The sequence below is a fragment of the Xiphophorus maculatus genome, unplaced genomic scaffold (assembly GCF_002775205.1).
Source record: "Xiphophorus maculatus strain JP 163 A unplaced genomic scaffold, X_maculatus-5.0-male Unplaced_Scaffold_138, whole genome shotgun sequence".
NCBI classification, from domain to species: domain Eukaryota; kingdom Metazoa; phylum Chordata; class Actinopteri; order Cyprinodontiformes; family Poeciliidae; genus Xiphophorus; species Xiphophorus maculatus.
The window spans coordinates 72836-133783 of NW_019369751.1; the positions used below are offsets into that span (position 1 = coordinate 72836).

Here is a 60948-nt window from a genome sequence, read left to right on the forward strand (position 1 = left end):
CACAGAAGCAAAATCTTTTTCCAAAATTTTTTCGCATTCTTCTGTATTATTGGTCATGTGTGAAATAACAGCGAGTCTAATTTTACAGTGATTTTTCTCAGAAGCACTAAGTGCATAGGCTACAGCTCTGAAAAAACTGTTACCGTCATTTATAATATTTTTAGTCTTACACACATGTCCCAAAGGCCCACGCAATATTAGTTTTTGAAAATTATGTTCTTCAAAATCTATTTTTAAATTCTTACACAGAGTTTTAGCAGTAAATTCAGAGATGGGAGTAAATAGGGAAGTATTTTGGTTATCTTGTAAAATACCCACGCACTCGTCTTCAATGGAAGTCTCTGTTTTTACTCTCTTTATACGCGCAATGTTTTGTTCTGTTGTAACTTGCCGAGTTTTATATTCCCCAGAAAGATCGCTATTCATGCAATAACCATAACATGTTTGTGACCGAGGCTGTTTCACACAAGTAACCGTCTCATAATGATTACCGCTAATATTTTGCAAATAAAGAGCATGATTGGACACACTACTCAAAGAATTGTATTCAAGCCATTTATCGTCACAAAATGTGAAAATCTTAACACCAAAATAATCAGCTGCAGCTTTAATTTCTACTTCAGTTGCCCAACTGCCAACATATTGCATCCTTGAAACAGCAATATATTGTGAGATGGAGGAATACTCACTTCTTAAAATACTATCATATGTGTGAGAATTCCTTTGTAACTGTTTAACAACAGCAAGCCTAATTTTGCGATGATTTTTCTGGGTGCCACTGATAGCTTGACTAAGTGCTCTAAAAAAGCAGTTTCCATCTCCAACAGTTTTTTCAGTCATACACGGCACACCCAGTTCCCCGACCACAGAAGATACAGAATTTGCCCGTTGATACTCCACATTCAACTTTCCACACAGTGACTGCGCAATCTCTTCAGAGACAGGATTAAAATACAATACCTTACTTTGGACACCAGTAACAACTACAACATCATGAACACCATCCATGTCTGATATGTCAAGTTGGGATGAATGTTCTCCACAAGAATCGTCCTGCATATCAACACTTGTAAAGGTGTGATCAAAAACAGCACTGCTCTCTGGAACAGCAGCTGCATGTTCAGATGCAATTTTACTTGAGCCCGTCTGAACAATATCAACTCCACTGATCTCAAATAATTTGGGAGTGACATTCAGTTGACCAGAAAACCTTTCAATGTACACAAAAACATCATCAAGAGTGTTGAAGTAAAGGACAACACTCTTTCCATTTGAATTTACCATGCCGTCACTGTTACGTGCATGAGAGTCCACAACAGCATAACATCCATTAGAACTAATAAGGGCACAAGTACTGCCACTTATTGTAATAAAGCTGGTTTCATATTTTGCACACATCTTACTGAGTCCATCCCAAAGACTAGTGTGCACACCTGTTACTGTTAGAGCAGAGATTGAGAGGGCGCATTTTGCATAGCGACATTTATGGATATAATATTTGGTTATAATCATTAGAACATTGACTAAAAATTCCAAATTTTTTTCTTTGATAGATAAACCGAATTTAATGTTTTGTAAGGAAATAAAATCCACATTTATTGTTTTAGAAGACAGAAAATTTCGAAGTTGATTCCATAAGTTTAAAACTTCTTTACATTGATAAAACAAATGTTTAGTTGTTTCCAATTGAGTTTTACAAAAGCCACAATTCTCAACATTAAACATAAATCTCTCTCTTAAGAACTCATTTGAAGGATATCTGTTATTTATTATTTTAAAATGTAATTCTTTATATTTAGGAGGAATTGGGAATTTCAAATAATCATCATTTTGTAAGAAAACTATGCTTTTTGTTCTTCCTGGGTACATAATATTTATAGAACACTGATTCAAAAAACCTGTTGCTGCATTATTATCTCTAATGTCCACATGCTCAATTTGAATGTTATGGAGTCTTGGAATAAAGAAATTAGGTAAATTGTTTTTAACTGACTGAATGAGGACATTAGTGATACTACGTAAAACTTTCTTATAAATTGTTAGTGAACAATCAGCTCCATACTTCCTGTTAAATTCCTCCAAACTTAGAATATCACCATTTCCATCCAGTAAATGAGTAATTGACCAGATTTGTTTATTCCACCAATCTTCTAGAAAAATAGATCTTCTACCAAATAAAATGGCTCTGTTGTTCCACAGTGGAACATTATGAGGACTGAAGTTATTTAAACATTAAGTTCCACTCTAACAAAATCGGTGGGTGGAAATTAGAGTTATAGGGAGTTTAGATAATTCAAAATCACATTTCAATAACAGCTCAATACCTCCAACGTTTTGAAATACAAACGACGGTATAACAAACAAAATAAGATCACAGTTTTTTAAAAAGGACTGAAGCCATCTAATTTTGAATGTACCCTTCATAATTTCAAAATCGATTGCCTTGATACCACCTTCCTAAAATTTCTTTAGCAAATCATTTTTGTGATGTAATGGTGCTTGTTTTTCCAAATAAAGTTAAAATTAATTCTGTTAATCTGTTTTAGGATACGTCAGCCTGGTTAAGGATTCAGTTTTTGTTAATAAAGTTCTACCAAACAACGTCAAGTCTCTTTGAAGCCAAATATTTAACGTTTTGCCACATTTATCAATGTTGTCTTGTAAATTTTTTCTAACACTGGTAGCGTTTGCCTCTAGATTCCACGTTTTGACCGAGCTGCACCAAACGTTGCATGAGTGATCCTGGTGGGATGGCTATGTCATCATATTATGACGTCATCTAAGCCCCGCCCCCTCACAACAGGAAGTGCAGTTTTTTTCCTTGGAAAGTTCGGTTTATGGCTCTCTTGACCTGATCAAGATGATTCGAATGATAAACTCTGTCAATGCTCGCTGCTGGCTGAACCGTGTGGGTGTGGCCAAATGGCAAATATCAGTCCCTCGCCATATGCATACATTTGGCTCTTATTCAGGCATAGATCATCCGATTGGCGCCAAACTGGATATGTATGACCTTTGTTCACCTCTAAAGAGCCCAACGGGTTTGAAATGTAATTTGACTCCACTGCGCCCCCTAAGTTAATAAATCGGCTGTATCTCCTCGATGCATCGACTGATCTGCACCAGATTTTTTGACAGTCGTCGGGGAGCGCTGCCGAACGCATTCACGCGTGTCGCCCGGTGGACGGGCGGGGAAAATGCGCGACAGCTTTTGCGGTGGCTGGCGGGCGGCAGTGCTGGAAACTGCGGCAGAGCTTCTGCGGTGGCGAGCGGGCTGCGGCTCTGGAAACCATGAGAGAGCTTCTGCGGTGGCTGGAACCCCCGCGGTGGCCAATAGGCCGGAGCGGCGCTTGCTGCGAGGGCCGCCCGAGGCTGCTTGCAGCTTTAATTAGGCCCGAGCAGCAAAACGCTGCGAAGGCCTATTGTCTCTGTACTGTTTATTATTATTATTATTATTAGGCCCAAGCAGCAAAGCGCTGCGAAGGCCTATTGTATCTGTACTGTTTATTAGGCCCGAGCAGCAAAGCGCTGCGAAGGCCTATTGTTTTCGTGCTGTTTATTAGGCCCGAGCAGCAAAGCGCTGCGAAGGCCTATTGTCTCTGTACTATTTATTATTATTATTATTAGGCCCAAGCACCAAAGCGCTGCGAAGGCCTATTGTATCTGTACTGTTTCTTATTAGGCCCGAGCAGCAAAGCGCTGCGAAGGCCTATTGTATCTGTACTGTTTCTTATTAGGCCCGAGCAGCAAAGCGCTGTGAAGGCCTATTGTTTTCGTGCTGTTTATTAGGCCCGAGCAACAAAGCGCTGCGAAGGCCTATTGTATCTGTACTGTTTCTTATTAGGCCCGAGCAGCAAAGCGCTGCGAAGGCCTATTGTATCTGTACTGTTTCTTATTAGGCCCGAGCAGCAAAGCGCTGTGAAGGCCTATTGTTTTCGTGCTGTTTATTAGGCCCGAGCAACAAAGCGCTGCGAAGGCCTATTGTATATGTACTGTTTATTATTATTTTTATTAGGCCCAAGCAGCAAAGCGCTGCGAAGGCCTATTGTATCTGTACTGTTTATTAGGCCCGAGCAGCAAAGCGCTGCGAAGGCCTATTGTATCTGTACTGTTTCTTATTAGGCCCGAGCAGCAAAGCGCTGCGAAGGCCTATTGTTTTCATACTGTTTATTATTATTATTAGGCCCGAGCAGCAAAGGGCTGCGAAGGCCTATTGTATCTGTGCTGCTTCTTATTATTAGGCCCGAGCAGCAAAGCGCTGCGAAGGCCTATTGTTTTCATACTCTTTATTATTAGGCCCAAGCAGCAAAGCACTGCGAAGGCCTATTGTATCTGTACTGTTTATTATTCCGATTCTTCCACCCTATTCGTGTGCCTTTTTGGGGGCTTTATCATATTCAAAAACTCACCAAACTTGGCGGTCGCGACTAGAAAATTTTAAAATTTTGCATTTTAAGGTTGTCGCAAAAATCGCAAAAAAAATGGCTCAACGGCGTCAACTAGCAATCTTCTGTTGACACAATGGTATGAACGTACTTCATCGTAGAGACATGAAATTTGTTACACTTGTAGAGCTCACCAAAAGACTCAGAACTTACATTTAAAGTTATAAGCCAACTATCACAGGAAGTCGGCCATTTTAGATTGAAATCAGATTTTGACCGCGATTTTGACGTTTACAGCCTTCGTATTTGATCGAACTCCTCCTAGGGATTTTGATTGATCGGCTTCAAACTCGGTCAGTCTGATCATAAGGCATGTTTGATTTAAAGTTATCAAAACGGTGACTGTAAGAGCTTGCTGAAGGGGGGTTACCAGGGGTCAAAGTTCACCTACTCGCCATGAAACACGAAACTCTTATATATCCTGCACAGAAACTCACAGAGACACTAAACTTTCAGTAATTGATCATCATTAGGTGTCCTAAAATACCCTGTGGTGAAATTATGACATCGCTTAGGCCACGCCCCCTGAGAACAGGAAGTGTCATGTTTTACTGTGAACGGTCGCTATCTTAGCCCTTTGACCTAATCAACATGAAACTGTGTCCAGAGACAGAAGACATGTTGGTGTGTTGTGGATTCAAGCCCTGACCAGCTGCGATGAAGCAGCTGGGTGTGGCGGCATGGCGAAGTGACCTGTAACGCCGATGCCATACGTTTGCTTCTAGATTCCACATGTTTCGACCGAGCTGCACCAAACTTGGCCTGAGTGATCCTGTTGTGATGCCTGACAATGCTATGTCATCCTATTATGACGTAATCTAAGCCCCGCCCCCTCAGAATGAATTAGAGAGATCTTCTGCGTAATTACATAATAAACAGTCCATGTTCGTCGTTTGTAGGGCAATGCTGCCCTCTGCTGGCCACTGAAATAGTTTCATTATTTCAGTAATTCGACACCAGAGGGCAGCATTGCCCTACGAATGACTAAGTTGAATTTTGTAATGAAGAGGAAAAAATTAAAAATGTGTAATTCTAACACTAAAACTCACAGAGACACCAAACCTTCAGTTATTGATCATCATCTTGTGTCCAATAATATCCAATGGTTAAATGATGACATCACTTAGGCCACGCCCCCTGACAACAGGAAGTTTCATATTTTACTGTGAACGGTCGATAGCTTCTGCACCAAACTTGGCATGAGTGAATCTGGTGGGATGCTCGTCGATCCTACGTCATCATATTATGACGTCATCTAAGCCCCGCCCCCTCAGAACAGGAAGTGCCGTTTTTTCCTTGGAAAGCTCTGTTTATGGCTCTTTTGACCTAATCAAGATGATTCGGATGATAAGCTCTGTCAATGCTCGCTGCTGGCTGAACCGTGTGGCCGTGGCCAAATGGCGAATATCAGTCCCTCGCCATATGCATACGTTTGGCTCTTATTCACGCATAGATCATCCGATTGGCGCCAAACTGTATATGTATGACCTTTGTTCACCTCTAAAGAGCCCAACGAGGTTGAAATGTAATTTGGCTCCACTGCGCCCCCTAAGTTAATACATCGGCTGTATCTCCTCGATGCATCGACCAATCTTCACCAGATTTTTTGACAGTCATCGGGGAGCGCCGCCGAACGCATTCACGGATGTCGCCTGTCTGTTATTGCACAATAGCCAGCCCCGCCCTCTTCCTCACAACTTCTTTGGACTGACTACTGACCAGTTCTCCGTCTAACGGGTCCGGAAAATCTCTGAGACCTGGGTATTACCCTAGAAGTACTCTATGAGAGATAATCTATTTAAACTGGTGGCGAAAGCGATTCGTCTAGCTCTAACTACCTCCAATCCAGAAGTTATGACCCTTTACAGTTAAGGAACAATCAGCTGAGTAGCCCTCACAGCCGCATAATTCCAATAACCACTTCTGTTAACGGTAGCTCACTTTCTAAATTATAACTCGCTCTTGGAACCGGCTAGATTAAGTTTAGTGACTTAGATGTAAGTGTTACTCGTCTCTACTTATAGTGACAAATATAACAAATGATGTTTTGTTTTGTTTTTCCGTTTTTTTTTTCTTCTTCTGAAGACTTTCTGCTTTCCCTTGATCTTGGAGAGCCTGTAATGACGAACAGTCAGTGAGAGAAAGAAAGGACAACCGCCGTCTTCTTCCCCAAACTCTGTCTGAAGAGCGAGGGGCGGGGCTCCTCAATTCCGGTCTCCTGGTGAGACGTTGCCCGAACCTTCGTTACCCTTTTTTTTTTAAAACCCATATATGTAATTAGTTGCAATACTATTAATTTCTGTGTGGTGGCGTATATTTTCTTAAACAGATTTTCTGGACTATCACCAAGTGATAATTAAATTCTCCCACTTTATGGTGTATCACACACTCCCCAACAAACAAAGGTGGCTCCTGACACTTAAGTCTCCAAAATAACTTGACTGAACATACATTTTTTTCAAAACATTGCAAAACAAAAATATGTAGTGTTTTGTGTTGCAGGTTGCTCAAGGTGAGTATACAGTGTATGATGTATATTTTACAGTAGATGGATATGTAATGTATGGTGTATGTGTGGTTCAGGTATGTAACTATCTTTCCCAAGTGTTCTATCTACAGTGTATTGGACACATAACAGGTAGGTAAGGGTAAGGGCTAATGGGTGGGGGTTGGATAGGATGGAAGTACGGTGAGGGGAAACACTGGTGCATACACTGCATTGGTTGGGTTCCAACTGCATTCACCATGGGGTGCGGCTGGTACACTGGTTGACCCAGAGTCGTGTAAGTGAACATATGTCTTGGTCGTCTTTCTCTTGTAGACCGTCTCAGGGGGACTGGGTGTTCCATGTCAGGTGTTGGGGTATTATCCTCTTGAGGGGCAGAATGTATGTCCTCCATGAATGTGGACTGGAGCTCCTCAACATTTTGTCCATCTCCACTGCTTGACCCCTGCCTTCCACTTCTGACACATTCTCCTTCCTGTCCAGGTTCGGTTGGGATTGCTTCCATCAAACTGGTTTCATTCTCTTCAGCTATCTCTTGGAAAGCATCGGTAGTATTTTGATCAGGTGGGTGACCATTTGGTCTGGGTCTCTCCACAGGTATTCGAAGCCAGTAATGAGGTGTTCCCTTATCCTCCTCTTCATCAGAGTCATCTGTGTTTGAGTACAGTACAGCATGTCTGGCCTGAAGGTCGTTTGAACTCTTTTTGGCTTTCCTTTGTGACTCTGCTGTACTTGTGGTCAGGTTCTGGACTGGTTCTATAGGTAAGTCGTTTACCTGTAACAGTAGGTTTCGGTGTAGAGTGCGAACTGGCTGACCTCCTCGCTCCGGGCTGACTTTATAGACAGGATTGTCACCCACCTGCTCTCTGACGATGAAGATCTGTTGCTCCCAGTAGTTTCTCAGCTTTCCAGGGCCCCCACGTTCACCGAGATTGCGTACCAGTACTCTGTCTCCAGGCTGAAGGACGACACCTCTGCTCTTCTTGTCATAGTATGTTTTTCCCTTTATGCTGGATTGTTGGCTGTTTGCATTGGCTATCTGATATGCCTCAGTCATTTTTCGAGCCCACCTCTCGGCATATCCATTTGGCTCTTTAAGTTCGGCCTCCTGGTCTGTTATGAGACCAAAGAGGATGTCAACAGGGAGGCGAGGATGTCGACCATACAACAGATAGTACGGGGAGAACCCTGTGGCCTCATGCTTTGTACAGTTGTAGGCATGGAGCACATGAGGTAGGTGATCCTTCCAGTTCTCTTTCTCTTTCTCCCCCAGAGTCCGGAGCATCTGCAGTAAGGTACGATTTAGTCGTTCGGCCGGATTGCCCTGGGGGTGATATGGGGAGGTTCTTGAATGGGCCACACCAGCTAATCGTCTGAGATTCTTAAAGAGCTCATTCTCAAACTCCCGACCCTGGTCATGATGGAGTTTGGCAGGGTACCCAAATCTCGGGATGAAATCATTGAAAAGCCGGTCGGCTGCTGTCTTACCAGCCTTGTTCTTGGTGGGATAGGCTTGGGCAAACCTGGTAAAGTGGTCAATCACAACCAGGATGTACTCGTACCCACCCCTGCTGGCTTCCAAGTGAAGGAAATCGATGCATAGCAGCTCGAGGGGAGAAGTCGATGTAATACTTCCCATTGGAGCTCTTTCATTTGTGACTGGTTTCTTCTGTTTGATGCATGAGCATTTCCTGGTGATGTAGTTCTCTATATCACTTTTCATGAAAGGCCAGTAGAATCGCTCCCTTGCCAAGCTCAGCACTTTTTCAACGCCAACATGATTCAGGTTGTTGTGGAGGTGAGTCAGAACTGTTTGTTTATATGTGGCGGGCAGAACCAATTGTTGTCGACTCACAGTTTTTCTGTAGAGCAGGTCATTCTCCAGGTATAATTTGCCCCACTCTCGCAGCAGCCTCCTCGTGTGTCCATCAACTTTATTTCTTTCTTCCTCTGTTAGTGGTTTGTCTTGTTGTTTCAACTCCACAACTTTCCCAATGGCGGGGTCTTTCCTTTGTTCCCTCACCAGCTCATCATGACTGACTGTCTGCAGACCCTCGAACTGGGTTTGGCTAGGGTGTGACAAGTTGAGGGCTGCCACCCAGGCCACATCTCTCTGTTGAGCTCTCCGGCTTCCTTCCCATGCAGCACAGACTGTGTCCTCTGATAGTTCTTCAGAGCATTCAGCCATAAAAGTGTCTATATCTAGGGGCCATCGTGACAAGGTGTCAGCATCAATGGCAGTTTTACCTGGTCGGTATTTGATGTCAAAGTGGAAGTCAGCCAACTGCCCCACCCACCGGTGACCCACTGCATTAAGCTTGGCAGTGCTCAGGATGTATGTGAGTGGGTTGTTGTCCGTGAAGACTGTAAAATGTGGGGCATAGAACAGATAATCACGGAACTTGTCACATATCGCCCACTTCAATGCCAGGAATTCAAGTTTGCCACTGTGTAGGTGATAATTCTGTTCCGCTGGTGTCAGTGTGCGTGAACCATATCCAATCACCCTCATTTTTCCATCCTGAACTTGGTAGAGAACCGCACCCAGACCCTTTTGCGAGGCATCAGTATGAAGTGTGAAAGGGCGGTCGAAGTCGGGGTATGCCAGCACTGGGGGTTTGGTCAGTCGGTCAATGAGCTGCTCAAGGACCTGTTGATGTTCTTTGGTCCACTCTATTGGGGTTCGAGAGGACTGCTGGTGGCCTTTTGTTTTTCCCTGTGGCGATTTAAGCTGAGAAGTGTCGACCTTTGACTGAAGCAGGTCATACAGGGGCTTGGCTATACGTGAAAAATCCTGCACATATGTTCTGTAATAGCTCAGGAACCCGAGCATTTGCCTGATGTCCCCAACTGTTTGTGGTGTCTTGTGTTTCAGTGTTTGTACTGCTTCAAAATCTTTGGGGTCCATCCTTACTCCATCTGCCGACACCAATCGCCCAACGTACCTGACCTCCTTGCGAAAGAGCTCGCATTTCTCTGGTTTCAACTTTACACCATGACGCTGTAAGGCTTGGAGGACTCTGCGTAACACCTGCACATGCTCTTCAAACGATCTGGAGAAGCACAAAACATCATCGAGGTAAGGGATGCAGTACTCATCTCTCAGCTCGTCAAGCATCCCCTCCATGCTCCTTTGAAAAGCTGCTGGTGCGTTTGACAACCCAAACGGTATTCGGACCCACTCGTACAGGCCCCATGGGGTTATGAACGCAGTCAGGTACCTTGACCCTTCAGCAATGAAGCCTTGATGGTAGGCTTTCCCTTGGTCCAGAATTGAGAACCAAGCATATCCTCCTAGGGAGTCGGTGAGGTCTTGGATTCTAGGGATGGGGTGGCGGTCAGGTACGGTTTTGTTGTTGAGGAGCCGGTAGTCGACGCAGAGTCGTAAGGACCCATCTTTCTTCCTGACACATATGACAGGGGCTGCATATGGTGACTGAGATTTCACAATCCAACCTTTAACCAGAAGTTCCTGGATGTACTCCTTCACTTCTTTGTAGAGTGGCTTTGGAATGGATGCATAGGCTCTTTGGACTGGGATATCATCCTTAGTCCTAATTTCCATCTGCAGAGAAGGGATGCATCCAATGTCATCACCGTCACGGGAGAAGGCTCCACACTCCTCACAGAGCACTTTCTTCACCACCTCTTGTTGTTCGAGGCTTAGGTGACTGACCTCGACAGGAGGGAGCCAGGAGTCAGTTGGAGAGCTGCTGGAGGATGCAACTCCATTGACCCTAACTGCAGCCATTTCTTTTTGGTGGGACCCTGGAGTGCTGGTCTCCAGGACCTTTGTGACATGTTGGATGGTTCCCAGGGGGGTTCTTTTGGGTAGGGTGACCTCATGTTTTGAGTGATTGGAGATGGGCACTTTAACATATGGTCGCCTGGCCTCATTGACTTTTAAGAGGCCCTCCCCCACACCCAAGTGTCCTAAAGCAGTGCTCCCCTCTGCAGGCTCGTATAGGACAAAAGGGTCAATGATGTTAAAATTTGGGGGTACCCTGCACCACACATGAACTGTTCTCCCAGGGGGGATAATAGTGTGGTCTCTACCCACCCTTATTGTGACTGGATCATCATAGGCTCTGGGAGGCACCTGGATGAAACTCACAATGGCCTCCACCTGTTCCTCCTCTATCCCAAATGCATCACGGAGGAGACTGACCACTGTGGTAACCGCCTCACCCGAGGACTCCTTCCTTTTAATGATCTCTTCCAGTACATTGGCTCCAAGAAGGGGCTGGGGCAGGGGCAGCTGACTGACAAGAAATGGAGCCTGTATGGTCAGGTTGGGGTCATCGTTTCCTGCTAAGTTGACAGTGAGCTCCACCCATCCACTGTACGGCACTGAATGACCTGTAACTGCATAGACACTGAGTTCCTCCTCTAATAGCTCAGAAAGGGGTCTCACTGTACAATTTGAGATGTGAGTGGCAGCCCATTCTTGGTCAATTATACTCACTTGTGACCCTGAATCAAATAGGGCTGTAATTGGGTAGCCACCAAGCAGGCATTTCAGGAGGCTTTTCTTTCCAACGAGGGGTGCTTTACAGGTGACTGTTCTCTGGCTGAGAGGTGTATGAGGCTCCTGACGTTGTCTTCGTTGGAGGCGTCTGGCTATTTGACTTGAAGCTTGACCTACTGTTCGGGACTGGAATTGCTCACCGGTCTCTGGGTGTCCCTCATCAGAGACCGAGTCCCGTTTCCCTGTGGCTGCACTCGCTTCAAGCACCCAATCGCCCTGTGCCCTGCTTCTCCACATGTAAAGCAGTGGTTACACACCTGTGAGTTCTGCTCAGTACACACAGGGCAACGAGCCATCCTGCCCCTCATCTGAGCTGCGGGTTGCCTCAACAGAGGTTGTGGCCAGCTGCTTGAGGATGGTTGGTAGGGAGGGTGTGGCTGCATGTGGGCAGACCTAGTTAGAGGCAGAGACACTTGTGGGTTAGCTGTATGCAGGTCCATCAATGAAGCCACCATCTGAGTCAAGGCTTCAACTTGAGCACTGAGCTGTCCTATTGTCTGGAGATTCTTACTGTCTGCTGCTGCATCTTGTGACTTGTTGTAATCACCTCCTGTTTCAGCTTTGGTACTGTGTGCTTGTGTTGTCTTTTGTCTAGGGAGTTGGCCCAGCCTGCGTTGGTGCTCATTCTCATCACTCATGATTTTCATGACTTGGCTGAGGATTTCCTCATCTGTAACTTGGCTGTTTGCAATCAGGGGCCTCAGTCTCTGTCGGAGGTATGCATGTTTCGTTCCTAAACCCTGGTATATGGTGTGGAGAAAGACTTTTTGGATGGTCTTGGGGTCATATGTGATGTCTGTACTGGTGTGCCGAGTTTGAAAAAGAAGTTTCTGTTTTAGCCCAATCATGCGGTACAGGAACTGTTGAGGTGGTTCTCGGTCTGATTGCCTGGCACACATCAATTCCTGGAACATCTCAGTCGATGCTTTCTCACCGAGGTGGGACCTGAGGAAGCCTTTGAGCTCAGATACAGTGATTGAGTCTTTGTTTACGAGCATGTCTTTAAAGGCTCCTGGTTTTATAATCCTCAACACCCCCCTGACCACTTCAGTCTCTGTGAAACCCTCTTTTACTCCCTCATCGATTTGTTTACTGATGTTGTTGTAGCTTAAATCAGAGTTCTGATCTCCAACCTGACCACCGTGTACTTTGAAATCTTTGCGCTGCAGGTAGGAGAGGTCCTTCAGACACACAGGTTGATCCGGGGTCATTTGTGGCCTGTTATATAACTCTGACTCAACTTGGTGGAGAGAAACTGGAATTGGTGTGGTCACACTAGATTCATACTGCCTGAGCTTCTCGCCCAGTTCTTCATACAGCTGTCTCAGACCTTCTACCGACCCCATTTTTGTGTTGGGTTGGGTAATAGAGTCAGGCTGGGACTGCATGACTGTACTGTTAAAGTGAGCATGGGGTTGTAATGTGGAGTGTTTGATTGTTATAGACTGAGTGTGACTAGGTTTAATGCGTGCACAAACATCATCTAACACACTTTCTCCAGAATTATCAGTAGCATCAGCATTCGTTAGCTTATATATCAAATCATTCAAATCCAGCAACCAACCCATACCTTTGTCTTCCCTCTCGAGTAAGGCATCAGACTGCAAAAAGGAGATGGCAAAGTCCATGCAGCTTTCTTCATCGTTTGGGTCCAGTTCACCTCCATACTGGCTATTAGTAGCAATGTCTTTTGCCACCTGATAAACACTGTCGCTTGGGAGTTTGAAAAGTTGTTTCTTAATGTTCCATATTAACTCTTTGCGAACCTCTGCCATGGTGTCTGGTTCTACTACAGATCGGTCCTCCAGTTCAGTCCTCTGATAAATTACACGTTGTCCTCCAAATCAATGAGTTGACTCCTCTGAAGATAGCGTACGTTGTCCTCTGGATCAGCAACTTGGCTCAGCTTCAACTAGAGTACGTTGTCCACTGGATCAGCAACGTGGCTCAGCTGCAGCTCGAGTGCGCTGTCTTCTGAATCGGCGATGTGGCTCCTCGGCGATCAGCTTACGTTGAACTCAGGATCAGCAGTGCAGTTCCGGTGGAGGATCGCAGTTCCTTCCCACTCTGATCTTCCACTTTGGACACCCACGGGTTGACTCCTGGCCTTCAGCTGTGTCACCTTGGTCACGTGGTTCTGGTATCTCTGGATCTTCTCCCAATATTTTTGATGAGGAGATCCCGGACGAGCCCCCACAGTTTGTTACTCGTCTCTACTTATAGTGACGAATATAACAAATGATGTTTTGTTTTGTTTTTCCGTTTTTTTTTTCTTCTTCTGAAGACTTTCTGCTTTCCCTTGATCTTGGAGAGCCTGTAATGACGAACAGTCAGTGAGAGAAAGAAAGGACAACCGCCGTCTTCTTCCCCAAACTCTGTCTGAAGAGCGAGGGGCGGGGCTCCTCAATTCCGGTCTCCTGGTGAGACGTTGCCCGAACCTTCGTTACCCTTTTTTTTTTAAAACCCATATATGTAATTAGTTGCAATACTATTAATTTCTGTGTGGTGGCGTATATTTTCTTAAACAGATTTTCTGGACTATCACCAAGTGATAATTAAATTCTCCCACTTTATGGTGTATCACATAAGTCCCAGGGTCATTATCTACACTCACCAAAGGAAATTATGAAGCCTCCTGTTTTCTAGAATCATGTACATTAGTTTTACCTCAATTAAAAGAACAGAAAAATGATCAAATGACTCGATTAATTCCAATGTCCACCAACCTCTTTAGAATTTTATAGTATAAATTTATTAAGCAAGCTTAAGCAAGGATATGTGGCATACAGATCAATAATCAAATGTATATAATTCAAGAGCAGTATAATAAAATCCACGTGTATAATCATACTATGCTGTCTCTTTTCCCTCACTTATGTCACAAACTCTGAGATAGATCTTTGGGGGGCAGATTCAACTCACACCCAGTTGCTGATGGATCTTTAGCAACAGGTACATCCAAAAGCCTTGGTCGGGGTCTTTGTCCTTATGTGGAAAAGTCCTCTTTAGAATCGTAGCAAAGTAGAACAGGTTAAAATCCTTCAAAAACCCAGCTCTTTATTCCTCCGGGAACTTTGTCTTTTCTCCAAGTCTGTTGCAATATTTTTGGGTTGAGGCAAGACCGACGGTCGAATCAGGAATCAGGGCTTGGGAGTCCGGTGCTTGTCCCTTCTTGGTGGCGCGGAGTCTAAAGTCTCCCAAGATTCCAGGGTGCGGTCCGTAGTTGTTTTCTTAATCTGCTTTCCAGTATTGACTTCTTTCCAGCGCCGAGGACAAAGAACACTTGCTCTCTCCGTTCAACCTTCTCTTATACTGTTCTCCTCGGTGTGTGTGTGTGCAGCTTGGTCTGCATGACTTCCTGAACATCTGCTTCCTCCCCATCCTGTTTACTGAGTCCAGCACAATGTCCCCATCTTGTGACATTAATTTCCCTATCTTGTGACATTTAATTCCCCATCTTGTGACAGTTCCTGTCAGCCGGGCTTGTATAACTCCACTCTTATCCGTTAACCCTTTTCTACCACATCCAACTCAGTATTAAAACCTTTTAATTTAACTGTAAATCATTCAAATCATCTCAGCTCTGATATACATTAAAACGTAATCACTTCCCTTTTCCGATTATAAGTCAGATTATAAGTCATCACAATTATTAGTTAACACTGTTATGGTCATTATTCAGAAATACATTTCAGAATCATTTGGTGGTTACTTATTACACATACACATATTAGAGATTGTACTCATACATATTTAACGTCATCATTATAAATCAAAACACAAGATTGCTTTATTTCTTTCAGGCCTTCATGCACCTTTTTCTGCGTGTACCTGGATAGATCTCAAACCCCATACCAGTTTTCTTGACACGCCCGGTGGACGGGCGGGGAAAATGCGCGACAGCATCTGCGGCGGCTAGCAGGCGGCGGTGCTGGAAACTGCGGCAGAGCTTCTGCGGTGGCGAGCGGGCTGCGGCTCTGGAAACGGTGCGAGAGCTTCTGCGGTGGCTGGAACCCCCGCGGTGGCCAATAGGCCGGAGCGGCGCTTGCTGCGAGGGCCGCCCAAGGCTGTTTGCAGCTTTTATTATTCTTACCGCCTCTTCGCGTGCCTTTTTGGGGGCTTTATCATATTCAAAAACTCACCAAACTTGGCGGCCGCGACTAGGCGGTTTAAAAATTTTGAATTTTAAGGTCGTCGCAAAAATTGCAAAAAAAATTGCTCAACGACGTCAACTAGCAATTTTCAAGAGACCCTTTGCTATTAACTTACTTCATCGTAGAGACTTGAAATTCGGTACAGTTGTAGAGCTCACTAAGACGCTCAGAATTTACAAGTAATGTCATAGTGCAAGTATCGCAGGAAGTCGGCCATGTTGGATTGAAGGTCCATTTTTGGGCCGTTTACAGCCTTCGTATTTGATCGAATTCCTCCTAGGGATTTCGATTGATCGGCTTCAAACTCTGTCAGTCTGATTATAAGGCATGGCCAATTAAAATTTATCAAAATAGTGAGTTTTTGAGCATGTTGAAGGGGGATTACCAGGGGTCAAAGTTCACCTACTCGCCATGAAACAAAAACCTCTTATATTTCCTATACAAAAACACATAGAGGGACCAAACTTTCAGTGATTGATCGTCATCGGGTGTCCTAAAATACCCTGTGGTGAAATTTTTTTTTACGTAGGCCACGCCCTCTGAGAGCAGGAAGCGTAATGTTTTACTGTGAACGGTCGCTATCTTAGCCCTTTGACCTAATCAACATGAAACTGTATCCAGAGACAGAAGACATGTTGGTGTGTTGAGGATTCCAACCCCGACCGGCTGCGATGAAGCAGGTGGGCGTGGCGGCATTGCGAACGCCGTCGAAATTTGTTTGGCTCTGAATTCCACAGTTTCGGGGTGAGCTGCTCCAAATTCACTAGGATGGAACCTTATCCACCAGCCAACAGGAATCCATAGCGAAATTTGGTGGGCGTGACCTAATTTCTCTTTAGCGGCCCCTAGAAGATTTTAAATGATCAGCCCCAAGCCATGCTTTAACCTAGAATTACCAAACTTGGTACACATGTGTATCTTGTCAGGACGTACAAAAAAGTCTCTTGGAGCCATGCTCTAAACCCAACAGGAGGTCGGCCATTTTGGATTGAAGTTCGAATTTTGACCCTGATTTTGACATTTCCAGCCTTTGCATTTGATCGAACTCCTCCTAAGGATTTCGATTGATCGGCTTCAAACTCGGTCAGTCTGATCATAAGGCATGTCCAATTCAATGTTATCAAAATGGTGAGATTTCAGCAGGTTGAAGGGGGGTTAGCAGGGCTCAAACTTCCCCTGTGATCGACTGTGTAATATGTAATTACAAAGGGGATCCTTGTCATGTGTAGGGCAATGCTGCCCTCTGGTGTCGAATTACTTAAATAATGAAACTATTTCAGTAATTCGACACCAGAGGGCAGCATTGCCCTACGGAATGACAGAGTTCAATTTTGTAATGAAGAGGAAAAAATTAAAAATTTGTAATTCTATCACAAAAACTCACAGAGACACCAAACTTTCAGTTATTGATCATCATCGGGTGTCCAATAATATCCATTGGTCAAATGATGACATCACTTAGGCCACGCCCCCTGACAACAGGAAGTCTCATATTTTACTGTGAAGGGTCGATAGCTTCTGCACCAAACTTTGCATGAGTGATCCTGACAATGCTATGTCATCATATTATGACGTCATCTAAGTCCCGCCCCCTCAGAACAGGAAGTGTCATTTTTTTTCCTTGGAAAGCTCCGTTTATGGCTCTCTTGACCTAATCAATATGATTCGGATGATGAGCTCTGTCATTGCTCGCTGCTGGCTGAACCGTGTGGGCGTGGCCAAATGGCGAATATCGGTCCCTCGCCATATTCATACGTTTGGCTCTAATTCACACATGGATCATCCGATTGGCGACAATCTGGATATGTATGACGTTTGTTCACCTCTAAAGAGCCCAACTGGTTTGAGATGTAATTTGACTCCACTGCGCCCCCTAAGTTGATACATCGGCTATATTTCCTCGATGCATCGACCGATCTGCACCAGATTTTTTGACAGTGTTGGATCAGAAAAGGTCTTAATTATAATTATAGATGAGAAATAACACTCAGAGACGAGTTCTTCAACTGCAGGCCACGGTGGGTGGAGATTTATTACACTGTTCCACAGATCAACTTACAATACAAAGTCAATTCTGAAAATTCTCCCCAAAATCTCATCGTATTCTTAGTCAGTCTGTTTTATAGAATCTCATTTTCATTGGTGTAAGTTGGTAAGTTTTGACCAATAGCATTACTGCCCGTGTTTGACGTGTGTCTTTACGTAAGAACTCTATCAGCTTTCAAATGAGTGTGTATTGGAGTTTCTTTGGGAATGTTAAGACTTATTGACCTCCAACATCTGCTCCATTTCAAAGGTGCAAAACAAGCCCATTATTATTCTTATCTATCCAAACAGTTTATTTCTCAGACATTCTTTCCGTCTCACTTCGGCTTCGCACACACAAGGAACTGGGAGCCAGGTCAAATCGACCTTCTTTGGAGCCAGATTTCCTTAGCAAAAAACAACCCTATAAGGAATATTTCCGCTCTTTCATAATCCCCCCTATTCCGCTTTCAAGTGGAATCGAGTTATTCTTAGCAGTTGTTTTTTATTCATTGCTATAGTAAGTGCCATGACTACATGTGAATATAATCCTCAATTATAAACCCTTATAAATGTATATAAAGTTCACTTAAAAGCTGATAGAAATTGGTGAAAAGATAATATTGTCTTCATGTGTGAATCAACCAATATAATAATTCCAATACATAGATTAAACATAATTGTCCATTGCTTCCATGATTATCCTTCCATTTGTATAAGATCGAAAAACCCTGATGGCCCTTTGTCCATGTCTTGTCTCAGGGAAAAAACTACCTTAAGGTCCCCGCCGCCTCGGGCAACCGCCAATAACAGATTGTTTTTGGCACAAATGTAATACAATCATGGACCCACAGTGGACTAAAATTAGAGTATTCATGACAATGAGTAATACATCAATTAACACATCAACATTGATACATAATCTTGATGACAGTTATGAAGGAATGTCCAAAACACACGCATAATTCAAAGTGATTGAATAATGAAATAGTGAATCGTAATAACCAAAGTCTTAATAGAAATAACATTGTTGCTTATAGCTTGTGCTCATCCACATACGCTCTCACATTCACACGTGTTCCTAATGTATTAACTATGTGTAGGCCACCCGTGTTGTATCGTATATAATTGCATATAACTGTGTAATAATATGTGTAATGGTGTATACAAACAGTGTCTTCCCCATGAGTCCATTTTATTCCTCCCCAAGTTCTGGTTCAGTTCCTTGAACTCCTTAGATTATTGAACAAACCATAACGCTTTTAGTTCACGCATCGAAATGTCCTTGAACTTAACAGTCCTTCGAATCGGTCATGGGTTCATCGGTCCAGGCGGCCTTGTGCATTAGTCCGTGTGATGTCCGCTGTCCTTGGTCATCCATCTGTATACAGTCCCCACGATCCATTTCCTCATGATAGGGATCACACAACACACAAGCAGAAAAATGGTAATTAGTACTGCCACTATAGTTATTCCTATTTTGGCTGCTAAGGCTCCCCATCCACCTAAAATTTCCTCCAGACTTTTCCATTGCCAGTTGTTCTTTCCCGCATTTTCTTTCATTTCTTCCTTCAGTTTATTCAGTTTGGTCATTGCTACTCTAAATGCACCTTTCGGCGCTGTATTTTTTGGAATAAACGTACAACATTCGTTGCCAAAAAGTTTGCAAACTTCGCCCATTTTGGCCATGAGCCAATCTAATGCTTGACTATTTTGTCTTGTCATACTACTTGTTTCATGAAGTTGCTCTCCTAGGGCCATAAATCCTTCAATAGTAAAGTTTATCATTCGTTGTTGGTTGTAATAAATATAGTTAATCCATTCAACATTTTTATTAATTCCGATCATGGGAATGATTGATTCAAATCCTGCAGTGACTTCGTGTCGTGCTTTGAATTCATTAGGAATTCCTCTTGGTTGACCTATAAGATCCAAATATACTCCTTCATTTAATCCATAATCCCCCAGGCTTCTATGAAACCTTGTTTTATTGCGGTGCGTTCCTACTATGTCTGCAACTCCTTCATACACTAAGGTTATTGGTACTTTCATTCGAACAAGGGTGCAAAGACCTACCCATTTTAGGGGCAATATGTTGGTTAAAATGTCATCACCACACATCCAGTAGCTGTCTGCCACCGGAAATGTCTGATCACCTAGAAAAAATAGTGGGGGAATAGCCCTAGTAACATTTTCACAGTTTTCTTCTGTAAATTCTGGATTTTGATACCATACAGGTTTTGTAACAAATAGTGGTGATACGTTAGCATGTTTAAACCAAGATAAAACCCAAGTAACATTACATCGAACTGTTGTATTTCCTACGTGTATTCCTCCATCATGTTCAAATCCTCCATTTGCAAAACATTCATACTCTGCATCATAATCTACCTCATAATTCACTGGAGGATTGCTTTGTGTCGTGGACATATTAAAGTCAGCGCAAACAGATTCATATCTCCATCCTGCCCATTTATCTATATAAAGGTGTGAATTACGTGAGCCGTATAATAATCTGCAATTCATTCCACACATTGGTACTGTAAAGAATGATGCTACATCAAGTACTGGAATAAATTTACCTTCCTTACAGCTTTGTCGTTGTCTAATTGCACACTCTCTAGACATGTATTTTTCTGGAATAACAATTGATGCTGCTCCTGGAGCAACAGAACAAACTATGCAGTCATTTTGTGTTAATTCTCTTGCAGTATACCAGGACCAGGTATACCATGTATTCTGAATTGCTCTTTGCCAAAGTGGATCTCCTCTTGGTCTAAAAGAAGTCCGGTGAAAGTCGTGAAGTTTATGCATGGCTCTTGGAATTACTGTGTTGTCCTGTCTTTCCTTATAAAATGTATCTAGACCTCCATGGTATTCATGACAACCTTCTTTTTCAGAACATCCATATTTATTTGAAATTGATATATTATCCGCTTGGTTTTGCGCAGGTGTCGTTTGAATAAATTCTAAATCTTCACTGCTGTTGATCATTTCATTAGTTTCGATTATTTTGTTAGCGGTGGTTGGTGTGGTAATTTGTATTAGAGTCGTAGGTGTCACAATTTGCTCTTCTTTAGTAACTATGTTTTTATCAGAGTATTTTGGTGTTGTAAGATCTTTAGAGGATTTTATCATGTTAATTAAAGTTGTTAATTTAGTAACTAATTTTTCAATCGGGGTGGTTTTCGTAGGTGCTTGGTTGGCCAAGTCCTTTGTTGTTATTTTTAACTGAGCTTCTTCTACAGTTGCTATAAGAGACGTAGGTGTGACAACTTTAAGTGCTTTATTTATTTGTGGATTTCCTTCTTCGCCTTTAATCTCTGCATTAGGTTTTATGGTTGTATGAGCTTTACTGGTAACAGATTTATGTGTTTTAACAGTGATGATTGACTTAACAGTTGTAATTGGTATAGTAGTAATGGGTTTGTTAGTGAAGCTATAGAGTGTTAAACAATTAGTTACCTCTGTGTCTACCTTAGGTAAACTCCAGATCACTCTAGTCTCTTCCATTTCACCATCGGCAGCTGTTCCAATTTTTATTTCATATGATTTGTCTACTCGAAAAGCTAAAACATCTGCTTCAATCGTCCATCCGCAAGTTGTTTTTGTGATTTGTAAGCCACATTTTGTGTCTTTCTGATCCGTTATTAATACATTATTCCCTAAATTCATGAACCATCTACACATCTCGCGACGATCATTGCCTAACACTATTCTTGAGATAATTATTGGCCTTCCTAGCATGTTGTCACCCACATCATCAGTAGAAATATGTATTTTAACTTTGCCGTTCATCATTTCAACAGTACCTGTTTTCTTTGTGTCTTTTACTCGTTCTAAATCACCTTTACCTGTTACCGAATCATTTGTGTCAGGGTTTATCATTTACATATAATGTGTAAAATCATTGTCTTTACTCCACTGTCTTCCTATTTTTACTTCTATGTCAAATCCGTCATCTCTAATGTACATAATGATTGAACATTGATCCGTGATAAAGTTGTTCCTCTGTTTTGTAATAGCCTTGCTACACAGTTTTTGGTTAGCATAGCTCACATGGGGTTCATACTCTTTCTAACTTTGATTGAAATGCAGTCTCTGTTAAACTTGCTGTCCATTTCCATTCTAAGTGTACATTTCTGGTTTTACGAATTAATTTCTTGGAAACATCTAAGTTGACATTTACTGGAAAGAACACTGGCATGTACTTGTCTGGAATTTTATAAGTGTGTGGTACTTATCTTTCTCATTGGAGATGGATCTTTTCACAAGAGCAGTCGTCTCTAAGTCACCGTTTGTCCCCCCTGGAGACTGTTCTTGAGTCCATGTTCTGTCATTCTGGTTCGTCGTGGTCAGTTTGTCCCGTGGTGTCGGCTGCAGATTGTATGAGTTCGTCTCTGCTGTCGCCGCCATTGCATGGCTCACCACCTCTGTCAACATCCACAGTTGGACAGTTATCAGTATCAGTCTCATTGCTGGGAGGCTTCTGCTCATTTTCCTTGTCAAACTCAAGTTTAACTCTGTCTTTATTTTGAACTTTAGTGCAATGAGTCAAATGATGCCAAGTGATACTTCCTTCTACTTGGACAGCGGTTGGGGTGGCTCTTTTGACTTCATAAGGTCCTTCCCATCGGGCCTCATGCCATCTGCGTCTGTACACCTTGATGTACACCAAATCACCTGGCTTCACCAATGGCTCCAACACTGCCGACTCTGGACTTCTGGATTTTTCCTGCAAATAGATAGCTCTATGGATAGCAGTTAGTTGTTCAACATAGTCTTTCAACTCAGTTTGCAACTGCTCAAGGGGAGGTCCTTTAAAAGGTAACCTCCATTGCGGCACAGGCATCGGTCTGCCAGTTAGCATTTCATGCAGGGTTAAATGCGTGCTTCTGTGCATTTGCATGCGGTAGCTCATTAGTGCTAGTGGCAAAGCATCTACCCAGTTTAGTTTAGTTGATGCACAAATCCTTCGTAGTTTTGCCTTTAAAGTAGCATTAATGCGCTCAACCAAGCCTTGACTTTGAGGACGGTAGACTGAGCCAAAATGCTGTTTGATTTGTAGCTTTTGCAAAATGCCTTTAACGACTTTTTGTACAAAAGCTGAGCCATTGTCTGAACTGATTTCAGATGGTATTCCAAATCTTGGAATCACTTCTCTTGTCAGAAATTTGATAACTGTGTCTGCTCCTAAGGTTTTTGATGGTACTGCTTCGACCCATCAACTGAAACGATCAATTATCACCAACATGTACCTTTTACCTTGAACTGGTTTGAGCATGTCTACATAATCTATCACCAAGTGTTTGAAAGGTCCTTCTGGAACTGGAATGTGTCCAATACCTGGTTCTATGCCTTTTTGAGCATTGTTTTCGGCACATATTTCACACTGGCTTAGAATTTCATCCACCATGTCTTGCATGTATGGAGACCAGAAACCTTGTTTTTTCAAATTTTCCAAGACTTTTGCTCGGGCACAGTGGTCTAAACCGTGGGCCTCTGAGACCCGTAATGTTAATAACGCTACAGGTGCCATCAGTAGGCCTTGGTTAGACCTCCATAAGCCGTTTTCACTCATCGTAGCACCTCTGTGCACCCAAAGGTCGCGTTCGCTGCTACTTGCTTGTTGCTGCATCAAAATGACATCTTCTGGTGTTAAAGCTGGTTCTAAGGCTACTACAGGTGCCAAGATGGCCATTTGGCTCCTGGATGCCGTTTTTGCCGATTCATCTGCCATGTTATTACCTCTTATTACAATGTCATTACCTTTGTGATGTGCTTGACATTTGATCACTGCCAGCTTCGAAGGAAGCATAATGGCGGCAATCAATTCTTTCAATTGTGCTTTGTGTTGTACTGGGGTTCCATCTGCTCTTTTGAAACCTCTTTGCTTCCATATTGCTGCAAATAAAAAACAAACGCCATGGGCGTAAGCAGAATCGGTGAACATATTTGCGGACTTTGATTTAGCCATTTTACAGGCTTCAGTTAATGCTTTAAGCTCTGCAAGTTGTGCAGAACATGGTTGGTCACATTTTTCAGCTTTGACGGTTACAAAATTTTCACCTATTTGTTGTACCACTGCAAAACCTGCGTGGTTTCCTAGGTGGTCTCTGAAACATGACCCGTCAACAAAGTATGTGACTTCTGCGTCAGGCAATGGTGTATACTCCAAATCAGGTCTGAGTCTAGTGTATTTCATTGTTTCTGCTACACATTCATGCAGCTCTCCGTCACAATCCAAAGGAATCACATTTGCTGGATTGTTGGTGATGCATCTTTGAATTGTTATGTCTGGATATGTCAAAAGTAGCATGTATTGCAAACTTCTTGCCTGTGTTACAACAAATTTTCCTAGATTTATCAACTCTGCGATTTTGTGATGAGTTAATATAGTTACTGGATAACCCATTGTAATGGTTGAAGCTTTTTCATAGGCATGGTAGACTGCTGCTAGCCCTTGATAGCATGGTGGCCAGCCTTGTGCTACATTGTCCAATTTTGTGCTGTAATAAGCAATTGGTTGTTTTTTCCGACCCGTACTTGTTTCTTGCATCAAAACTGCTGTGACATACATGTCTTTTTTGTTTGCAACATATAGATAAAATGGTTTATCATAGTTGGGAACTGCTAGTGCTGGGGCAGTCTGCATTTCAGATTTTAGAGTTTCAAAAGCTACTTTCGCTTCAGTTGTCCATTTTAGCAAAGTCTTTTGATTTTGATAACCTGGTTCTTTCATGAGTTCTCTGAGTGGTGCTGTTTTTTCTGCATAACTTTCAATCCAATCAGCATTGAAACCTGTCATGCCCAGGAATGTCATCATTTCTCCAACTGTGCGTGGGCATGGAGCTTTGCTGACACCCTCTAATTGAGAAGGTGATATGCCGATACTCCCTTCTGAGAGTTGTCTGCCCAGGTATTCTACCTGTGTCTGACAATACCGTAGTTTTTCTTTGGAGGCTTTATATCCCCCTTCAGCCAGTCTTTCAAGGACTTTTATTGAATCGTGATGGCAATCCTCCAATGTAGGTGACGCTATCAGAATGTCGTCAACAAATTGAAGCAATGTGCTTTTTATTTCCAATCCTTCTAAGTCCTGTCGAAGAGCTTGATTGAACACATGTGGACTGTGTTTGAAACCTTGTGGTAATCGTGTGTAGCTGTACTTCTTACCTCTGTAAGTAAATGCAAACAGGTATTGAGATTGTTCCGCTACAGCACAGGTGTCAAACTCCAGTCCTCGAGGGCCGCTGTCCTGCAGTTTTTAGATGTGCCACAAGTACAAAACACTGGAATGAAATTGCTTAATTACCTCCTCTTTGTGTAGATCAGTTCTCCAGAGCCTTAATGACCTAATTATTCTATTCAGGTGTGGTGCAGCAGAGGCACATCTAAAAGTTGCAGGACAGCGGCCCTCGAGGACTGGAGTTCGACACCCCTGCGCTACAGGGATGGTAAAAAATGCTGAACACAGATCAATTACTGTGAAAAATTTTGCTTCAGCAGGAATTGCGGTTAAAAGTGTGTGGGGGTTGGGCATTTCTGCCGAAGATCTATCTTCCACCACATCATTTATTGTGCGAAGATCATGTACCAGGCGATACTTTGACTTATCTGCTTTTAGAACTGGAAAAATTGGAGTATTGCATGGACTTTCAATTTCCACCAACACTCCTGCTTTTAATAATCCTTCAATCGTTTTGCTGATTCCTTCTTCTGCTTCAGCTTTTAATGGATATTGTGGACGAAATGGAAGTTTAACATTTGGTTCCAGTTCTACCTTAAATGGGTTGGCTGATTTTACCAGGCCTACATCTGTTTCATGTTTTGACCACATTGGTTCAGGAACTTCTCTCAACATGTCATGCATTAACGGATTTTCATCCAACTCATCTTTTTCTTCTGTTTGTTCTGTGTCATTAATTGGTACAGTTACCACCTGTGGTTTTGCTGTCATAAAAGTTTCACTTATTATTTTGATCATTGTTGCATCCTCTGATTGAAAAATTAATGGGTTTTCTGTTTGTTCCCATTTAATCTGTGTCGCAGTTTTCATCATCGGTCCAAGATCTTTTGCATGAAAGTTTTTATTTACAAACAATGTTATGTGTGGTACAGATTCTGCAACGTTGTACCATTGAGAAATGAAATCATTCATCTCTACATTGAGAGCTGCTCCTTGTCTCCCAACGACAATGTATTGGGAGGCAAGGTTCACTGATTCACCTTGCGTTTCTTTGTCCCATTGTTCTTCAAACTCTGTGCTTTTTGAAATGTCATAGTACATTGTACAATGATAATCTAAAAATGGTTTTTTAGCTTCAGGAATTTGTATTTGAATGTATTGACCCCATTTAGAAATTACTTCTTCAATTGAGTTATTTATGTCTCCCAACCAATAAACTTTAGCTTCATTTTGTTGCATGTACATTTGAAGATCCACACCTTCTTTTTCAACATACACCCCCTGAGGAGAACACCAAATTTTTATTTTTAATTTGCATAGTGCATCTCTTCCCAACAGATTAATTGGTGTTTGATCAGATACCAAAATTGGTATTTTTATTTCATTGTCATTAGTTACAAGTCGAACAAGAGCTGTCAGTTGGATTAATTGTCTTGTTCCCGAGAACCCTACTGTTGATACAAATTTATCAGACATGGGGAGATGCGTTGCATAATTTGGACTCACACAAGTGTAAGCTGCTCCTGTATCGACCAACATTGGTGTTTCTCTGATTTCAATTTGAATTTTCAAAATTGGTTCGTCGTTCGCACCTGTGGTTAGAATTGGGTATTGATTTTCTCCCCTAGGGTCCTCTGGGCATCCCTAGTATCCAAAATTTGGTGGATTGAATTGAGTTGGTGAATTTTGTTGAACTGGTGAATTGTATTGGACTCCTTGTGAGTCGTATGGAGTTCCCTGTTGGTTATAAGGAACTGCTTGGTGATTGTATGGAGCTGTCGGTGGACCTGGTCTGGCTCTACCACGCGGCTGTCTTTGGAATGAGTTGTCACCATTTCGACATTGGTCAGCGCGATGTCCAAAAACACCACAACATGTCCAGCATGCTCCGGGTGCTCTAGTTGGACCGCCTCGTCCTCTGTTTGGCCATGAGGGACTTCTTTGCTGTCTTCCTCGGGGCACAGATGGACGTGAGTTCCATGGTTGTGGGTAAACATTCACCACTGGTTGAGAAGGTTGAGTTATTTGTGGAGCTGGAGGGTACATCTGTGGAGCTGTACTCACTGCGTTAGGAAGGTTGGCTATGTTCAGGCTAGGATGTTGGTCCCCCCTCACCACTGCAGCTTGAGTCTTTGACTTGCTTCTGCTTTGAAGTTCTCCAAGTTGCAGCTGAGCCAGTTTCCTTTGAATGTTTTTTTCTTGGTCAGCGAGTTTTTGTTCATCTCTTCTGTATTTTTCTATTGCATGGAAAATACATTACCATTACCAATACATTACCATGCCATACCATTCTATTGCATGGTCACGAAATTCCTTGTGCGGCATTGACATCAGTGCCACCACTTCTTCAAGTTTGGTGCGCACTGGTTGTGGCATCACATCCACTATTGATTGCCGAAACACAGCTGCAATCATTGGAGATTCATCAACACCAGACTCCATGTCCTCCTTCCACCTTCTCAACTGTCTGGCGACATAAGATGCTGGATTCTCTGAGTCACCGATTGGTTCCCCTTTCAAGGTCGCGGGGTCCAATTTAATAGGAAAATCTGCCCTCAAGGCAGCCCAGATTGCCGTCCAGCATATATTAAATTCAATTCCATCTGCTCGTTCTTGCAGCATCCATGCAGTGGCGCAAAACGTGGGTATGCAGTGTATGCAACGCATAGGGGCGCTGCACTAGAGGGGGCGCCAAAACCCCGTCTCGAAAAACGTTTTTTTCTTGTTGGCCATCCATCCATCCATCCATCTTCCTCCGCTTATCCGAGGTCGGGTCGCGGGGGTAGCAGCTTCAGAAGGGAGGCCCAGACTTCCCTCTCCCCGGCCACTTCTTCCAGCTCTTCCGGGGGAATCCCGAGGCGTTCCCAGGCCAGCCGAGAGACATAGTCTCTCCAGCGTGTCCTGGGTCTTCCCCGGGGCCTCCTCCCGGTGGGACGTGCCCGGAACACCTCACCAGGGAGGCGTCCAGGAGGCATCCTGACCAGATGCCCAAGCCACCTCAACTGGCTCCTCTCGATGTGAAGGAGCAGCGGCTCTACTCTGAGTCCCTCCCGGATGACTGAGCTTCTCACCCTATCTCTAAGGGAGAGCCCAGCCACCCTACGGAGAAAACCCATTTCGGCCGCTTGTATCCGCGATCTCGTTCTTTCGGTCATGACCCAAAGCTCATGACCATAGATGAGGGTGGGAACGTAGATCGACCGGTAAATCGAGAGCTTCGCTTTTTGGCTCAGCTCTCTCTTCACCACGACGGACCGGTACAGCGCCCGCTTGACAGCAGACGCTGCGCCAATCCGCCTGTCGATCTCCCGCTCCCTTCTTCCCCCATTCGTGAACAAGATCCCGAGATACTTAAACTCCTCCACTTGGGGCAGGACACCCCCCCTGACCCGGAGAAGGCACTCTACCCTTTTCCGGCTCAAGACCATGGCCTCGGATTTGGAGGCACTGATCCCCATCCCGGCCGCTTCACACTCGGCTGCGAACCGCTCCAGCGAGAGCTGTAGATCACGATCTGATGAAGCCAAAAGGACCACATCGTCTGCGAAAAGCAGAGATGAGATCCTAAGGCCACCAAATCGGATCCCCTCAACACCTTGGCTGCGCCTAGAAATTCTGTCCATAAAAGTGATGAACAGAATCGGTGACATAGGGCAGCCCTGGCGGAGTCCAACTCTCACCGGAAACGAGCCCGACTTACTGCCGGCAATGCGGACCAGACTCTGACACCGGTCATACAGGGACCTGACAGCCCGTATCAAAGGGCCCGGTACCCCATACTCCCGGAGAACCCCCCACAGGGCTCCCCGAGGGACACGGTCGAACGCCTTCTCCAAGTCCACAAAACACATGTAGACTGGTTGGGCGAACTCCCATGCACCCTCCAGGACCCTGCCGAGGGTGTAGAGCTGGTCCAGTGTTCCACGACCAGGACGAAAACCACACTGCTCTTCCTGAATCCGAGGTTCGACTATCCGACGGACCCTCCTCTCCAGGACCCCTGAATAGACCTTGCCAGGGAGGCTTAAGAGTGTGATCCCTCTATAATTGGAGCACACCCTCCGGTCCCCCTTTTTGAACAGGGGGACCACCACCCCAGTCTGCCAATCCAGGGGAACTGCCCCCGATGTCCATGCGATATTGCAGAGTCGCGTCAACCAACACAACCCTACAACATCCAGAGCCTTAAGGAACTCCGGGCGGATCTCATCCACCCCCGGGGCCCTGCCACCGAGGAGCTTTTTAACCACCTCGGCGACCTCGCCCCCAGAGATTGGAGAGCCCAACCCAGAGTCCCCAGGCTCCGCTTCCTCAGTGGAAGGCATGTTGGTGGGATTGAGGAGGTCTTCGAAGTACTCTGCCCACCGACCCACAACGTCCCGAGTAGAGGTCAGCAGCACACCATCCCCACTATAAACAGTGTTTGTGCTGCACCGCTTCCCCCCCCTGAGACGCCGGATGGTGGACCAGAATCGCCTCGAAGCCGTGCGGAAGTCTTTCTCCATGGCCTCTCCAAACTCCTCCCACGCCCGAGTTTTTGCCTCAGCAACCGCCCGAGCTGCATGCCGCTTCGCCCGCCGGTACCCATCAGCTGCTTCCGGAGTCCCACAGGCCAAAAAGGCCCGATAGGACTCCTTCAGCCTGACGGCATCCCTCACCGAAGGTGTCCACCAACGGGTTCGAGGGTTGCCGCCGCGACAGGCACCGACAGCCTTGCGGCCACAGCTCCGATCGGCCACCTCGACAATGGAGGCACGGAACACGGTCCACTCAGACTCCATGTCCCCCACCTCCCCCGGGATGTGTTCGAAGTTTTGCCGGAGATGGGAGTTAAAGCTCCGTCTCACAGGGGATTCCGTCAGACGTTCCCAGCAGACCCTCACAACACGTTTGGGCCTGCCAGGTCTGACCGGCTTCCTCCCCCACCACCGGAGCCAACTCACCACCAGGTAGTGGTCAGTGGACAGCTCCGCACCTCTCTTCACCCGAGTGTCCAAGACATACGGCCACAGATCCGATGAAACGATGACAAAGTCGATCATCGAACTGCGGCCTAGGGTGTCCTGGTGCCAAGTGCACATATGGACACCCTTATGCTTGAACATGGTGTTCGTTATGGACAATCCATGGCGAGCACAGAAGTCCAGCAACAGAACACTGCTCGAGTTCAGGTCGGGCGGGCCGTTCCTCCCAACCACGCCCCTCCAGGTCTCACTGTCGTTGCCCACGTGAGCGTTGAACCCCCAGCAGAACAAGGGAGTCCCCAGGAGGAGCACTCTCCAGTACCCCCTCTAAGGACTCCAAAAAGGGTGGGTAATCTGAACTGTCGTTCGGCCCGTAAGCACAAATGACAGTCAGAACCCGTCCCCCCACCCGTAGGCGGAGGGATGCTACCCTCTCGTTCACCGGGGTGAACCCCAACGTACAGGCGCCGAGATGGGGAGCAACAAGTATGCCCACTCCTGCCCGACGTCTCTCTCCCTGGGCAACTCCAGAGTGGAAGTATGTCCAGCCCCTCTCAAGGAGACTGGTTCCAGAACCAGAGCCATACGTCGAGGTGAGACCGACTATTTCTAGCCGGAACCTCTCGACCTCACGCACTAGCTCCGGCTCCTTCCCCACCAGAGAGGTGACATTCCACGTCCCAAGAGCCAGTTTCTGCAACCGAGGATCGGACCGCCAGGGTCCCCTCCCTTGGCCGCCACCCATCACACAGTGCACCCGACCCCTATGGGGGTTCTTGTTGGCATTTTCTATAATTAACAGAATGAAATGATCAATAACAGGGGAACAGCACTGATTAGGCGCCCCTCTGCTCCTTCACCTCCCCTCCTGTCGCTCTCCCTTCCCATACAGGTGGCTGTGCACGCGCTCCTAAGAGTACGCAGGCGCGTTTTTTTTTTATTTTTTTATTTTAGACTACCACTCGTAGTGCACTTGACAAAATGGTGCGGCAGAAAAAAAAGCTGTCCTGGCGCATAACAGAAAAAGTAAAAGGGAGAAGGATAAAGATGTTGGCGGGATGAAAAAAAGCCTTTCAATGTGGTTGAAAGATAGTAGGTAAGTACCGTCAGTGTATTAGCAGGACAGGAGGGTTGTAAATAATCAAGTTAGCTAAAGCTAGCAGCTAGCCTAATACGGAATCGTCCCATATTTGGCTGTTAAAAGTTGCCTCCCCTATTAAACCATTAAGGGACGCGATTTGTTTTGTATTTCTATGAATATCTGATACATAAACCTGTCACAGACACATAACCGCGCACTAAGTAAGAATGACCGAAATAAAACTCAGGAAATATTAACACAGGAAAGCTAAAGCTGTTGTGGCGGCAGTGCCCAGCTATGGTCCAACACTTAGCCCTCCTGGGTGCATTTTTTTCACTCATATGTATTATGGATTCTTTAATTAAAGATGAGTTGTTCAAGTTCATGTGTGTATCAGACAAATTAGTCATCAGAGTCACTAAAGCCCTTAAACTCAAAAAGGTTGGTGACCTATTTTACCAACCTTTTTTGCAGGGGGACACTTGAGTTTAAATGTCTTATTCAATACCACTACAGTGGTGTTGTGATGTATCTGATAAGTCAGATCAGATGTAATGTCCAATCAGTAACTGTCATCCAACAAGGAGATGATTTAAATTAAAGTTTAATTTCTATTGTAGTTTGACTGCTGTATTTTTTAAGCCTATTTAACACAAAATTTATGTCATTCAGCTGTGATGGTGGAGAGAAAGAAGAGAAGATGATGAAAGAGGAAGAATCAGGACAGACAGGGGAAGGCAACAGGTTGGTCTAATGCAGGTGGAAGTGAGGGAGCAACTAGTCCATCTCAAGCACAAATTTTTAAACATTATTTTTAAAAATGGTAAGATCTGTAATTTTTACAACTAATAATGCTTTTTTGACCACATGACTTAGTGGAGAACACCACAGACAAGAGATGAAGGAGACAGACATGAGGTCAGTGATAGAGGAGACAAGTGATGAGATCAGGTAGGCATTAGGAAAGCAACAAAAACCTATATACCATGATGGTTTGAGTTTCTGATGACCATCTTTGATTGTGTTCTTTTTTTGGGAAAATTAGTGCAGGCAGTCATGGTGAGTCAACCACGAGAAAGGAGAATGAGAAACAGAAAGGTGCAGATGAGGGAGAGGACGAGCAGAGAGGACTAGATGATGAAGAGAGAGAGAGGCACAGAGCTGCGGAGGAGAGAGCCGAGACAAGGCTTTATTCAGAAGAACCATCTGAATGGCCTTTACCACACAAAATGGGGGACACATTTAGGCAGTACATGGTTGTAAATGGCCCACAGAAAGTTTCTGATGGTCCATATCCAAGATCAGAGAAGAATAAGAGGTGTTTTTCCAAAGCATACTGTTTTCGTTTACTGTCTAATGGAGAGAAAGTTGAACGAGATTGGTTACTGTATTCTAAAAATACTAACAGAGTCTATTGTTTTGCATGTAAGCTTTTTGGTGAAGCTAAAGTTCTTGACACATGCCTTGTGGAGGGGTATAATAACTGGCGATGTCTTTCAAAAACACGGAAGCACCATGAAACCAGTAGTTCTCACATAAATGCTTATCTGACGTGGAAAGAAATGGCATCTCGCTTACGCCTAGGTAAAACTATTGATAGTGAACTGCAGAAAACCATGGTAGCTGAAAAAGCACACTGGAGAAGTGTGTTGACTAGAGTTATCGACTGCATACTTTTCCTTGCAGAGAGAAACTTGCCACTAAGGGGGAAAAATTCTCAGTTAGGAAATCCTAAAAATGGAAATTTTCTGGGAATCCTTGAGCTCATAGCACGATATGATGTAACACTGGCAGAGCATCTTAGAAAGGCTGCCTCCAAACAAACCACTGGATATCTGACATGGTGCACTCAGAATGAATTTTTAGATTCAATATCAGAGTGTGTTTTGAGTAAAATATCTGCCAAGATCAAGTCCTCTAAGTACTTTGCAGTGGAACTGGACTGCACACCTGATATTTCAAAGCAAGAGCAGGCCTCAGTCATCATTCGATATATGGGGAGGCGCCGAAGATATGTTCGCATCCACCTCAAAAATATGGAGTTGCGCCCCTGCATCCATGGGTGGTTTTTCAAAACGTTCTGCATAGTAGCAGTTCCCAGAACTTTTGCAAAAATGGCTTTGATGTCTCCCAGTGCCAAAATTTTGCCAACTGTCTCTTCTTCTAGTATTCTTATCCATTTTCCTGCGCCGTTATGAATGTCTGGCAGCCGCGAGACTAACCCGATCAGATCCATCGAGGCTAATGGTATGTATTGAGCAACGTCTTCCTTTAATATGATTGGTAATTGTTTTGAGGGGTCGTAACGATCAGGTTTGCGTATGTTAGCTCTGGATCTCAAATTGTATTCTCTTTGTTTTGGGGCTGGGTGTTGAATTTTATTAGGTGTGCTCGTATATGGACCAGCTCCGTCTTGGTCATCTTCGCATCCATGCTCCTGTTCAACTAATCGTGCAAGGCTTTCATCAATTTCCATTTCCGCTTCCTGTATCAGCGTCTGATTGTTATCATTTTGCAAATCAATGCCTTTGTGGTCTAAGTTTAACCAATAAGCATCTCCGCTTCTGCGACTTTCTGCATGACCAGCGTAGCAGTCAAGAATTTTATTATTTCCAACTGTCCGCGTTGTGGAGCATCCAACATTAGTGGTTTGAATTCCGGTTGGAATTGGTGGCATTGATGTAGAATGTCTGCCAGCTGGCTTGTAGCCATCTGCATTAGCATGTGATGTTGATGGTTGCATACTTTTTGCATGCTCATTAATTATGCTATAATTTCGTTGAGGTGGACCTTCATCTTCCGGTGAAATTAAGTTTGTCTGTGGTGCACCTCTGGTTGGAACTGGTGTTTGAACTACTGTTGGCAGTGCTGCATGCACTGTAGATGATGCGTCTGATTGAGCTTCCGGCTCTTTATTTTGAGGTGATGCAACATTACTTTGTCTGGAATTTATTAGTTGGTCATCAGTCCTGTATCCAAAATCACCTGTAATGTTCAGGACTCCTTTCAGGGCTGGATACAACCCTGCGGGAATCATTTCATCATCCTTTGGCTTTTCATAATTATTTTTGAGCTCAATGAGCTGCTGCTTTAAGTTCTTCCTGTATTTTTCACCTTCCTCCTTGAATAGTTGTAAAATGTTAAATTCTAATTCTCTTTTAGCTTGTCTTTTCTTACTTTTATTTTTTGCTTTGTAGTCGGTGATTCTCGCTTCCATTTGTTCGCAAAGGGATAAGTCAAAGCTCCCATTCTCCGGCCACGGTGATGGAAGTCCTTTTGTTCGCTTCTGCCATTTCTTGGAAATTTTAGGAATTTGATCAGCATATTCCGGGTTTTTTGAACCAACGATCACTGTCGGTATGTTACTCATTTTATATGTTTAAGCAGTTGTTTCACTTTTTGAAATTCAGTTTAAGTTTTTCTGTCAGTTGCAGTTTCCTTATTATTCAGCTTTTTATTTTTGAATTTAGTTAAAAATAAATTGATTATTTTAGTTATTTGTGCTTACTGTATTTGTTCCTTGTAGTATTGTTTGTTTATTGTTGCTAAATATAGCTAAATATGTTATGTACTCTTCAATAGATATAGCACTTTAGCAAGTTTCATGCAGTTATTCACCTCTATTTACAGTAAAATATACATTTAAGTAATGTTGAACATGGTTCAGTGTGACAGAAACAATGATTATTTTTATTAAAATCTGTGTTTTAGTTGAGTTAATTTAAAGCTTATGCTTTAAATTTCTTCTGTATTAGAACAAAATATAAGAGAGAGGAAAAAAGAGAAAACTTCACTGCTCAGCTGCAGTCTGAGATGCCCCAAAGGTGGGGGCTGGTTGTTGACGTAATAGGAAGTGGGCTGTCTTACTGCTATGAACTACAACTGGGCTTACACAGTCTCAGATCATGTAATATCCGGACCCGTGACGTGTGTTGAAACAAGAGAGTGAGGGACAGAAAAAATAGAAAAGGCGGGAGGGGGCGAGACCGAAACGGAGGGGTAGGCAGGGAGAGGGAGAGAGAGAGAGAGAGAGAGAGAGAGAGAGAGAGAGAGAGAGAGAGAGAGAGAGAGAGGGCGGGTAGAGCAGAGAGAGAGAGAGAGAGAGAGGGCGGGTAGAGCAGAGAGAGAGAGAGAGAGAGAGAGAGAGAGGGGCGGGTAGAGCAGAGAGAGAGAGAGAGAGAGTAGAGCAGAGAGAGAGAGAGAGAGTAGAGAGAGAGAGAGAGAGAGGGTAGCAGAGAGAGAGAGAGAGAGAGGGTAGAAAGGGTGGGAGGAAATGTTCGTGTGCTTCTATTCCTGGCAATCCACCAAAAACGCCTTTCTTTCTCCCAGTGCGCTTTAAGTTTCTAAACAAGGCAGCAGCTATGGCTATATTTTCCTATCTATATTTCACAATTTACGAACAGTATAGAACAATTGCAGACAATATCAAAGACCAACTTTTAACTCTTAAGCAGAGCACAGTTAAGCTTTCAACGCTTCAACGCCACTTTGAAAGCAATCAGTCATTTAATAAGCCAATACATGCACATTTTAAAATTTACATTATATACAGAGCATGCCGTTGAATACTTACACAGCAGACACATACGCATTCATTCCCAATTATTCAGCATTCGTCTCAGCACTTTCATTCCTTTTATTTTCTTCCACATATTGCTATTCCCTCCACTTTCCGTGAATTTTTCTCTCTCCCCGGGGATTCTAATAAAATATAACTTATAAACTATTATATTTATAAAAATATAAATTTAGTTGGCTACTGATTTAACTAGCCATTGGTCAATTTTAATGCATCGACCGATCTGCACCAGAATTTTTGACAGTCGTCAGGGAATGCTGCCGAACGCATTAATGCGTATCGCCCGGTGGACGGGCGGGGAAAAGGCGCAACAGCTTCGAAGGCGCCTGGCTGGTGCTGGAAACTGCGGCAGAGCTTCTGCGGTGGCGAGCGGGTTGCGGCTCTGGAAACCGTGCAAGAGCTTCTGCGGTGGCTGGAACCCCGCGGTGGCCAATAGGCCGAAGCGGCGCTGAGCTGCGAGAGCCGCTCGAGGCTGCTTGCAGCTTTAATTTCACTTATAACCAGACATTTTTTCCCCTATTATCAGTGAAATAATCTGCCAGTGTAATCAATACTTTTTCATTAATATTAAGGATTTATTGAGCTAAAATAAGCAACGTTGCTAAAAGGTTACTTGTAATATTAAAATATTTGCACTAGAAACTGCACAAGAACAATAAGTAATATTTTCTGTTTTGAATCAGTTAAAATCCATAAACAAAAATGTTTCCTTTAGTCAGAACCTCAACAAAAATCTAATAATTATTTCCTATAAACTAGTCAGAACTCTTCTTTTTTTATTATTTCTGATTAAAATAAAGCCATTTTTGTATCTTTTTCTCTTAGTATCCACTGAAATACATGCATCCATCACTAATCCATCCATAAATCTTCTCAGCCTGATGTTGTTGTGCAGCAGGTTCGGCTGCAGATCTACCTCTGCTGTGTGTTTGCATTCCCCGGACCAGTTCTGCTCACCTGAAACAGTAGCAATACTACTGATGTAAAAAGAGAATTTTTTTGTGTTGCTGTGATTTCAAACTTCACCCGTCATGTTCTGAAACTCAAGTGAATAACTCACAGTTGTCTTTCATCTTTTTTTTTTTTTGGGAGGTGAGGGAATTTATTACGTAAGCACTGCATTGATGTTGCTTCTTGAGAAGTCACAGGACTCTTATGAAAAAACTGCAGAAGGCTGCAGGGGATGTTGGTAAGAGACGCCTCCTTCATTGAAACTGTATTATCATTATCCCAAACATGACCAGAGGATGTGTTCGCAGAGACCTTGTGACAGAGAGCTTTTGAAGCTGCTTAAACTTGACAAATCGTGTAATCGCTTTGCAACGTGCAAAATCAGGAATTTTATTTCCAGAATAATAGTTCTAGGAAGAAAACTGGTCATAAAAAAATAAGACATTCTACAGCAGGCCTTTGTTGTATGCATACAAAAAATAGAATATGTTATTCATTGCACAGAGTATTGCGTACTTTACTCATGTAATGAAAGCAAAAACACAAAATATTACCAAGTATTTTTGGTCTAGCTTCTAGTGCAAATATTTTAGTACACTTGAATTAAGACAAAACTAACTTACAAGTAAGTTTTCAACAAGTAGATAATTTATTAATACTAATAAAATATATAGACTTGCTCCTATGGCAGATTATTCCACTTATAACAAGATATTTTCCATGTAATAAGTGAAATAATCTGATACTTTTTGTCAATATTAAGGAATTATTCACTTAAAACAAGCTCCTGTTTCTTGCTGAAAACTTACTTGTAAGTTAATTTTCTTATTTTGACATTCTGATGTTTATTATTTGTTCTTTTTACAATTCAGACCACATATTTATATATTTTCCAAATAAAAATACATGTTTTTCCTTTTTGTCTTGCTTTGTGGGTTTGTCTGTGCATACACTCACCTTTTACGACAGATGGCGCCCTACTCACCTGACTGGAGTGTGTGTGTAGACAAGTCATCAAGCACACCTGAACCTGATCAACTCATCAGCGGCGTGTACTAAAGGAGGCTTCTGCCAGTCCTTCAGCGCCCGAGTGTTAGCCAGTAACGGTACCTCTGAGCCTCCTAGACTCTAGGAGGCTCAGAGGTACAGTGTGTGTGTACTAATAAACAGTACACACACAGTGTGTGTGTACTGTTTATTAGTTTCTCGTGTCAAACTTCACCTAGAGGCAAGCTCTAGGACCTAGAGCTTGCCTCTGATCTTTCCTCGTTGTTCTGAAGCCTTTAGTAACTTTCCCTGTTGTTTTTGCCTTCAGGTTTTTTCCTGGTGAAGCCCGGAGAAGCCTTTACAGATCCTGTCTGTTTCTCTGGTCGAGATTCCCCTCGTGACGCCGTGGGTCTTACCCACTGGTTGCCCGAGTTCCCAGACTGACCTCCTCCGTCTGACTACAAGGTAGCCCGAGCCTACCTGTCCGCCCTCCGACGCAATCCTCTGTTTCCCTCCTGGACACCACCCGTCAAGCACCGGACCACCTGGACCCCTTAAGAGACTAAGACTAGGAACCTTTCAGTAAACTCTCCTAGACCTCGTACCCTCGAACCACAAGTAATATAATTTTATAATTGAATTTGATACTTACTTTAATCAGCGGGTCAATTCAAATTGACCCGCTGATTAAAATCAATATAAATGAGTCATACAGAAAGTATTTATGTTTTCCTCCATTTCTGCTGAGTGTCACTCAGTGTGGGTGGAGTTAGTCCACGGGAACAGAAAAGATTTCCATCAAAAGTTGTGTGAACACTTTCTGCTTTCTCGCAGTTTCCTACTGAAGTAAGGAGAATAGTGAGAAAGTGGGCTTGTGTGTGTGTGTGCAGAAGCTTTATAATTTCTTGCTAATAAATTGCACTAAACACATTTTTCTTTTTAATTTGTGTTGATATTAGCAGGTTGCGACTTCAGCAGATTCTCATTTTTCTTGATGGAACGGCTGTTTCGCACTTTATTAGCCCAAACTTATTGGAAATCTTTCTGCTAACCAACCATGTCTGCAGAGACAAACAGATTCTCTTCTGCCCTCTAGTGGCAGCAGACAGGTAGCGCTGTTAAAAACAGGTTTCTTCTATTTTTGCTTTTTATTCCAGGAAATCAAACTAATCTTAATACCAGACAACAATAAATACAAAAAGCAACGATAAATCTATTATTTCATGCTTATTTATATCCTTCTCACTGCTACTGGTGACAACTGGGAATACATTTTTCCATTGTTGGGAATTTCCAAACTGATAGACGCCACAGTTCAAAAAAATTTGTTGTCTAGTTTCCAGTATGAATATCTTAATTTACTTGAAATAAGACAAAATGTATTTACAAGTAACTTTTCAGCAAGATAAAGAGCTTGTTTTAAATCAATAATTCCTTAATATTGATGAAAAAGAACAAGTTTCACTGGCAGATTATTTAATTTAAAATATGGGAAATATGTCTTGTCAAAAGTTTCATAATCTGCCAGTGAAACTAGAACTTTTTCACCAATATTTAGGAATTATTGATGTAAAATAAGCTCTTTATCTTGCTGAAAAGTTACTTGTAAATAAAATGTTGTCATATTTCAACTGTACTGAGATATTTGAGTTGATTCTATGTTGCATTGTTTTTTCTGTGTTTGATATGATGTAAAGCACTTTGAAATGCCTTCCTGCTGAAATGTGCTATACAAATAAAATTTGATTGATTTGCACTGTAAACTTGACGAAAATACTTGGCAAGATTTTGTGTTTTTGCAGTGCAGTGATCGGTTTCTCACCTGTTGTTTGGGGCATGATGCGGTGGTTTTTCAGGTTCTATTTAAATAACTTTCTTGACTGAATAAAATCTGGGTGTTGCTGCTTTTCCAAAAAACGTAGCAAGTTGTAGTTAATTCATAATTTAAGAAAGTAATTTAAATACCTTTCCTGTCGTTGTACTTGAAAACAGCTCTTTTTATTTACCCAAGTTACGATGAACTGAGAAAAATATCTGTTTCTGTCACTTTCGGTCTGTTGTGGAAATCTCCTGCAGTCTTGTAATTTCCATAAGTGCTTTTCCTGCTTAAGATTGATGTGCACGCATGTAGACAGCATGAAAAATAGACGTGTTCGTTGTTGACGAGATGCAGGACAAGAGAAGGTGATTTCCTTTTCATGTCTACAGCAGGCATGAATCCTGCATGAGGCACTTTACGGAGTGAGAGCAGAAGAAGACGTAAAAACGTGGCGCTGATCTCAGATTCACTGTGGTGAGTTTCTGATATCGCAGATGGACGTTTTGATTCATCCGCCTGCTGTAGATTCAGTAGAAACAGCACAGCTCTACTCTTTTTAGGCTGTTTAGGAATAATAAAGCAGCAGATGCTAAAGTAGTTCCTCCTGAGTGCCATCTTGTTGGAGGAAAAGCAATAAGTGCGGAAGCAGCCCACTCCACTCAATGCCACCTGAATAAGTGATGCTGCTGAAGGACTCTGAAGTAGAAACAGACAGGAAGCTGCCATTCTGTTACCGAAAACAAGCCAATGAACTCATCAATAAGTTGGTGGAAAAACTCTGCTTTTTCACATGTCAGCTGCTCCAGTATGAAATATTTCCAGGAAAGACACTAAGTCAGGGCATACAGTACCAGATTTATTCTTTTTATTAGTTTTTTTTTAGCTTTTCTGTCCCACACAAAATCTCACCAAGCACTTTTTGATAGTTTCTACTGCAAATATCTCAGTACACTTGAAATAAGACAAAACTAACTTTTAGATAATCTTTCAACAAGATAAAGGATCTTAATTTAAGTCAATCATGTATTAATATTGACAAATAAATTGCTAGTTGCATTGGCAGATTGTTTTACTTATAACACATGAAAATGATCTTGTTAGAAATAAATTTATCTGCCAATGGAACTAGAGCAATATTTAAAATCCTGCCAATGTCAACAACACAAAGTGTAAACTTAAAAAAGTGTGGTGGAAGAATGAAAACAGCTCAATCTTTCTTGTATATTTTTTAAAACGTGTCTCAAATTAATTAACACAACCTCAATATGCTTCATGTTTAAAAAATAAACTACATTTACTTGTAAAAGTTGGTTTAGTTACAGAAACGGAGCGGTGCAGTTCTGATCTCATCCACCAGATGGAGCTCTATTTCCACATTTGAGTACAGTTTCATCTGAGACCATAACAGATTAATATTTTCACAAATGTTTGACAGAAATCAAATGGAAAGAAGTGAAGAAATGTTTTATTTTCTGTTAAATGTTGAACAAGAATTCAACTAAATTAAAACATTTTACTTTCAGCAACTCAGAGGAAATAGCATTTTACCTTTAAATAGGTTAGAAAATAGAATTTTTTCTTTGATTGTTTACCTTGAAATATTCATAACTGGTATACTTGAGTGGTGAATAGATTTTTTAGGTGAGCTGGGAGAGTTTTTAGCTTCTTATTTCTTTAAAAACCAAGACGTAGATGTTGTGATGATGTCCTCAGAAGCTTCCTACACGCCGCCCGCCCACACGCTGATCGCTGTGGCGTTAACCTGACACACCTCAGGACGGGCTGACGATGCGTTCAGGGACCTCTGCTGTTTGGGATCAGCTCATTAGGCTGCAGGGTTCCTGATTAGTCTTACGGTGTTGTGCTGTTGAAAGGCCTCGTTTTTAACCCTGAAGAATGAGCTGGCCTGTAATTAACCTTCTGCTAAATGTCACTGTGGGCGTTTTAAAGCTTTAGGAGGGAAAGTGGCAGCTTTCAGGTAGTCCAGTGAAGAAATGGAGTCTTTCGCTAAGTCCACTTAAATTTATTAAAGAAGACCTGTGACTCAAAATTTACATTTTGCTCGTTTTGTTCTTCCATTTGTGTTTCTGTTGCTTCTAAAAACAAACAAGGCACTTAAAAAACCTACCCAGCTGTTTTTTGCCAATAAGTTCATGTCTTTTGGTGCCTTGAAAATGAGCCAATTTAAAACCTCACAATTTTTAAGACACACTCAATTGGCGCTGTGCCGTTGCCTAGCAACCCCAGCAAAGCCCAGCCACTTTAACTGGGCTTTGGTTGTTAGCTACATTTTTCTTTTTAAAAGTAACTTTTCAGCAGGAATTTGAGCTTATTTTAAGTAAATAATTCCTTAACATTGATGAAAAAGTACTATTATTATTTCAAACAATATAAAATTATTTCCACATAAGTGAAATTATCGGCCAGTGAAACTAAATTCTCATCAATATTAAGGAATTATTGACTTAAAAAAACTCCTACACATAGTAGAAAGTTACTTTTAAGTTAGTTTTGTATTATTTCCAGTGCATTAAGGCATTTTCACCAAATATACCTGTAGTGTTCTCATCAAAAGTGTAACAACTCCGACTAAACACCAAGGTAAACCACAGCAAATTGATGAGAGGGAGACGTGTAGCAAGATTGAACATTTACTGTCGACTTCCACGTATCATAAGCTGGGTGAAAACTGTAAACAGAACAAACAATACAAACTTAGTTATGTGTCCGAAGAAACTTACAGTACATACATAAACTCTGCAGTTATATGCAATCCACTATGCATGGTTAAACAAGAATATCCGCCGCCATAACTAAACATTAACATCTTCGTAAAATAATATCTGATACATCTTACACGACATGTATGTTATCAGAAAATAACACTTACAGCATTGCTTCGCCTTAATTTCTCGCGGATGGCACAGGATTAAATGCTGAAGACACAACACATTCAGCCATGCTTGCTGCAGCTCACGGAGAAAACCGGAAATTACCAAACAGGAAGTCCGTGGCAGACAACACAGTAATTCTTCAAAATAAAAGCCTTCGCACTTATTGCGATTACAAATAACTTACAAAGGCATTAACACAATATCCATAAACTATTCAAGAAAAATGCTGTCAAAGCAGCACAATACCATAAAGTAAACTTCTTACTTCAAAACAGTTGACACAATTTAAGCAAAACTTTTGAGTCAAACAAAGTCAATATGTCTAAAAATAACTCATCATTACTGTGACCCTGGAAGCCAGAGAGCCTCTGTCCTCACTCACAACATGCACACTTCACACTTCATTTGTTTTAATTTTGCCTTTTGGATATTTGTCTATATCACATTAAATCAGACACAGAGACAGTCACACTTATTAAACTGCTTATCCGTCTCCTGATAATGGACGAGAGGAAGGGCGGAAAGCAGACCAGAATTACTAAATTAAACTCTTGACTCTTTATAATGTTAAAGGCACTTTGTTAAAAACGGAGAAATTTACAACCAGGGGGAAAATGTTAATGGCTAATTAGAGCTTTAAAAGGCCGTGTTACATTTACCATGAAACAGTTCTTCAGTTTTGAAGAGCTTTCTGTCGTCTACTTTACCTTCATTTGGAAATAACAGGAACAAAGATCAGAATGAGAGCAAATGGAAATTTTATTGAATGTAACCTTCACTTTTTTGGGTTCTAAAGTTTTGCTAACAATCCAGCAGCTTTTGTTAGACTGCGGTTCATTGTGTTGATTTCTGTGTCTGACTGGAAAAAAACACTCAGAGGATTTGCAGACAACAGATTTCTGCTTTGGGAACAAAATGTTTTGCTGTTCTGTCGAGTCGACCTCCTGCAGAACTTTCTTATTGAAAATCATATTGAGATTTTTTTTTTTTTGAAGCAGTGATGGAATAACAACAGGATGTTCTCAGCCAGCATGGTTTCCCTCGGGTTTATTAGGAAGAAGAGACGCTGCTGTACCTTCTGAACCATTGTTATTGTTTTTCTTTTTTATAGAAGACTATTGTCTGTATGCTCACCAGAAAATATGAAGTCACACTCCAAACTGTTCATATTTTGGTTTTGCAATACAAACTGATAAACACACACACTTCATTAAAAATTTAGTTTACCTCCTGATGCTTTTAACATGTAGACTCGGTTCAATTTGTGGCCAAAATTGCAACATTTGTTACATTTTCAAGTGGTGCGGTTTGTTTTCACGCTGCACTTAGTCAAACAAACCAAACACTTTGAAGAACCTGTTCCCCTCCCCACCTGTGGGGGCGCTGCACCAAGAACCACTGAAGGAAACAACACGAAAACCTCTTAAGGAAACACTGAGCGCAACTTCTGGTTTCACGAAAGCAAAAATGGAGTGACAGGAAGCTTCGTCGTACCACTTCCTGTCGTCTTTTTTGTCATTTTTGCCAGTAAGTAACATTCGGCTGTTTTGCAAAAAAATAATTTTTTTTTGCATTGCAGTTCTGAGAAATATATCTATTTCAACACAGCTGACAACTTTTTATTGAAAACAGCAATTTAAAAAAAATGTGTATGTTTCCATTAAGCAAATTCATTTTTGTACTTTTATTGCAAGTAACATTGATTTTGTGGATGGTGATTATGACACATTACCGGAGCTTTGGACAAAAAAACATCTGCAATATATTTTCTGATTTGGCCACTTCCACTCTTGGGAGTTTGCAAAGTTCAGGTGGTTTGTTGACTAAAGTGCAAAAGATTAACACAAAGATGATCCAATGAACATCAAATGATATTAATGTCATATCAGAGATACTATTGCTTCCTTTACTTTTGGTCTTTGCCAAACTTTCCCAAGAGAACAGAAAAGAAAATAAAGCTTCGATTTCTTGGTTACCCAACTCATGAGTCACTGTCTGTAAATAAAACAAAACGTAGAGCCGACACGAAGGAAACTTCCAACACAAGAACAAAGGCGCTGGGAATAATAGGCAGTCTGAGTCCGTCCACACGAATCCTCTGATTTGATTTTGTGACCTTATAATTCATCATCAGGTCAGACTGAGGATCAGGAAGTAACAGAGGAAATAATTGCTGTCTGAGCCCACATTTAACTTTAATTCAGGGGTAAAGTTCAATGAATATTTTTGCTTTTAACAAACTAGTCCTGTAATAGAGAAGTTTTACCAATAAATGTTTAAAAGCAAAGATCATTTCCCAGACTGCATGGAAAAAGAGAGCAGAGGTTTTACACCTCTGCATTTATTAAATAAATCCGAGCTCAGGATTGTTAGATTCTCTGAAGCCTCAAGTTCACATTGGTCTGCATCGCAGATTTCCACGTTTATTTTCCACTGTCGGTTCAATGACATCATCAGTAACAGTAGTTTATGTTTCAAATAATAAATAAATGCATTCTATTTGTAATGTTTTGCAACTTATGGAATATAACTGGTGTAGTTAAGCAGTATATTTGATAAAGGGCAGCTTTTATTTTGAGTGGAGAGGCTCTGACTGGATGCATTATCATCATATTTAGATCCAAAATGTCAAAGTTTTAACTTTAAGTGACTTTGTTTTCATTTTGGTTTTGTGATGTTGTGATTCATTCACACATCATCACCAATTCTTCTTGGATTGTGGGAACATGCTGCTTGTGGAGGACATTTTGAATGAAATGGAAGGAAGGTCACTTCCTTGTATGAGAAGAAACTCAACATGTGAAATTGGACTTTAAGTGGATTCTTAAATATTACAGATTGTGGTTCCTTAAACAGGTTATGATAGGTCTATGGTCTGTACAAAACATGTTCATTACATTTTTTGTAAAATTTTGAGATTTTTAGTCAGAATGAACCGTCATAGCGCGTCTTGTCACTTTAAACCCAAATAAGCTGCTGCTGGCCACGCCCCCAAATCAGCGTTTACACTTGCATGTGAAAATGGCAGCAAACAGATGTGCAATTACACAACTGTACATCTTTGAAAAGCAGAAGTGGAGCCTCCAGCACAACCAACAAGAATTCAACAAGTGGTTTCTGGACGATAAGTCAACAACTAAACTTTTGTCTTTTCCAGCAGCCATTTTACTTAATGTCCTGCAGCTCAACTTGGGTTGCTAGGTGACAGGGCTGGGTTCGGCAGGGGTTGCTAGGTAACGCCACAGTGCCTGCTGATTTGTGACATTACATTCTGCAGGTTTTTGAAACCAAAAAAACATTAACTTATTGCCAAAAACTAGATGAGTTTTCTTTTTAAGTGTTTGGGTTGTTTTTAGAAGAAGTAGGAACCCAAATGGAAGTTCAAAAACATGCAAAATGTAAAATTTGCATAACAGGTCCCCTTAAATTTTTTTTCTTGGACAGATTTTCTTTCATTTGTCTGTTATGTCCGGATAGAATCGGCTCCTCTGAAACTCTGACAAAAAGACGAGAAGCTGTAACTAGTCTAGCCAGAATATGAAGCCTGAATTTATAAAATGTCCTGCAGAGAAGATGCACTCAATCTTTCTGGCAAATTAAAATCTAAAAATATGTTTTAGGAGCGTTAGGTGCTGCTCTAATTTTCCATGTTGTGTAATACATGTAGCAAAATTAAAATACTATTAGAACGTGTTGGGAGTTGAAATGCACCACTGCTCTCATCTCTTCTGAATAATGATGAAGACTTCATTATTCAGATGCCTCAATTCATTACATTTTAATGACTTTCAATAGAAGTTATTAAACTTATACCACCACAAAAGCCCTGTAGGTAATTGGAAATAAAGATAGATTTTGAAAGTGTACATTTGCTTGCTCTTTTAGGTGGGGTTTTGTGACAGAGTTGTGAATCGTCAATATCTTACTACTGCTAAACAACTGTCAGCGGATTCTCATTTTGGAAAATCAGACAGAAATCAGATAGAATAGAAATATCAAGCTAATAAATACAAAACTTAACAAGAAAACAAGAAAAGCTGCTTTGAATCAAGTTATTTGTCAACTTAAGCTAATGTTGCAAAGACTAACTGCGACTCAAGATAACAGCTATTCAAAGAACGACACTTGTGTAGCTACTTCTTACTTTTAAGGTTATATATATACAGTATATATTTATATTGTTTTATCAGCTTCTGACAGAAAGCAGAGGTTTTTTTAGAATCAAAGCACCTGCTGCACCAGTGCCAAATATTTTGGCTCAAATTTTCCTCTTCCTCATCTCCAACTCGGTTTTTAAATGACTCTGGGAAAAGACTGAACCATTCAGGCAAGATAGCAGCATCAATTTAACATCAGTATTGAGTAAACAATAACAATAACAGAAAAAGGAATTTACAAAAAATTAAAATGTGTGTAAAAGGAAAATCATTAGGGTGCTTTTTTTCTTGCTGTAATTCTCAGTACATAAATCATAAATTAAAAAATAATGGGTTTGTAAATCCTTTAAAGCTTCTTTTTGTGCTGATTACCTTGAGTGGAGGCAGACAGCTCTGTTCAAAAAACAGCCTTTAATTATGTCAAACACTGGAGGAAAAAGATAAGTAGTGAAGAGCAAATTGCCCCAGCTGACTATTTGCTGCCATACATTATGCATTCGGATCTGCTAATCACAGTTTCCTCCATTATGTCTCAGATATTAGCTATGATAATGGCTCAAGCTGTGGGTCAGTCCAAGCAGAAAATTAAAAATTAAAACCTCTGCTCAGGTAGAGGTGGCCAAACTTTGGAAATCTTTTATATTTACACTTTTTAAATACTTGTTCTGTTAAAAGGCTTTCATCAAGACAATCAAAAAGTTAAAGTTCTGTCATGTGACTTTACCAAACTAACTTTTTACTGAGTAAAAAAATAACAAAATATACAGAAAAAAAGAGATAGCATGAAAAGTTTGTAGAAAAGTCAACACATTAAAAAGTTACATTAGGTGTTCCTCAGGGCTCACTGCTGGAGCCCAACATTATTTTGAAATGCATTTGTGTGTGGATGGTTATGGGAAACTTTACAATCTGCATTGCAAAAACACAAACTCTTAAGTTATTTTGGTCTAATTTCTACTATTAGTGCACTTTAAATAAGACAAAACTAGCTTTTAAGTAACTGTTCAGCAATATTTAGGGGCTTATTTTAAGTAAATAATTCCTTAATATTGATGAGAAAGTTGTGGTTCCATTAGCAGATAAGTTTACTTATAACAAGACATTTTCCCATGTTATGAGTGAAATAATCTGCTAACTAGTATTTTTTAAAATTAATATTAATGAATTACTGACTTAAAACAAGCTCCTATTTCTTGCTGAAAAGTTTCTTAAAAGTTTGTTTTGTCGTACTTCAAATGTAGTAAGAAATTGGGACTAGAAATTAGCCTGAAAATAGTTTTTAACGTTTTGTATTTTTGCAGTGTGAAGTCTGTTGTTTTATTCTGAGACAGCTTATTTACAAACAGACGACATATAAGACAATCACCAGTTTGTCCAGGAGTTGTTGTAGCAGCAAATTCACTATAATATCAAAACAAAGATGCGACAATTTGAAAAACGGACCTCAAAAAGACTGAAAAAGTTACCAGGAGGAAGACTTTTCTCACAATTTTAGCTTTTGAAAAGCTACATCGAAATAATACATCTCGAAAAATGTCCTTTTAGACCAAATTATGTGCTCAGCACTATGTTTGGAAAAAAACAAATGTAGCATATTAGCAAAAATGTTGTAGCAAATGTCAAGCATGAGAGTGGAGGAGTGATGATGTGGGCTTTGTTTGCAGCTTGCACTCATTGGTTTTTATGCCAGTATATATAAATATAAGGTCAAATGTGAAGGTGTCTATGTGTGAGCTGAAGCTTAGAACAAACTGGGTCATCAAACAGAGTGACAAACATTCAACCGAATGACTTAAAATGAAAACAATCGATGTGTTGTGATAAAAACCTGAAGACTAATACGCCTGCTGTATGCTTGTGATTTTACAAGCTGTTAAGTCTTGGAGTTAACTTGGTTTTTAGGAAATCCATTTTGTTCTGTTTTTAATTAACAGAACAATAAACTCATGAAGATTATTTTTGTAGCACAAAAACAAATGTGAAAGTGTCACAATTTCCAGCTGATTTAATGATGTTCTTGTTATTCTGACAGAAACTCGTAAGGTTATCTAAAATGATTTTTTCAGCAGTGCAGGTTATTTCTTAAACCTCAGAGGTATAATTAGCACATAAAGCTGCTCAACATTCTCTCTGTTGTTAAGATACTTTTTATTTATGTTCCATAGGAGCTATGAGTAAGAGTGTATTTATAGGAATAACATCTTTTAATTTTTTATTTTAACATTGGTACTTAGTGTTTGAGAAGAACTTCCAGAAAACTGAAAAGATGCTGAAACACTGAAATGTGCTGTAGAAATAAACTTGACTTATGATTATATAACACTCACATACAACAACATATGAACCATAAGAATGGCATTCTCTGCTTCTTTTATTAACTTCCCATTGAGACACTATTATCTCACTATCAACGCTGTAGTCATGGAAACCTGCAGGGATGAACAAATCCAACCCTCAGAAATCCAAGGAACAATCCAAGGAAATCCTATACTCAAAATGTCGATCATCTGAAAAAAATGTGTTTCAATGTTGGAGGCAGATGCCCTTCATGCTTCCAAGCAAAGATGTAGTTTGCACGAACAAACCAAGTTATGAAAACAATCAACAGCACGAACAATAAAAAACTCAACTCAACTGGCTCTTATCCCTTTCAGCATGAAGCCACACCAGGCCACAGAAATGGATTTTAAAGGTACTGCGCCAATCCCACTTGTCCAGTATAGCAGAAAATGGGCCTCAGTTGTTCACCAATCAAATGTGGAGACAAGACAGTTACAAAAAAACTTAAGTACAGACTGAACATCATCAGGATTTCTATCTCCTGAAAAGCCACTGATTTCCACTCCAAACTGGGATCAAACGTTCAGGCAGAATGGAGTGTCTTCTTCTTCAGAGGTTTTTGTCTTGTGTTCGTCAGTTGTTTTTGGCGTAGCGCCCCCACAGGTGAGGAGAGGATGCTGCAAAGGGGCTTGATTTGTTTGACTCAGCGCAGTGTGAAAAAGAACCGCAGCAGCTGAAAATGTAACAAATGTTGCAATTTTGGTTCCAAATTGAACCGAATCTACTGGACTATAAGGTTAGAGACACCACTTGTAAAGCTTTAAATCATTTCATCCAACAAATGTTTGCAGCTTTCATGTTCTGTCTTTCAAATCATAATTACCCCCACTTCAATAATTTTCATTTTTATCGTTAGAGGCACTGACTAATGTTTTTTAATTTAAAATAATGTGATTTAGTCTTGATCTGTGTTTATGTGCAAATGTTACTTGCTAATGACTCCATCACTGCTTGAATGTCTCTTGTTAGCGCTGGAATTAGTCTTATCGTGTTACTGCTACGTTGATTTGTGTCTGATTTTTCCTATAACAGGCAGATAAAACTGAAAGGACTGAAAATGAACGCTTCAGCCACTTGTGATATAACAGTGATTAACCACCTGCAGACTTAGCATTTTCACTCCACACAACAGCTGTCACCTCCCTGATAGAGGTGCATCGATTAGAACGGCTCCGACTCTGGTTCTGCTCCAACGAGGTTTATATCACATCCAAACGACTTTCACCACGCATTCACATTTCTGAGTGAAGAAATACTCTACAGTCTGGATGTGATTTATGTAAGAGATCCCTTATTGTAACCATGAAAGATTAAATGTTCAAACTAAATCTGTTTGTATGCACCTCTCTTCGTTTATAGGTAAGAATATGTGGAAAAATTAAATAATTTAAGACTCAGATTTTACCTACGATTCCAAGTTTGGAAAATTTTGCCTTGATTCATTCTAGTTGTGGAAAGTTGCTATGAAAATCTGTTAGCTAACATCTATGCTCTTCCTTATCTCCGCTCTTGAAAGTTCAGCCAAAAAGCAGCAAGAAAAATAATTGGCATTCCTGGATTGGCTGCTTCAATAATAGCCAGTAGCATGTCAAGTAGCATTGCGTTGAGGTATTTCAGCTGTATTTTACATTTGCTTTATGAAAAAATCTCCAAATACTAAACTGCAAATAGGTGAGAGTCTACTCTGTGTGGTTATATACAGTAGACCACACTTTAAACCACATTTTGAAAAGTCAACATGAACTTTACTAGCCCTGTGTTTTGTTTGTATGACATATCTTAAAAGTTTTTCCACCCAGTAGTCTAATAGACTCAATTCAGATACCAAAACCTCCACATTTGTTACTTTTTCAGCTGCTGTGGTTCTCTTTCACACTGCACTGAGTCAAATGAACCAAACTCTTTGAAAAACCTGTTCCCCTCCTCGCCTGTGGGGGCGCTGCACCAAGAACAACTGAAGGAAAAGACATGAAAACATCTGAAGAAGAAACTGAGCGCAACTTCCTTCTTTACAAAATGTAAACAAAAATGGAGCAGCATTTGTAGGATTTCCTTTTTGTCTTTAGCAACTGCAGTCAGGGGACCATACAGAAGTGTTCCAAGGGCCACAAATGGCCCCCAGGCCACACTTTGGACACCCCTGTTCTAGACAAATGAACTAGAGTTTGATTAAAGTGAAATAAACAGGACCGGTGTGAAAGACTCACTTATGTAATACAAAGATTTAATCTAATTTAACCAAAAATGGTTAAGATTAAGCCTAATGATTATTACTATTTATGTCTTTAAATATTACACAGAATCATTTTCGGTTGCAGTCTGACAGGTTTGTATCAGGGAATTATCACTTTCTAACAAAGGACACTGCTTGTGCTTTCTTTCAGCAATCAAAATGAAAGCACTGATTGACCTTAACTGAGGCCCTGACTTGGAAATAAATTCCAGCATTATTTGCCGTGGCTGGGGATGCCAGGCGCTGAGTCAACACGGACTAATTTAATGCAAGCAGCTTCGAGTACAAATCCCCAGAAGCACCGTCTGATAAGAGCCGGAGGCAGCAGAGCACAAAACGATGAAATATCCTAAAAATAATACATTTTTCAGCCTTAAATCAAGCGTAAAGAATAACGCGGAGCCACAACGCGGTGGCGATCGGTGGTCCGATCTGCTGGTTCATTGGCTGTTTGGAAGGCAGTGAGGCGAGGCTCTGACTGATAATGCTGGTTGTGGCGTTTCTCTCCAGCACATCAGGATTCAGCAGGACTCCTGGCTTAAAGATGCTGTTTGATAAGTGACACCCTGAAGAGCCAGAGATGAAGCAGCTCACTGCTTCTGCACAGCTGTGAGAATCTGACCGTTTTTAGACGGTTTGGTTTGTTTCTCACATCAATTTCATCATTTGCTCAACAGCTAGAGCGTTTTTCCTTAACAGTTATTTTTTTATTTCTTTATTATTGTTTTTAACAAATCATAAAAAAAGCAATGCTTTACACATAAGAATCAGTCATTTTAGCTACTGTACCTGTCCAAAAAGGAGTGAGGTTACTTTTTTAATTTCAACTCTTTATTACTATTCTTTAATATACTTTTGTATCAAAATACACGAGTATTTTGACACTATGATACAAAGAAAACATAATTTATAGACTCATATATACACTGCCTGGCCAAAAAAAAAGTCACCACCAAAAAATGGTCACACTCTCTAATATTTTGTTGGGCCACCTTTGGCTTTGATTACAGCCCGCATTGTCTGTGGCATTGTTTCAATAAGCTTCTGCAGGGTCACAAGATTTATTTCCATCCAGTGTTGCATTAATCTTTCACCAAGATCTTGTATTGATGATGGGAGAGTCTGACCACTGCGCAAAGCTTCTCCAGCACATCCCAAAGATTCTCAATGGGGTTAAGGTCTGGACTCTGTGGTGGCCAATCCATGTGTGAAAAAGATGTCTCATGCTCCCTGAACCACTCTTTCACAATGTGAGCCCGATGAATCCTGGCATTGTCATCTTGGAATATGCCCGTTCCATTTGGGAAGACAAAATCCATTGATGGAATAACCTGGTCATTCAGTATATTCAGGTAGTCAGCTGACCTCATTCTTTGGGCACACAATGTTGCTGAACCTAGACCTGACCAACTGCAGCAACCCCAGATCATAGCACTGCCCCCACAGGCTTGTACAGTAGGCACTAGGCATGATGGGTGCATCACTTCACCTGCCTCTCTTCTTACCCTGATGCGCCCATCACTCTGGAACAGGGTAAATCTGGACTCATCAGACCACATGACCCTCTTCCATTCCTCCAGAGTCCAATCTTTATGCTCCCTAGCAAACTGAAGCCTTTTTTTTCTGGTTAGCCTTACTGATTAGAGGTTTTCTTACGGCTACACAGCTGTTCAATCCCAACCCCTTGAGTTCCCTTCGCATTGTGCGTGTGGAAATGCTTTTGCGTTCACAATTAAACATACTCCTGAGTTCTGCTGTTGTTTTTCTTTGATTTGATTTGACCAAACGTTTAAGTAATCGCCGATCACGATCATTCAGGATATTTTTCCGACCACATTTCTTCCTGGAAGACGATGGTTCCCCACCATCCTTCCAGTTTTTAATGATGCGTTGGACAGTTCTTAACCCAATTCTAGTAGTTTCTGCAATCTCCTTAGATGTTTTCTCTGCTTGATGCATGCCAATGATTTGACCCTTCTTAAACAGACTAACGTCTTTTCCACGACCACAGGATGTGTCTTTTGCCATGGTTGTTTAAGAAATGAGGAGTTACTCATTGCATCAGCTGGGGTTAAATAACCTGTTGCCAGCTGAAAGATAATCGCCTATGCAGAACCTATCCAATAGGAGGCTTGGACCTATTTGCTTAGTTAAATCCAGGTGGAGACTTTTTTTTTGGCCAGGCAGTGTATTTTATACTATATTTCACTGATCCATCTAAGAATATTCTGTTTTATTTTATTGTTTCTAGAACAAAAGTGCAAAACTATGTAGATAAACTGGAGTGTTATATGCTCAGAATAGAAGATCAGTTCCTCAAAAAAAAGTGTCATTTTTAGCCAATTGTAAAATTCTGACGCCATAAATGTAAATGTTTTCTTATCACTTACAAAATATTTATTATTTCATCACATATTATTTTGTATTTGTGTAAACTGAAAAAAATACAATTACTTGGCTCCTATAGGATTTTTTTCTCTCCAGCTTTACAGTTAAATGGCACAGATATTTTGACTACGTCTATTTTTTATTCAATCTATTTTAAGTAGGAATAAAAATGGAGGTGTTGTAATTTAGTCCTAAATTTATTTTAAAAAATCTTTACAGGTACTTTTGTAGTTTAAATTATGCATATTACTTGAACATTTTAGCACACTGTCCAAATGTAGTAAAGAATGAACTCAACTTTACAAAAATTTCCATCTATTGATTCCAATAAGTCATAATTTTACCAAATTTTAGCCAAAGTTTTCAGATTTGTGCTCTGAAGAAGTGTTTATTTGTCGTGCTTTAACTTTGATAGTCTTTTTTTGTTCGTGATAGAGGGAACAAGTGAGTAAATTTAGTAATAGATAAAAAGAATAAAGATGTTTTTCTTTCACCTGATAAAAACAAACATTCAAATCTTCATCCTCACCATAAACCCCGTTGCAGTGGAGGCTTAGGGTTTTGTTTATCCCCCTGAGGTGCTTTTATGCTTCTGCCCTCCAAGAAATGTTTTTCAGCCTAAATGAGCAAAGTTTTGTATTTTCTTTCAGCTAAGTCTTCCTGATGGATGTGTTTCGTTCTGGGTGACCCAGCAGAGACCCTCAAATGCAAACAGCTTAGCTAACAAAGAAAAGAGAAAACACCTCTCACAAGTAAAAGCTTTCAGACGACTTATCCAGCTATTAAAATATATTAATGTGGATAAAAGCTCTCCTGCTCCAAATCCCCCATATTGTAGATTACTGTGGGGATTTAAACTTAAAATCAAAATGAAGGAGGAATTTACAGGATGTAGAAAATAGTTTGATAAATGTAACACTCTTTTAACAAAAGATTTTCAACATAAAATACATCAAAATAAATTATTCAGATGAATCTCACACAAAATAAACTTTATAGTTGTAGTCAAAACAATCAGAATAAAATAATATTTTTAACATATTTCTTAAAACTGTCACTATGTTGTGACAGTTTGTTATGAGACAGTTAATCTGTGAAAAGATCGATGTCCTCCACCTCTTCCCTGAGGTATTATTGTCGTCTGGAGAAATGCACCAAAAGCAACCAATCAGAGCCAGGAGGCGGGTCTTAGTGCTGCCAATCAACCTCACATACTCACTCTTAAATGTGATTGTGTCAGAGAAACGACTTAAACTGTTTATTTGCGGTCATTGGTCTACATACTAATAGGACCTAGCATTTATGATAGGTTATGCTGGCAGCTAGAGCAATGACAGACATCCTGGCCCTGATAGGTTGTTTCTAACCAAGCAGTGCTTTTCTGCAGATGGCAGTAGGACCACAAGGATGAGGAAGAGGAGCTAAAGCTGTCGTTTGCAGCTTCACCTGCAATAGCACCTTATAAAAGCCTTAAATTCAAGTATCTAAAATTAAGGCCTTAAAATGCCTTAAATCCAGGTAAAAAATGTAGTTTGGCCTTAAATACGATAATCACAGGTATTAAATTTTTACCAGAATTGTCTAATCATGCGTAATCTATAGTTTTTTTTCCCTCACATGCCTTTTCTGTCAGGCATAAGTTTGAGTCATACGCAGACATCTGTATTATGTACTGTTGACTAGCTGAAACATTACCCTCGCTAGCTAGTTAGCATATATGTTATTGCTGAAAAAGAAATATAACAAAGTCAGTTTTCCCGACTTTGTTCTATTAACCTTTTCCAGTTCTAGGTGATTTTTACAATCTCTTTTTCTTGATCTACTAAGAAAACTGTTGCATTTTTAATTTCCTATAAACCAAAACTAATTTGAAATTGTCTTGACATTGGAAAGAATTCAATTTCTTGCTTCTGCCACTGCTTTGAAAGCATCACTGAAGGTTTTTCAGGTGCCATTCAAGGCTGTAAAGAAAGATAAAGCCAAATTAATTGGCTTTATCAGATTGAATAGCTGCAATATATAAAATCCTCCTGAAGACGAAGTGATTATTCATCACCTACAGGGATTTCTGGAAGCCATAATTTAACGGTTTGCAATCTGAAGGTTGGATTTCCTCCCAAACTGAAGGAAACGTTGAGTTTTATCTCAGTTTTGTGCAAAATCAGAGTAAAGTTACATACAGATCTGCGGCTCAGGTTGCATTATGATTTATTCAAGTCACAGCAGCAGTGATTCACAGTACGCACTGATGGGGAAAAAAATACAAAACATGTTTTTCAGTTGCATGAGTCACATGTCAGGCGGAGCTGATAAGACACCCTGTTTACATCTGTTCTCTTGTGCATTTTGTGAGCGTTTGAATGCAATTCAAGTTTACAGAGGTGCACATTAAAAAGGCAACACTTAAAACATTAAAACTGTACATAATCTTTTTTTTCTGAGACACTTTCATACAGAATACGGTTTCTTTTTATATCACAGTGCAACACCATTAAGGCAAAGATTTAAAATAGCAGCAGGTCAGACACACAGAGAAAACCTACATTAATTATACTCCTCCCTTTCACACAAACACACTGAAAAATAGACTTACTTATAACCACATGCTTAAAGGTGCCAGTGTGAATAACTCAAATGTGCAAATTTACACAAATACTTACACAAACTTACAAGAGCGTAGACGAGAAACAAGTAGATTTTTTTTACCCTGTTTGAACCTGTGAATGATGCAATCAAATACTTCAGATTATTTCTTTAGCTCAACATTGTGCAATGTTGAACTTTCTTTGACAACTTTTAACTTAATGACATTACGTTTTTGCCTGAGGGTTTGAAGTAAACAATTCTTATTTGGTACTGAAAGTCTGCTATAAAAGAAAATAGTTTAATAATAAAGTTTAGCTGATTTGTGCTGGAAAGAGACCAATACTGTTCTTGAAATTTGTGCTGTGATGAAATCAAAGCGGTGGGTACACTTCCGCTAACCTGCTAATGTGCTAATTAGCGCATTGCAATTAGCACAATCACATTATAATTAGCTCTGCTATTAATAGCAGAGCTAATGCTTTGTTTAGCGCCTTTGCTAAACTTGCAAACATTTAGCACACCTAGCTTCCTTTAACTGAATTAAGTTTTAAAACACTAATTTATTTGGCTGTTTTGTAAACTTTCAGTTGAATAAAGGTGGCCAAAAATGAAAAAAAATAAAGCAAGTACAAGAGAGGGCGTGATTGTTCTCATAACCTTATGAAGCAATAGGCCTCCTTTTATGGCAATATCATGGTTGTGTCAGTAAACAATGGTATGATTACCTTTTAAGGCATTATTTTTATCCTTGATTACATCATAAGGCAAAGTTATGGTTACCTCAGAAATCAATGGTGTGATTAATTTAAAGAGAAAAACTCGCCTTATAAGACAGAGTTGTGATTGCAGGATTACCTTATAAGCGTAAGTTATAATTATAATGTAATGATTGCTTTATAATGCAATACTGTGGTTGCCTTATAAGGTATGATCACCTTATAAGTCAATGTTATGATTACAGTTAAGAGTAATGTCATATCACCTTATGTGGCGATGCTATAAAGTCCTACCCCAATGGTTCCATGTTCAAAAACCAATGGAGACATAAAGTAATCTCAGTTGTAACAAAGTTAGTCTCTTATCTCATTCTTAGCTGTCTAATGTGCTTTAAAAACATCATATGCCGAAGCATTTTCAATCTGTGCTGCTGCAAAACTGACATTTCAGGCTCTTCATCCTTTTAGATTCACAACATTGTGGACTGCAGACAAATCCTCTGTTAGCCAACTGTCTAATCAACCCCACTTATCCTGCAGACCTGGAGCTTTGCACTGCACACAGATTACAGATGAACTACCTGGAGCGTCTCACAGAAAGCTAATACACCAGCAGAAGATCTCCTTAAAGGTCTTCCTCATCTCCTGGCTGCGGAAAGCGTAGATGATGGGGTCGATGACGGAGTTGCACATGATGAGGATGAGGTACATGTTGAAATACGACATGAAGCAGGTGCAGTAGGGGTTCCTGGGGCAGGTGATCATCAGGATGAGGTGCAGAAAGAAGGGCGCCCAGCACACCACAAACACCCCCAGCAGGATGGTGAGGGTGATGGCGCCCTTCATGTTGGCGCGCTGCTGGATGGGCGCGTTGCCCGACAGGGCGGCGATGCGCTTCATGTGCTGGCGCGCCAGCAGGAACATGTGAACGTAGAGCGACACCATGAGGACCAGAATGGTGAAGAACATGGTGATGAGGCAGATGAGCACCATGGTGCTCTCTGAGTAGATGATGAACAGGATGCCAGAGACGGTGCAGCACGTCCAGATGCCGGCGATGACCAGCAACGCCCGCCGGATGGTGACGATGTTCTGGTACCGCAGGGCGTAGAAGATGGTGATGTAGCGGTCGATGGTGATGGCGAGCAAGCTGCAGATGGAGGCGAGCTGAGAGCTGCAGATCATGGAGTCGAACACGTAGTCCATGCTTTTGATGAACGTGACGGGGATGGTGAGGCTGCCGCCGTTGATCGTCTCCGAGGCGTTGGTGACGCTGACCAGCATGTCAGCGACCGCCAGGCTACAGATGAAGAAGTACATCGGGGAATGGAGGTTCTTGTTCTTGATGATGGCGGCGATCACCAGGATGTTCTCCAGCAGGCTGATGATGCCCAAAGTGAGAAAGACCTCGGTGGAAATCGGCAGCTGCTCGTAGCAGCCAGCAGAGGAATCCTTCTTCTCTCCGGAAACGTCTTTCTCTGGCAGAGTTCCCAGGCACAGGCTCCTGTTCAGGTGGCATGGGATCAAGCCTTGCTGAGCTGTGGAGTTCATCTTTGCTTCTTCTCTTTGTTACAGCAAGTCCTGAATGGGTTAAGATTTGGATAAGTGTCACCTTTATTTATAACTGATTCTATGATTCCTGTTTTGTAAATTTCTGTTGTCCATGTTCTTAGTCCATGATGTATCCTGGCAGCTTCATGCGCATGAAAACTCTGTCCATGAAGAAGCTGAGGAGGAAACTGACGAAGCCGATGAAAAGCAGCAGGAAACGATTCAGTTTGGGAATGTTTGGAGCGGTCCAGGATTATCTCAGCTGTTTCTTTTTCCCATTTTCATCTTTCAGCTCCTCCTCAAGCACCAAAAACAATCCTGTTGCTCTGGTTTCAGTGAAACGACGTGAGGAAGAAAAGTGGAGGAGAAACGGTGAAAGGGTGAAAAATAATCAGCCGATCATCACTTCTCAGCCACTGTGGTCTTATCCTGGTCTCACTTTCTCTCCCTCTGCTTATGTACTACCGCACACACACACACACACACACACACACACACCCTCAGCCCATCCCACCCTCCCAGATAAAGTGGGAGGTGTAGGAGGAGCAAAGTTTAGGCTGACGCATTACTCAAGGTTTTGTCATTAAAACGAATTTGTTGCAATGTTTGAAACTTTTCTGGACTGAAGAGAGTAAAACTATTATTTTATTTTATTTGGTTTATGAATGAATACATAATAATCATTCGGCTGCTGGATGATTATTATAGAAGAAGCTTGTTCGTATTTTCAATTAGTGATGTGCAGAAACCAACACTGCTTTTAATTACTATATCACTTATTATACTTATTATAAAATCGGTTCTAACAGGAGGAATAAACTTGGGTTATGTTCTCTGAATACATCTGAATTATTAATTTAATCTTAGCAAAAAATAGACACTATCAGGCATTACTGTATGGCCAATGCAAATTACTTAGCACTCTTGAAATACTAACTTACAAGCAGTGATGGCATAGTTACTTTGAAGAAGTAACTTTAATCGGATTACTGATTACTCCTTGAAAAAGTAACTTAGTTAGATTACTGACTACTAGATTTGGAAAGTAACTAAGTTACATTAAAATGAACTTTTTCAGTTACTTTCAGCAGCTGCTAACAACAACGCTCTGCCTCCTGTGAATATTACATTGATCTTTGCCAAAACTTAATTGTAAGCTATTTTATAATGGTAACATCAACAATGTGTCTCCACTTATAAGGTTGAACTGAAGAGGAGATTTTTTTAATGGTTACAACAGTAAAAACAAAAAAAAGTAATTTGTGTGGTCCACTGTTGTCTGGAAGAAGGATTTTAAATAGAAAGAGAGAGATAGATAGCATTTATTGTCATTCAACGAAATTTCCATTGCAGCTCCCGTGCAAAAGGTCAAATATATACAGTATAAATAAGCAAACACACAATAATAATAATAAAGCCCCCTTATCTCCCCCCAGCCTCCAGGTTCTGCGTTACGGCCCTGCGTTTGGTGTCAAAGCGCAGCGAACAGAGCTCCTCCTGCAGCTGCACAACTCACATGGCTGCACAGATTTGTGACACTTATCTTAATATTAATAATTATAATGGTGTTAAGTTGCCATTATAATTATTGGCAACTACGGACACGTTTATTCGTGGCTGTTTTCACATTTATTGTTCAAATTAGTCTCGATGTTTGCAGTTTTCTGGAGCGCAAAGCGAAGCTCGACATCATTCAGAGGTAATATATGAACTTGACATTAACAAAGACACAGCAAAGCGGATCATCCGGGAAATGATGGACAGGGAGAGCCTGACTAAAACTACCTTAATGACGGACAAATTCTGGGATTTATTATGAGTCTCTGCTTATTTCCAAGGCCAAATGAGTAACTTCACGTTCAAAAACGAGCCCAAAAAGGCGCAACCCGCCACTCATTAAATTTGCAAGCAACTTAAAAAAAAGAAAAACCCAAAGCCGCTTATAATAATCAAACTTGGCAACAGAAACTCAAAATAGTTCCAGTTTTTCCACCAACAAAATGCGCGTCTCCCTCCATTGTTTACATTTCTGTCGCATAGAAACGTCGGTCACTCGACAAGACGCGTAGAGGAAATACGATTAAATAACAAAAGAAAATAGTAACGCACAGTAACGCAAAACGATTTCAATAAGTAACTGTAGTCTGACTACTGGATATGAAATAGCAACGAATTAGATTACTCATCACAAAATCGACCTTATTCAGGTTTAAAGAGCTAATTAGAACTACGTCCTTCTTTGTGGGGAAGCGCCTCATCTTCCACTTGTTACACTGGGAACAATTCACAAATTAAGCGTTTGTGAGTGGTTTCCACAACCTGACACATCAGAGATTAATTTTGGTGGAAACAATTAGCTAGCCAGGTCTTCTTGTCCCACATTAGTGTCTGACCCCACATATGCTTTATTGGAGGAAGAATCAAGAACTGAGATCAACACAAATTCCTTTTCTTTATTTTATTCTATATTCTGAAAATCCCAACAACTATAATTTCTCCAGGAAGCCATTTTGTCTGGAGAACAGCAGTAAAAACTGACTCTTGTCAAACTGAGTTACCTGAAAGGTAACAACAGGATCACAGGTTACTCCTTTTACTGAGCTCCTTTACAAGAATAAAATAAAAAATATGAACTATTGATCATTTTGGAGCTTTATTTCCCGACAGCTATCCTCTCCTGACTGCGATTGTTGTGACAGCTAGCTCAAAGCGGATGAACTCCATCAGATCTCATTATGTTTACTGCTGTTTGTATTGAAGATCTGCTCTACAGAGAGCCGCGTTATGATTGTGTGTGTGTTTTAAAAACACTAAAGAAATCTGTTGAATGTTCTCAAGAGATATAGATTGGAGGA

The 60948-nt window shown here is 41.3% G+C and overlaps 1 protein-coding gene and 1 long non-coding RNA gene across 4 annotated transcripts; both read right to left on the reverse strand.

The window, feature by feature from the left end:
• Positions 1 to 41363: 41363 nt before the first annotated feature.
• Positions 41364 to 42216, reverse strand: LOC111607815. Its single transcript, XR_002752435.1, has 2 exons — positions 42119 to 42216; positions 41364 to 41917 (listed from the first exon to the last, which is right to left on the reverse strand). It is a non-coding gene; the product is annotated as an uncharacterized LOC111607815 (long non-coding RNA).
• Positions 42217 to 50970: 8754 nt separating this feature from the next.
• LOC102235203 (melanocortin receptor 4) lies at positions 50971 to 58093 on the reverse strand. 3 transcript variants are annotated; one of them, XM_023330019.1, is made up of 2 exons: positions 57153 to 58093; positions 50971 to 50992 (listed from the first exon to the last, which is right to left on the reverse strand). In XM_023330019.1, the coding sequence occupies exons 1-2, from the start codon at positions 58091 to 58093 to the stop codon at positions 50971 to 50973; spliced, it is 963 nt and encodes a 320-aa protein (XP_023185787.1). The 3 variants fall into 3 exon arrangements, with proteins under 3 accessions (XP_023185787.1, XP_023185786.1, XP_005817681.3); XM_023330018.1 differs by lacking the exon at positions 50971 to 50992 and adding an exon at positions 56708 to 57119; XM_005817624.3 differs by lacking the exon at positions 50971 to 50992 and having other exon boundaries at positions 56708 to 58093.
• Between the last annotated feature and the right edge of the window lie 2855 nt (positions 58094 to 60948).

What these genes read in the sequence shown, in the direction of transcription:
- LOC102235203 (XM_023330018.1), bottom strand. Translation starts at nt 58,093, where the DNA reads ATGAACTCCACAGCTCAGCAAGGCTTGATCCCATGCCACCTGAACAGG. An exon ending in TTTAAGGAGATCTTCTGCTG is followed by an intron (nt 57,120 to 57,152) that starts GTGTATTAGCTT and finishes CGCTCCAGGTAG; the next exon opens with TTCATCTGTAATCTGTGTGC.